This window comes from Cynocephalus volans, chromosome 14 (genome assembly GCF_027409185.1).
Source record: "Cynocephalus volans isolate mCynVol1 chromosome 14, mCynVol1.pri, whole genome shotgun sequence".
Classification (NCBI taxonomy): Eukaryota; Metazoa; Chordata; class Mammalia; order Dermoptera; family Cynocephalidae; genus Cynocephalus; species Cynocephalus volans.
Window position 1 is genome coordinate 70310507 of NC_084473.1, and position 57393 is coordinate 70367899.

General features: G+C 42.2%; 2 protein-coding genes across 2 annotated transcripts; one reads left to right on the forward strand and one right to left on the reverse strand.

Moving 5' to 3' along the window:
- Window positions 1–6720: 6720 nt before the first annotated feature.
- On the reverse strand, window positions 6721–54198 carry LOC134362561 (uncharacterized). Its single transcript, XM_063077788.1, has 5 exons — window positions 53985–54198; window positions 52412–52487; window positions 18367–18442; window positions 15275–15406; window positions 6721–8040 (listed from the first exon to the last, which is right to left on the reverse strand). Exons 1-5 carry the CDS (start codon window positions 54196–54198, stop codon window positions 7930–7932), a joined length of 609 nt encoding a protein of 202 aa, XP_062933858.1. The 3' UTR covers window positions 6721–7929.
- LOC134362680 (uncharacterized protein C2orf78-like) lies at window positions 25922–32233 on the forward strand (the record flags this gene model as incomplete). Its single annotated transcript, XM_063077857.1, has 3 exons — window positions 25922–26018; window positions 28895–29659; window positions 30501–32233. Coding segments are annotated over exons 1-3 (2595 nt in total), but the record flags the coding sequence as incomplete, so codon positions are not given.
- Window positions 54199–57393: the final 3195 nt, after the last annotated feature.

The following is a 57393-nucleotide window of genomic DNA, read 5'->3' on the forward strand; positions in this document are numbered from 1 at the left end:
TCTGGTTTCTTTCACTCAGCATAATGTTTGCAAGGTTCATCCATGTTGTAGACTGTCAGTGTGTCATTCCTTTTCACGACTGCAGAATGTTCTATTGTCTGGACATACCACCTCAGTTCATCTATTCAAGAGCTGCTGGACACTGGGTTGTTTCTTTAGTCATTTACATGTAGAGAGAGTTTATTCTTTGCCAGGCAGCACCTGGCTAAGGTACTCACCGCATGTCACAGATAAAGCGATAGTGTCAAGGATTTGCCCAAAATCATGTGCTAGCAATTGGGGGAGCAACTTTAACCCAGGCATTCAGACTTGGGAGGTAATAGATTGACATGAGAGAACATTAGAAAGATGCACAAGGGTATTCAGTGGAAATTCACCATTTTCCCCATTTCTCAACCACCCAGTTCCCTCCTCCCTGAGAGACATCTACTTTTGCTACTTTTTCGATCCTTCCAGAGAACTTATTTATTTGTACCCCAACATGATGTATGTATCCCAATGTATTGAATAATGTGTCCCACTGATGTGAAGTGTCATTTTTGTGTTATCCTAAATTTCTATGTTTATTTGCACTACCCTTTTCAGAACTGTCCTGGCTTTATTTGCCTTTTATATTTGCCATTTCTCTAGAATCATTTCTATCTTCTTTTCCATTTTCAAATATATATATAAATTTTTATTTACTCTTGTGTTTCTTTTAGTTTGGTCTTTATTTCTAAATTTATTTTTATTTTTAATTCTGTTCTGAGTTCTCTCAGGTCTTTCAATTCTGATTTATGTCATTCCTTCATATTCTTTATTGTGATACAATACACATAATGTAAAATTTACCATTTTAACTATTTTTAAATGTACAATTCAGTGACAAGTCGATTTATAATTTTGTTCCACCATTACCGCTGTCCATCTCCAGAACATTTTCATGATCCGGAAGAGAAACTCTGCACCCACTAAATAATATTTCCCCCTATCCCCTCCATGTTCTTTCATCTTTTGGACGCTTTTCCTAATGTCTCTTACCTAGTTTCAAAGAGCGGGTTACCGTTGTGACCTGTTTTGGGGGCCTGTCTTTTCTGACTTGCATTGTATGAGAGAATGCTATTCTGGCCCTTATTCTCTTTTTTCTTGAATACCTTTGTATGGAACTTGATCTCAATCCTTTTCCGTTATTCATTTTTAGGCGAAGTTAGGTTTTCTGCACTTTGAAAAGGAAGTGTGGTTGTGGATAAGTTTTCTAACTTCCTAACTTCTCTTTCTTACTTAAATAGTACTCTAAAACATGGTGGCTTGCATTCTGAAATGTCTGGACTCTGTCCCCCTCCTCAACATTTATCCTTTGTGTCTGTTGTTCCTCTCAGCAGTTTCTCCTCTGTGTCGGGCCACATCCTGAAAAGGGGCCTGGCTGCAGTAGAAGGGCTAGACTGCATCAGCCCTTCAGATTCTATCAAGGGCCGCTTTACACTTACTCACGTCAGGTCTGGGCAAAAAGCCCTGCACTTTCAGCCTGCTGTGCTCGAATTGGTCCACGTGCTTTCCAGTAACATCTGCTGGCAGTTTGGAGGCCTCCTGTCTGCCACCCCCTCTTTCGCAGATGCTGATAGCAGGTACGTCTGGTGCCTATCGGTGGTGGTTTTTCCCACCCTCTTGTTCTGGGGATCATAGGGAAAACTTTGTCCTCTAGTTTTGTGTGTACATGTTACTCATAGGTTTTTGAGGTTATTTGGTCTATTTCCATGAGAGAATTTGGGGAGACTCAAAAACTACACTGTTGCCTGCATCTTTCTGAAATTCTGCTCAATCTTGTTTTTCATATTTTTTTTCTAAGGGATGACCGGTAAGGGGATCTTAGGCCTTGACCTGGTGTTGTCAGCACCCTGCTCTCTGAAGTGAGCTAACCGGCCATCCCTATGTAGGGATCTGAGACCTTGGCCTTGGTGTTATCAGCACCACACTCTCCCAAGTGAGCCACGGGACGGCCCCCATAATTTCGAAATATTTTGGTACCCGTGATGCAACTTGTGTGCAGTTTGGGATATTTTTGATTGCAAGCAACAGAAATAGGCACTGAATAACTATACTAAAAAGTAAGCTATTAGGAGAATTTGGGGTAACGTATCAGTCAGGGTTCAGTCAGAGACGCAGAACCAGGAGAGAAGCAAAGGACCGGGGATTTGTCACAGGGATTTGATCTTGCCCAGCTGTGGGAGCTGGTGAAGTAGTCTCTGTAAGGCTCTCGTTCTGAGGTCTGAGGCTGGAGCTTGTAGTCAGTGGGGCAGTTGGGGAGGGGCGGTGGGTGTAAAGTGGGGAGAGCAAGAACACGCTGGAACCCACCAGCTGAAGACCAAAAGGACAGACTGAAACTGTGCCTCTGGCCTTGGTGGCTTGCGTGTCCTGCAGAAGTCAGGATCCTTCATCACAGAGCTAAACACGCATACCTGGCTCAGAAGTCAGAGGAGCTGAAGGAGGGGTCTGGGAAAGGTAGAGCAGTGCGGATCTGGTAGTTGTGAACATTTAATGAGCAAATACATGTACGGGGCTTAGAACTGTGTTTGGCACACTCTCTGTGCTCAACACAAATTTAGTGATTATTTCCCCACACTGCTTCAGGATTTGTGGAAATGTGAGACACAGTCTCAGATCTTTAAGTACTTAAAATATAGTGAAAGAGACAAGATCAACATATGAAAACAAGAGCCAACAACATTGGCATTCACTGTTAAATTGTGCGATTCCACCCTGCGTAGGAATCGAGAAGAGGGCAGAGCAGTGCAGGAGGCTGGAACTAAGGAAGGCTTGACACAAGAGCTTGCCATGGTCTTGAGGGATGTGTGGACAGGCAGGGGAGATCGCCTGGAGTGAAGATGGTGGTGATGGGAGAATGTGTAGCATGCCGGGGAGAAAGAAGGCCCAGCAGAACAGAAAGCACACTGAGCACAGAGGCAGAGGCTGTGGCTGTGTTAGTAACGCCTTCCCGGGTTCAAGACACGTGGCCCCGATTCCACTCGGTAATACAAAAACGGGAGGTGTGTGATGAGGCACAGGGATAAATTCGTACTGGCCTGGCTGAGCCAAAGGCACAAAGCTCAAACTATGCCGCCAGGGCAGCGTCTCTCAGAGTCCTGGCCCTCTTTCCTCTGGGTCAACTGCGTTCTCAGGCAGGCTCTCCCACATGGGGACAAAAGGGACCAGGCATATATCATCCCAGCTGAGCAACCCTAATGGCCTGAGAGCACTTTTTCCCCAACAGCTACAGAAAAAGTCTCAGGACAGAGGCCCCTTGGGCTGGCTGGGCCATAGGTCCATCCCTGAGCTGATCGTAAAGGTCAGGGAGAATGAGTGCTCCCATTACTCAGGCCCAATCCTCTGCCTGCAAATTCCAGACAACACGGGAGCAGTGGGGTGGTTCCCACAGCCAACTCTAGCTGAGCAGGCAGCACAGCAGGGGCCTTCAGAGGGCTCCGTCCCAGTCCTGCCCCTCATGAGCTCGAGGGCCTTGGACACGTCGTCAGCCTCTGCAGGCCTGTCCCTGTAACCTGTGAGATGGGCAGTAGAGAATCTGCCAGTCTAATGGGGTATGGTATGCATAAGCCCCTCAAAGGCAGATACAGCCTCCCTCAAATCTAAAGGTCCATGGTTAAGAGGAGACCAGCCTGATAAGAGAGAAGAATTAAAGGAAGTACATGGGAAAGAAAGTTCCCAGCATGAGTGTGAACAGTAACCACAGTCCTTAACGGCAGGGGACTATGCACCCACGAGGTGCTGCGAGGCAATTATTCGATGGTGGATATTAGGGCATACATTGCCAAGAAATAAACAACTTGCAAAAGAGTCAACACGGTAAAAACTGTGGGCCTCAGCCGACAGAGACTCTCATCATTAAACAGCAGGGGAGAACAGGCTCCAGTTGTGGGCCCTGGGGCCTCCCTGTCCTCACGGTTCTGTTATGGGCAACCTGGTAAAGTGAAGAAAAAAATGGGACATGTTAATTAGTCCAACCTGCATTGGGAGAGGCCGGTCTGAACAGGGCTGGTCCCTTAGGCTGGTCTGTAAAGCACAAGCCCTAGTGTGGCCTGAGTCAGGTGACCCTGGTGCTGGTCTCCAGGGAGGGGCGATTTCTGAAGTCAAGGTGGAAGAGAATAGAAGCCCAATGAGTCATACCCCCCCAGCAGTAGCCGTGAGGAGTGCTCAGCACACAGCAGGCAAAGCCTCCAAGAGAAGCCATTCAGATGCATGTTCTGATGGTGACCCTCACCCAGAGTGACTACTTGTCCTGGGGTGATGCTGGTCTTTCAGTGCAAAGACCAGAGAAAAATGCCATTGAAACCAGGATGAGTTGGTTTCACCCAATGCGCTGAGTTGTCCTCCGACCTCTGGGGAGCCTACGAGGGGAGGCCCACAAGTGTGGGGGAGGTGAGGGGGGAGGAAATGGGGCCAATCTGGACCTTGCCTGCCCACGCTTTGGGGGCATTAGATAAGGAGAGAAGCCAAGTTGTCTGCCCTCTAGTGGTTCGTCATGTACTCCAAAGCAGGTGACACTATCTTTGCCATCAAATACGGAAGACTTGCAAGCTAAGAGAGATAAAAGTTCTACAGCACATTAGAGGGGAAGAAAGAATGCTGCCCTCTGATCATGGCCTGAAAAGCAGGGGCTCCCAACGAAGTTAAGGAGGAAAAGCAATAATGAAATGTTGTGATGGAGGGAGAGGTGGAGGCTCTGGCCTCTTCTTTCAGGCACAGAGCTTGTCATACTACTATACTCAATAAATTCAGAGTCAGCTAACTGATAATCTGCTGTGCACCAGAGGAATTACCATACCCTTTTGTATTCATTACAGCTTTGGAAAGCAAAGTTTATTATCCCCATTCTACTGATGGGAAAACCAAGGCTCAGAGCAGGTAAGTGAATTGCCTGAAGGAACGGAGCTAGAATGTAGAAGGTCCAGGATCCCTGCAGTTCCGGTTCCATATCTGGTGTTTCTTCTACAGCAGGCTAAGTGACTCAGGTATTGATGATGCATTCCTCATACAGAGATCCCCTGGGTTTGATTGACTTCGGCAAATTTTGCCAACTTGGTTCCCTTTTGACAAGTTCTACAGGACATTATAGAGATTAAGAAGGAATTTTGTTTGCTGTCTTTATTTACCAGAGAAAAGTAGGATTTGGTTTGGGAATCAGAACTTACCTGTCAGGCACTGTCTGCAACACCTGTCACCAGTAGTGTGGGTGTTCCTGCGTGGAGTAGGAGAGGGCCCTGGGGAAGTAGGTGAGGGGCCATTACAATGGGCTGGCCCGAAGGATCCTGCGAGGGGAACATGAGGAGAATCACTCTTGCCTGGTACCTCACCAGGGACAGGAGCAGACTCAACTGCCAATAATGGCCCTTCATCGTTGGAAGCCTATAGTCATCACATTTATTCAACTGCACATATGGATCGTTAGGCTAAACAAATCATAACTTAGAACAATAACCTCCCAATTATGCTCCTGGTATTCATCCTGTAATCCAATGGTCGAATTGAAAAAGTGTATATAGTCAAACCAATACGAAGTACATTGATTTGATAGGAGTTTTGGATTACTAATTCGATAATTTTTTATTCCATAGAACTGTTATGTTTCTCATCAGATAGGCCTTCTCTTAAAGTGGGCTGAAGGGTTATTCTGGAAAATTCTTGAGACTGATGTAAAAACTGCTTTAAGTACAAGAAGCTATGTGGATGCTGTGAGAAGCCATTTGGCTTTCTGTATGCACTGCACTGTGAGAGTGTGTGTGTGCGTGTGTGTGCACTCCCGTGCATATGTGTATTTGTACAGACTGGTTTCCTTAAGTGATCTGAGCCAAGGGTGAAAGTTTAACATTTGTTCTATTAGTCCTGTGGACTGCGGACACCATTTGGGAAAGAGGGGGTGGGGAGTTAGTGTACAAGGCCACATTCCTCGTTGCACTGACCATCCAAGAAGGACGGCTGACTCGGGAATGGGCAAGGGCACGGTGGTGACAGTCCATAGCACATGATGGGGCTCACAGCAAGCACGCAGCAAGACTGGTTTATTGGTGAAATGGTTTAAAGGAGCACTGTGTCATTGAGGAATTGCATGCAGCTGCATGTGACAGGGATCTAGAAATTAATGGGTTTCTACTCTCATGTTATGAAAGTCAAGAGGTATGTGGTCTAAAGTTGTATAGTGGCTCTCCCTGATTCAGCCTCCTCATTCTTTCTTCTCCACATCACTAGGGCATGGTTTCTGCCCTCAAGATCACTTCATCGTCTAAGGTGGCCGCTGGAACACCAGCCATCAAACCACTATGCAGGTTTGAAGAAGGAATAATGGTAGAAGGGCAGAAAATGGCATATCTCCCAATAAGCAGTACCCCAGGATGCCCCAATAATGCCTGCACTCACACTGCAGTTGCCAGCAGAGAGTCCCGTGGCCACACTTAGCTCAAAGTGAGGCTATGAAATGTTGTCTTTGGCTAGGCATGGGCACCACTCTCAGACAATATAGGGATTATCTTACTAAGGAAAATGGATATTAAGTCAGCATTAGTAGTCTCGATCCCAAATACATTACATTAGCATGGCTTTTGGGGGAGACAAGTTGGCAACATCCATCAAAGTGTTAAATATTCACACCCTTGAAACCAATGAATTTATTTTTAGAGATCCTTTCTATAGATTGACTCACACGTGTACACACATGCACATATGTATGTTTATTACAGCACAGCAGTGTTTATAATATCCAAAAATTGGAAACAACCTAAATGATTAGCATAGCCAAATTGTTCAATAAACTGTGATATATAACCACGGAATACTATTCAGGTATGAATAAAGAATGAGGTGACTATAAGTCCTGAGATGCAGTATGCTACATTATTGAACAAAAAAGGAATTTGCAGAGTGATAAGTATAATATTATACCATTAATACAATTTTATGACACATCCCTGGCAATGCATCAGAATCTTTGGAGAGAGAGAAATGAGCCTGTGTGATCTGAAAGAGCTCCCAGAAACTCTTTAAAAGAGAGCATCATAGTTAATGACCATGACATAAACCCCCGGTACAAATTAATAAATGAAGGCTATGGTCAGAGAAAGTGGTTCCAATCTGGTTTTTAGAAGGGTTCTGCTTTGGGGCCGGCCCATGGCTCACTTGGGACAGTGTGGTGCTGATAACACCAAGGCCATGGGTTCGGATCCCTACATAGGGATGGCTGGTTAGATCAGTTGGGAAAGTGTGGTGCTGACAACACCAAGCCAAGGGTTAAGATCCCCTTACCGGTCATCTCTAAGGAGGGAAAAAAAAAAAAATGGTATCTGGTTGAATGGTGAACAAGATAGTACTCTGAAGTAATACTCCACTACAATGGCATTAAATTCATATTATAACATGTTTTTCAATACATTGCGCCCCACAAGAAACAAAAGGAATTTTAAATGACAATAAAACAACAGCACGCGAACATGCACAGTGAAGTAATGCTAGAATCGAGAGAGGTAAGCAACCACAAAGCTTGAAGAATAAATGCCAATGTCAGCCATAAGTGCAGAAATAGGAACTTAAGCTCTGAGCCTGCCACCAGGGCCTTTGACCTCATTAAGGAACCTAAAGCTATCCTTTGTTGGTAGTACACGTCACTCCAGGAATAAGTCAATGAAAATCCCTTTTGGAGAAAGGTGTCATTAATTCAAAGATTCAGGATTCCCATAGATTATGTAAAACCAAATGAAAGATCACAATAAAAAATCACCAGACACACAAGGAAACATGACAATGATTATATCAGTTAGGTCTGTGTTTACATTCACATGGCAGAAAAAAACAAATAATGGTGGCTTAGATGTACACGGTTTCATTTGTTTTCATGTAAAAGGAGTCAGGAAGTATCCAGGTATCCAGGGCAAGTTCATCACAAAGTTTTCAGGGACTTATTTCCATACAGTTCACAAATCCTCCCAGATCAACGTTAGGACCCTTGTTCTTGTGATCCAACATGGTGGCTAGTTTTCCAGATGTCCATATCCAGATCAGCTGTGGAAGGAAAGGGATGAAGAGCCTATTTTCTGTATAAATATATTCTGGAACTTGCATTCAGTACCTCAATTTACAACTCATTGGCAAAATTTTAATCCCAATGGTCATATGTAGATGTCCAAAAAATGGTAATTTTAACTAGTCAGCAGTAAGTCTGACTAAACATTAGTATTTTCATTCCTAGGAAGAGAAGGGTGGAATGGATACTTGTTGGCAACCAGCAGTCTTTGACACAAGGAGTGTGTGCTGGGCCAAATAATGGACCCCCAAATTAGCCAGGTCCTAATCCCTGGGTCCTGTGAATGTCACCTTATACGACAAGAGCAACTTTGCAGATGTGACTAAGTTAAGGATCTGGAGGTGGGGAGATTATCCAGATGGGTCCTAGATATAGTCACAAATGTCCTTACAAGAGGGAAGAAGAGGAGACATGACTAAATGAGTAGGAGATGTGATGATGAAAACAAGAAGTTGGGGCATGAAGTGATATAAGGAAGGGGCCATGAGCCAAGGATCGAGGGCAGCCTCTAGGAGCTAGAAAGGGCAAGCAAACAGACTGTCCCCTCCAGCCTCCAGAGGGACCAGCCCTTCCAATACCTTGACTTTGACTCAGTGCTTTTGGACTTCTGGCTTCCAGAACTATATGAGGATAAGTTTGTGTTGTCTTCAGTCACCAATTTTGTGGTAATTGGCTATAGCTGTCATAGAAAACTAATACATGTGGAGAGTCAGCAGAAAACAAAAACAGATATAGAATGCTCCCCCCACCCACCGCACCTCCCCGGAGAGACTCAGACGCTGTAATTATCAGACACTAAACATTTTAAAGAAAATATAAAGATAACTCAAAGATAAAAAATATTCACTTAAAAAATATGCATAAAAGAGACTATAAAAAATGACCTGGAAAATCAGAAATAAAGCCTATATTCTGACTTGAAATGAAATGAAAACTTATATTTAGATATTAATAACACAATGGATGGGTTAAACAATAGGTTAGAAACAGCTGAAAAGAGAATTAGTGAACTATGGAAAAGAGCTGGAGAAACTATTCATAGTATTGAATGGAGACATGGGAAAATGGAAAGTATGACAGAGAAGTTGAGCAGTATGGAAGACAGAATGAACTCATGGAGGAAAGACAATATTTGAAGTGATTGTGGATTAGAATTTTCCAAATACGATGAAAGCCATGAATTCACAGCTATAGGGAGACCCACATATACTAAGCAGACCAAAAACTTCCACATCTAGACATGTCTTTACATGATACTACAAAATACCAAAGACCGAGAGAAGTAGTAAGAATAGTCAGAGAGAAAGTATCACCTACGAAAAGACATGTTGGTTGACAATAGACTTCGCAACAACAAGGGAAACCCGGACAACAGAATAATATATTCAGACTGATTAACATATTGTCAAAATAGAGTTTTGTCCCTGGAAAGGTATTTTTTCCAAGAACAAGGGCTAAAGAAAGACATCTTCAGAGAAGCAAACAATGAGAGAATTTACAACCAATGGTATTTAACTAAATGAACTTCTAAAAGATATAATTCAAGAAGAAGAAAAATTATCCCAGTAGAAAGGTCAGAAATATAAGCAGGAATGAAAAATAGAAATAGCTGACAAACATGAAGGTTAAACTGAAGTAAATGTAAACAAACATTGTCTGAATATGATTTATAACAAAAATAATAATAACGTACCAGTACAAATTGAAACCAAATTAGGTACCATTTTACACCCACTAACTTAGCAAGCACTAAGAAGCCTGACAATACCTACTGCTGGGCAAGATGTGGAAAAACAAGGACTGCAACACATGGCTGAAGGGGGTGAACTGGCACCAGCGCTGTGGAAAACAATCTGATACCGTCTCATAGAATCCACTCGCTCTATCGCCCTGCAATACCCTAGAGAAAATCTTGCACTTGTAGGCCTGGTGACAAGTTCAAGAATGTTTATAGCAGCATTGTTTGTAACAGCAAAAACTGGAAACAGCCAAAATGATCCTTAATAGGAGCATATACAAATATATAAATTGTGGCCTATTTATACAGATGGAGCCCAACAGGAGAAATGATGGAAGTACAGCTAACTGATGACAATGTAGATGGATTTCACAAACAGAGCGTTGAATACAAAAAGGGTAAGTCACAGAGATTGCATATAGAAGATTGACCCCATTTCTTAAAAGCCCAAAAGCCAAATTAAAACTATAATTTTAAGGATATTTACCTATATGGTAAAAGCTATTTTATAAAATCAAGTGAATAATAAACACAAACTCCAGGATGATGGTTTCTGCTGGGGGAAGAAAGGAGATGGGATGCATAGAAAGAAGCATGTAGGTCACTTCGAAGATATTGTTAGGGACAGCTGAGTTGCATGTGTCTTCACGGGTGTTCATATTGTTAATATGCTCTGTAACATATATGTTTTACTTACATATACATTGTATATGTCAAGTATTACATAATCACACACAAAAAATAGTGTGGATTGTGAGGCTGGCTTCCACATCAAATTGTCTGGGTTTCAATCCTGGCATTACGCCTTAACTGATGGTGTAACTTTGGGTAAATCACTTACCCCCTTTAAGCCTCAGTATTTTCATCCTTAAAATGGGGGCAATAATAGTTCCTATTTCATAGAGTTGTTATGAGGCTTATAGAAGATAATGCACATAGAGCACACAGTACGTGCTCAGTAAATGTAAGGAGCAATTATTACTATCACTTTTACTTCTGGACTTACTCTCCCACTGGTCACTCCTCAATCAAGGCCATTGATTAGCATCTGTCAGAATGTCAATCCACTCATCTTCATCTCCAGCTCCCCGGTGTACCTCACTTTTTTTTGCCTTCAGCCTTACCTTTTCCCCTCCACTCCCACCCCCCAAATAACCTCACGAGTAGCATGACAAGCACCCAGGGCCTGTCTGACAAAGCACTTAAAAGCACAGATATGGATGCCAAGAAGGGGATCCTCAGCATGAAGCGACAAAATCTTCCTTGCTTTAGGGCCTGGCAGATGTGGCTTTTGCTTCAGACTGTGTCTGGATGGTTTTCTTTGGTCCTCCACGAAACTCTGAGTAAGTGGTGTCTAAGTGATGCTTCCATAGGGCTCCAGCAGGGACATTCAAGCCTGATGAAACTGAACCAAGAGACGTCCCTCTAGGAAGATTTGGATGCTCAAGGGGTCTGAATGGGTTGTGAAAATGCCTCCTCTGGAACTGAGGTTCCCAAGGAACAATGGCTGAACAATTGGTTAAGGCATTCTGGCAAACTCTCCAAGAATCCTGGCAGCAAAATCTTGTGCCCTCGAGAATGGAGAAAAATAAATACAAAGTCGCCTCTCATCCCACTTTTCTTCTTTTTTTTAGAGCCCGTACAGCATAGCCTGATGTCCTCGGGCTCAGGAACTGGGTGTTTTGCAGCATGTTTGAGAGTGCTTCCTTTTGTGTGCTCCAGAATTGCAGTTGCCTTACTTGGCTGGAAACAAAGACATACAGAGAAGCTCATATCTAGCTGCCTTCACTCTCCTCCAAAGCCCTAGCTCCCAGTACGTACAATCCACAGTGTGACGCCTAATGTGGTTCTTCTGTGCATTGCTGCTGGCTCCCATCCTTTCCTCGGGCTTATGTCTTCTCTGCCTGCTGTCATTGGGTCATGTAATGCACAGATCTGTGTCCCCCTGAAAAAGATATGTTGTAGTCCGAACACTCGGTACCTCGGGATGTGACCTATTTGGAAGTAGAGCCATGATGGGGTAATCAAGTTAAAATGAGGTCACTAGGCTGGCCTCTAATCCCATATGACTGGTGTCCCTCTACAAAGGGGAAATGTGTACACAGAAACAGACAAGCACAGAGGGGAGACAATGTGAAGACAGACAGGAGGAAGACTGCCCTGTGATTATGGAGGAAGGGATGAATGCCTAAGGCTCCCAGAAGCTAGGAAAGATGCAGATATGTCCTATCCCCAGCATCTGCACAGTGAGCACAGCACTGCCTACTACCTCTGTTTGGACTTCTGGCCCCCAGAACTGTGAGACAACACATTTCTGTTGTTTGAAGCTATCCAGTTTGTGGCACTTTGTTATAGCAGCCCTAGGAAACTAATACAGAACTCCATTTGCAGGTATTTAGATTCCTGTGCCAGTGCTAGAGATCATAACATGGCAGGGTTAGGAGGTAGGTCAGATCTGAAATTTGATAACTCAGTCACAATGATGCTGGTGACGATGATGATAAAACAACCTCATAACCCTTACTGAGCATTTGCAAATACCGCTGTGCTAAGGGATTTTGCCTGAACTACATGTATTAGGGATCTCTAGAGAAACAGACCAACAGGATGGATGTATATTATATACGTACAATACATATTATGTATATAATATATGATATAAACAAAATATATTATGTGCAAGTGTACTTCAACAAGTTCAGGGAAAGATAGAACTGAAAGATAATACAAATCTTTCCGTGAACTTGTTGACATACCCTTCAATAGTATACGTATTACAGTATATGAATCAGTCAATCCTCACAATCCTATGAGTTAGGTACTATCAACAGCCCTATTTTGTGCATGAGGAAACAAAGGCCAAACGTTTAAGTAGCTTGCCTGAGGCCACCCAGCTCTAAAGCGGTCAAGCCGAGATTCAAACCAGCAAATCTGGCATCAGCGCTCATATTCCTGGCCCAGTACGGTGTGAGCACCATCAAAGGTGTTGGATTGCACTTGGTCTTTTTCTCAAGATCTGGAGTGGGGCCCAGAAGTCTGCATTTTTAACCAAGTGGTTCTATAGGGTGTTTGCAAAGCAGGGAATTAGAGGATAAACTTATTCTTAAGCGGTGTGTTCAAAATGACCTTTTCAAACACTGGGCTAAAAGTGTTTTTAGATGAAATAATCTCTAAATTAAAGCAAAGGATCCAATTGTTAATCTGAAAAACAATCAATTAATACATTTCAGAAAGTCTGAAGGGTATTCAGAAGGTCTGGAAAACGTGGAAAATAGAGTACCTTTCTCAAATTAAAAATAGTCCCATTGCTGTATGTTTAGACATATTTCACCTGAAAACATACTCAGCCTATTCTCTGAAGAACGAACTAACATATTGTTTACAAGCTTACCCTGTTATTCCCAGTTTGCAGACACCTTGTATTTCATGTGCTCTCAGTCCACACCCTTCGAGAAATGTTGCATTGATTTTCATTCCCTCATGGCCCAGTCTACAAGTGGAGCCCCCGGAGTGAGGCTGCCCACTCCTAGGCCTGTTGTTTCAGAGGATGAGGGAGAACCCCAAAGGGGAGACCCTGGAACAAGATAAAACGTGATCGACTGTGCTGCTAAATGGAATCGAGAGTATCTCGATTACTCTTTATGTAGGAGGAGAATTAATTACTACCTGACCCAGATTTCATTTTTCCCTGTCCCCGCACCCAGCTCCACGTTTTCTTATTACCTTCTAAGATACTCTAAATACTATAGCTATATACTTGTTTTTTCGTTCTATTTAGTGAGCTCCACAAAGCAGGGATCTTGGTCTTTTTGGTTTGCTCATGTATCATAAGTGACCAGAACAAGGCTGCCACATAGTAAGCACTCAATAAATAGGTGTTGAATGAATAAACAGACGAGCAGTTTGTGTATTCCAAGGAGCGCAAACCCAGGGAGGAGGCACATTTACTGGGAAGGTAGCAAAGTCCTTCCCTCACTTGCACAGACCCCTTCCAAAGAATCCTACTTTGGATTGTCAATTTTCTATTCATAAAGATGGTCTGCCAATTCTACATGCTTCCAGTTCACAAAACCTGGATAGGTTGGCAGGGTCTCATAAAATCAAACATAGAGCAACCATATGACCTAGCAATTACACTCCTAGCTACGTAGCTAAAAGAATTGGAAGCAAGGATTGAAACAAATATTTGTACACCACTGTTCACAGCAGCGTTATTCACAGTCGCCAAAAGGTGGAAACAAGTCTACTGCCCATCAATAGATGAACGGATAAATAAAATATGTTATACGCACACAATGGAATACTATCCAGCCATGAAAAGGAACATTTCATACATGCTACAACTTGAATAAATCTTAGAAACACACCTACTGAAAGAAGCCAGACACACAAGAGAAAATAGTGTATGATTCCACTTCCATGAGGTACCTAGAACAGGCAAATTCATAGAGAGCAAAAGTAGACTAGAGGATACCAGGGCCTAGGGAGAAGGGAGAATGACTGTTTGATGGTTACAGAGCTTTTGTCAGGGATGGTGAAAAAGTACTGAGTATAGACAGTAGTGATGGTTACACAACATTGTGAATGGTTTTAATGCCAATGAATGGTACCCTTATGAACGTCTAAAATGATAAATATCATTATGGATACTTTACCACAATAAAAAAGGACAAGAGAGACAATGAACTCAAGTTTTAATTCTTCCTTTTTTGAGTTTCGGTTTTATCAAAAACAGCAAAAACTGTTAATTGTAATCATCTATCTTCTGTCTTTAGTGCAGGATAAGTACCCAACAGGAGACATTAATACTGCTGCTATTTCATCAGCATAGGATTATTGTGAAGATTACCTAAATTAATACTTGTGAAAGTACTTTTTAAATGGCAAACTGCTATACAAATACAAGTGCTAAGAAACATTAGGTGTTACTGTTCCAAAGGCCATGAAACTGGTCAGGAGGATAATTCTTTCCCACTGATACGCCACATGGGGCCAGCAGAATACATAGGTTTCCTTATTATATGAAAAGATATTAGGAAATGAAAGCATAAAACTTAGAGGACAAGTGTCTTTTATTTACCATGATGCTTACACATGCTCAGGCAACTGCTTGAAATAAGTGCTAAAGACATACAACGTATTCTTTTCTTTCCTTTCAGGCCACTACTAGTCTTACTAAATCTACTGCATTTTCAAAATAATGAATGTGGACGCTAATATAATTTCTTAACCACACCCACAGCCTACTGACAAATATTATAGCTCAATTCACGTCTCCATTCTCATTTAAGTCAGCAATTAAAAATATTTAATTAAGGAAACCATCTGGTTCCCTTATTAAAATTATTACCCAGGAAAGAAGGCCGGCCTTAACATTAGCACAAGATGACAACTTCTGAATTATTGCTGAATTACCATGAACTTTTTTAGTATTAGAATGAAGAAAGTTCTTTTCAATGAAGGGTTCTGTTTACCTCTGGCTTGTAATACCGTTGAGTATACGTTAAATCAATTATCAGTCCTAGTTCTTCATTTGATTCTCGGGTTTTGTTAAAACGATTCAAAGGGGAAAAGTGTTCTTCTGGAGCAAGTTTCTCTTCAAAACTCTGTCAAAGAGAACGAAATAAGAAAGAGCAAATGTGTGCTTAAAATCCTGTGTTATATTATACATGTATTCAAGCCCTGTGATGCTAACTTACAATGGGTTTTGAAGGAAAGTTTCTACTCTTCTGGAATGAAGAAGCTACATAACAATCCTTTCATCCAGTAAGACCAGAAGGAAGAAAATAAGCTCAATTCTACGCAGTTATTTCTATGCTTATTTATTTCCTGTTGGTCTCCTAACCAGACTGTAAATTCCCAGAAGGCAAGAATCACACTGACTTTGTTCACCACTGTATGTCCAGCTAACAACTGGACTGCCCATCATATCGAGTGCTTCTAAATATTTCTTAAATGTCTACATGTATGAAGGATGGCTTTTATTGCGAAATATTCTTTTGTATATGTGGCTTATTTTTGGACTTTGTACTCTGTTCTATGGATCTGTCTGGCTATTCAAGGGCCAGCAACATCACTTTTTTTTTTTTAATTAATAGACTTTAGTGTTTAGAGCAGTTTTAGGTTCACAGCAAAACTCAGCCAAAGGACAGACTGTACTTTCCCTCCGGGACCATCAACATTTCACCCAGGGTGGTCCGTTTGTTACAATCGATGAACCAACTCTGACACATCACTATCAACCAAAGCGCATAGTTTATATTACCTAAGGTTCACTCCGTGTTATATATTCTATGGGTTTTGACCAATACAGGTGGTCTTCAAAAAATTCATGGAAGGATTCACATTACCTTTTAATTCAACTTTTTCACCATCTTATCCAAGTATCCTCTTCTACAATGACACGTATCCACCCTTCCTTTTTGTATCACACACAGTAGTTTCACTGCCCTGAAAATCCCCTGTGCTTCAACAACACACTTTTAATATGATTTAATATCTGGTAGGGCTAGAGGACTCCCCACTCCACCTCCATTATTCTTTTTCAGACTTTTCCTGGCTATTGATGTTTATTTTTCTATGAGTTTAAGAACCTGCCTAACTCAGAACATTCCTATTGACATGATGTTATACTTATAAATTAACTTGGGAAGACTTCTCAGATTTGACGGTGAGTCTTCCACATCATATTGTAAAAGTTCTGAAGAGTAAATTGCTTAAAAGGCCATCTCTTCAGCCTGTTTCTTGCATAGACGTGGAGCTGATGGATCAATTATCATCTCCATCTATTTGAATAATAACTAACATCAGATAGCTAATTTAAGTCATAAACTCTTTAGTAAGACTTCCTTCATTAACTCTATGTGGAGTCACTTCTCCCTCCTTTGAATTCTTAAGTATTTTTTGCCATAGCATTTATTTGACACTTACATCCTATTTCATACTCTAGTGTGCTTGGGAAGTGACTGTCAAGTATTGAGCCTGTTTTTCCTTGGGTGTCTTCTCTAAGAAACACAAGAAACCAATGCCACATTTCACTGCCACACACGGATAGTTCATCTCCCTAACTCTACTACATGTACAGGAACTACACTGAGAGCAGTTTTACTTCTTCACAATCCCCTCTATGGTACTTTCAACAACCCCAACACTGAAGAAAACAAGTATACAGAACTAGAAGAAGCCTTTAATTAAGACATTGGGCAGCAATGATGTGTGGCTGTGGGGAGAAAAAGAAGTGAAGAGTCCTCCGCTTTTCTCTCCTCTTGCCGATGGACTTTCAGGCAAGGGGCTGAGCAGTGACACTTCTGAAAGCACAGGAGTCAATTTTAAGAGGCCATGGAGTAGGAACTTCAAGAGTTAGGACAATAGCATAGACGAGGAGATGTATAGGAAAATATTCACAGTAACTGCAAACGTGGGTAAAGAATCCATTCATTCAACAAAGATTTGTTAAGTTTATCTTACATGTCAAACATTATGCTTGGTGTTGTTGGATGTAGATGTAAATAAGAACCACGTGTTTATCTCTCAAAAACAACTAATTTTGAAGTCTACAGATGCAGAAAAGTTGACAGAGCAGGTGAAAAGGAAGCCTGACCTATGGGTCACAAATTAAATAAATTCCCAAAACATTCAACATGGGCTTTTCCTGATACTAATCCCTGCTATATTGGGCAATTTTAACAAGATATGGAATCTAGATGACAATAATTGTCTTCACCTTCTCTACTCACTTTTTTTATGCATGTGTCAAATGCTTTCCCAACCTATTCCTTTCCTAGTTCAAACAAAAACACAACCTTCGGAGTTTCCATGTTCAAATTGATCTTGCTGATGCAGAGCATTTGTGGTTGTGACAATAGGAGGGAAGGGGTCCTACTGGCATCTAGTAGGTGAGGGTCTTAGACGCTAGACAGCTTGCCAAATTCAGAACAGTCCCACAAATGTGTCCCGCATACAGAATGACTTTTTCGACTGTCCTACTCAACATTAATATGAGTTAAAAGAACTTCATATTTATGTCATCCTTGAACCCAACTCCATTTCACAAATAAACTGAAAGGAGTTTTTGCACATTTTTAACGTGCATAGAATTTCACAGGATAGTAATAACCTTGTCAACCAAGTGAAGACGTACTTTGTTTTGTTTGCAAGTCTACTAAAAGCTGTTCATTGCTATGAAAACCCCTACGCCTAAGTCAATATAACCCACCTAGAGCAGTCTGCATTTGTAGTTCTTGCACTCACGGTGCAAGCAACTATTTCTTCATGTCTTCTAGCATAGTTGTGTCCAAACATTTACATAGTGAAATACTATTACTTTATTACAAATTAGTTTCCCCAAATTTATTCTATATCTTATAGTGGGGGTGTTACACTGACTTTTTTCTTTCAATCTATGTGTGGAAGTAGATTATATTTTATCTATGAATTTCATTTCAGGAATGGGCATTACAAAGTATCTGCTATAAAAAGGGAAAATGGAGGGTGAGAGGGTTGAGAACCAGTGTTCCACATGGTTAATTCAGATTTCTGAAAGAATACTGAATCAACTTTTGCTTACCTTTTGCAAAGGAACTTGGAAAGCAATGAACCGAGTCCCAGGCATCCGCTGTCCAACTGGGAGATAGTCTTTCCACCTATTAGATATATTTTTTATTAGCCAAATTGTATGATAGCCTTGTCTCCCTGCAGAGAATGAAGAATTCTTGAAAATGGAAATCACAGCCCACACAGCATGTCCCCGCTTTTCTCTGTTTTGCATTTTGCTATTCCACTTATTCAATCCCACCTAGTAACAACCCAGACTTTCCTTCTTCCTGTTTCTCCATCTTGAAAACAGATACAAGGCAACAAAACAGTGCGAGATTCCCCCAAATAAAGCATAGTTAAAACCAAAGATGACCAGAACTTCTGTACCCCTGACAAAACTTGGCCCAGTACCAAATGCTAAGAAAGCATTAATTATACATTGACTGAAAGAGTTTAAATTCAGTTCTTTGACTTCACAGTTTATTTTTGGTCTTCACACAACTGATGCCATTAAATTCAACCAGTAGGGAAGTCTGAGTTCCTATTTTAAGAGAAAACTTGATAGAAAGGGCCTGTGAACTCCAGGTGTCACAGTGAAAAATAATATTTGAGTTGACTACTGTGGGATGAGTTTTAATTAACTAGTGTTAATACAGTATATCTGCAGCACAGAAAGTGAGGAGAAGAGTGGAAAGAGATGGGGATGGAAAAGCAGACAGGATCCCAGACCATGCAGAACCTTATATTACAGATATCGAAAAGGAGTTTCTTTCTATTCTTAAAACAATGTTTTTGACGAACGTTTATGAGCAATATTCCGATTACAATTCAATTTCAGTTTTTAACAATTACCTATTAAAAGAAATTTCCTGTGTGAAGAATGTATTGAAAGGAAACAAGTAGATGAATGGACACTAATTAGGACCCAACTGCAATAGGTCAGGCAAAACGTGTGTTGAGGAGCTGATAGAGAGAAGTTGAGAGATTCAAAAGATACTCTGGAAATAGAAGGAGGCATGAGATGAGGGAGAGGAAGGTCTCACGGAGTAAACACAGTTCACTTCACAAAGTCCCCAAATGAACCGTTTGCACGTACAGAGGAAGGTATCTCTGCTGACACCTGCTTGGAAGCAACAGTATGCACTTTGTGTTTCTGGAAACAGTACAAACCTACCTTCCATGTAAGGTCTCAGGGCGGTACTGCTGGGTTCCTTTTCTCAAACTTCTATCTTATTACTCTCTTTCTCTGTGCCAATATAACACAGCTTGGGGAATTGAGGGAGGTTCCATTTTGGTAATTAAGGAGTGTTCCCAACACTAACAGTTCCGCCTTAAAGCAGTCCTTCCGTACTCTCACTGACCAGCAATGGCCGGAGCCTCGCTTTTAAAAGAATGGGGGGTAGGGGGAAATCACAGACACTGTCCCTTTCAGCGACTGCGGGTGGCGCAGCGAGAGGGTCACTGCCTCTAAGGGACAAGGGTCGGAAGGGGCGGATGGGCCGAGCGCGCGGCAGTGACAGTGAGAGGCGGCGACTACAAGACCTGAAGCCCAGGCCGGAAGCTACCGGCCGGAAGGGCCATGCCCAAGCCCCAGCGCGTATTACCTTTCAGGGATGTGGTTTCCAACCGCGCCCTTCTTCTTAGCCGAGGAGCGTCCAGAAAAGTGGCGTCCCAGACCCCAGCCACCCAAGATGCCGCCCACCCGATACCAAGAGGGTCAAAGAGGCCAGCCGGGCGCACTCGGTGACAGAACAAGTTCCCAGAGCGAAGGCGCCTCCGCAGCAAACACGGAGCGCCCAGGCGCCCGCTGCTGCGCATGCGCCACCGCCCGTCTCGCCGGCTTCACCAGGCCGCTTACCGAGGCGCTTGGTTTGTAAACAGGGCTTTGCTGGCTACAGCGCCCTCCTTAGCCGACAGCCGGTACTACAGGTCGATGAGTTCGTGTCTGCGCCCTTCAGAGTTCAAAACAGGACATGGGATGGAAAGTCAAGTCCTCCTGCTACCAATCCCTCGTGTGTTCCCCCAGATGTTTCCAAGTGCTTCCATTCACATTTTGAATATTGTGTCTCTTTACTTTCACACATATGTATATCCCCTATTTTTATACAAAAGCAGCATGCTATGCATATTCAATACATCTTGAACACGGATGTTCACGGTCAATTTGTATGCACCCCATTCAATTTTTTAATGGCCGTACAGCGTTTGATTGATTATAAGTAACATGATTAAAAGTATCATAATTTACTTAACCAGTCTAATATTGGTGGACCTTTAGTTGTTTTGCGGTTGTTACTGTTTTGTCTTCTGTTACAGACGATGCTGCAACGTGAACATCCTTGTACATATATACACCTATCTCTAAATTCCTAGAATTAGAATTGCTGCAATGGAACATATACAAACTTGAAATTTTGAACGATTCTGCCTAATTACCCTTTACAAATACTGTAGCAATGTACACTGCCTTTCACAGCCTAACTGTTACTGGGTTCCTATCACATGCCAGGTATCATGGTAGAGGTGACAGCATGTATTTACATTTTAGGAATACCAAAACATAACAGAGAGAGATAAGAGTGGAGCTCAAGTCCAAGATTTCCACCCAGTATCAAGCATAGGAATCTGTACCTGTTAGAAAAACTCTGACACTGCTACAAGTGGAACAGCAAAGGACAGCACGTCCTACAGTAGTTCTGAAGACAGAATAGACTACTAAATTCCAGATTAAACTGTAGCTAATTATAATAACAATTTTTAGTTTCCAATTTCTGAAAGTACTTTACATGCATTGTTAGTAATCTTCACAACCATTTTAGGGCTGGGTAAACTAAGGGTCAGAGAAGTCAATGTTATTGAATAAATGAATGAACGAATGACTGAAGGAAAGGGACAAAAGACCACTAGCTTTAACATTTTTGGATACTCGTATCTCAACAAATTTTAAATCTACAAACACTGAAAATTTCCACATAATTAAAAATGGGTCATTATTGCTGGATTGCTAATTAGGAAAAAAAAAGACAGAAGTTGGCATCACACAGATTGCAAACTTACAAATATGCACATTCATATTTGGTATTAAATTATAAAATACTCCTTTGGAATTTATAGAAAAAATATCCAGAAGGTGTATGGTTACCATAATGTACAAATGGTACAAATATCTATAAACATGACACCATACAAAATGTGACATAAGTCTGTCAGAAACTAGAAATGCTGTATTAGTCAGGGTTCTCCACAGAGACAGAATCAATAGGATATGCTTTAATTCCATGAGAGGGATTTATTAGGGGAATTAGCTCACGTGGCTATGAAGAAAAGTCCCACGATAGGCCGTCTATAAACCGGAGCCGGTAGCGTGGCTCAGTCCAAGTTCAAAGGCCTCAGATCCAGAGAAGCTGATGGTGTTCTTGGTATAAGTTCTGGAATCCAAAATTTGAAGAGTCTCAAGCCCTGATGTCCATGGACAGGAGAGAAGAGTGTAACTCAGCTCCGGTGGATCGAGAGAGAGCTTCACCTCTTTCCTCTGTCTTTTGTTCCCTCCGGACCCCAGTGGATTGCATGGTTCCCACCCACGCTGAGCGTGGGTCTTTCACACTCAGGCCACTCAGACTCTCATACTAATCTCTGCTGGAAACACCTTCATGGATGCACCTGAAAAGATTGCTTTACCAGGTTTCTCAGCGTTCCTTCATCTAACCAAGCTGACAACTAGAATTAACCTTCAAAAATACTATATTGATGTTGTACATCCAGTTTGCTAAAAGGCACAAACTTTGGGTGAGAACAAACTCAGTTATAGTTGTTGACACACACAAAAACCCAGATCTGGGCAGAATAGGGTTTCCAGAAGGTATGGGAACTGGCAAAGAGCAGGCTTTTTTGAAAGGGAGTTTGTCCAACATGAGGTAAAAGTATGTCTTCACCTGTATGAATACAACCCCAAAAGCACAGGCAACCAAAGGAAAAATGAACAAATGTGATTATGTCAAATTACAGGGCTTCTGCACTGCAAAAGAAACAATTAACAGAGCAAAAAGACAACCAAGAGAGTGGGAGAAAATATTTGCGAACTATACGTCGGACAAAGGATTGATATCCAGAAGATACAAGGAACTCAAACAACTTAACAGCAAAAAACCAAGGAACCCAATTAAAAAATGGGTAAAGGAGCTGAACAGGCATTTCTTGAAGATACACGAATGGGCAACAGACACATGAAAAAATGCTCAACATCACTTAGCATTTGAGAAAGGCAAATCAAATCCACTTTTAGATACCATCTCACTCCACTTAGGACGGCTAATAGCCAAAAGGCAGAATGATAAATGCTGGCGAGGATGTGGAGAAAAAGGAACCCTCCTACACTGTTGGTGGGACTGCAAAATGGTACAGCTTCTATGGAAAATGGTATGGAGGCTCCTCAAACAACTACAGATCGATCTACCATGTGACCCAGCTATCCCACGACTGGGAATATACCCGGAGGAATGGAAATCATCATGTCGAAGGGTTACCTGTACTCCCATTTAGTGCAGCACTATTTACAATAGCCATCATTGGATGAGCAGATCAGGAAAATGTGATATATCTACACAATGCAATACTGCTGTGATATAAAAAATAGTGAAATACAACCATTTTCAGCAACATAGATGGACTTAGAAAAAAGTATATTAAGTGAAATAAGCCAGGCACAGAAAGAGAAATACCGCATGTTCTCACTTATTCGTGGGAGCTAATAAAAATAAATAAATAAACATACAAACAAATAAATGGGGCAGGGGGAAGAAGACACAACAATCACGATTCCTTGACTTTGTTAACTGAACGGATATGATGTTGATGTAGGGGACTGGGGAGAGGGAGGAGGCAGGGGAAGAATTGGTGAAGGGACATGAAGTCAACGACACTGTTTACTGATAAATAAAATGCTTTTGAAAACTAACAAAGTGTGCCTTCACAAGCACGTCGTACAGCGGATTGAAAAGTATAGGACTAAGGGACATTCGGAGCACCAAACAGCTAAGGTGACACTAACCATATCTACCAGGATCTGGCAGGGCCCAGGCACAATGTAGGCGTTTGAGGGATTCCAGACTTTAAGATAAGCAAAAAGAGAGAATGGATAGAATAAAGAAGGGCCTCAGGGGTGGATGGCCTGGGTATTTACACTGAGAGAAGTTCAGTTATCCTGATGGGTACGAAATGCAGGGAATGGGTCTCTGGAGCAAGACAACACCCTGACTATAAAAACTGAGGCTTTAGTCAGGGTAGGACTTGACCAAGTTCCACAGTGCTAGACTGAAGCTCTTTAGGTTCTTCCTCCTACATTTCAGATTTATTTTAGAGGTTAATATGATCCTGAGACTGGGAGCTAGAGTTAAGTGTCTAGAAACTGCGGGGGAAAATAGTTACAGAGGCTGGGGACCAGGAGAGACCAAACTATGAGAAGCATTTGCCTAAATAGAATTGAATGTTGCAACTGAATATTTTAATATGTAAACATGTTCTTGTTCTAACCACGCTCCTCCCTATCCATGTCACCCACCCAAACCTGTGCTAGCTATGGATTCCCTTGATTTCTATGGGACCATAGAGGAAATAGAGACTGGTTGGCTTGCAGACACTTAGCATACGTTGTTAGCCTCACATTACATGTCAGTATTGCGGAAGTAAGCTATGTGACAGGGGAAGCTAAGCTCAAAGGGAAAAGCACTTGGAAACTTAAACCATATGTCTACCCTGCCACACCTTTCACAATTTCTTCTCAGATAAGCATCACCCCCACAGACACACACATACAATCACTGAAAATATTCAGATTGAATATTAAGCAGTAGAAGCATTATTGGAACAGATGGGAAATATAAGTATAAAAGCAATAATGAACCTTTTTCAGGGACCCCTCTTTAATTTTCTCCACAAAAATCCATCAGGTCAAGTTAGTTTGTGATGTTTCAAAATAAAAAATCAAGAGAAAAGAACGTGCAATATGTCTTACACTGCTGGGTTCTTGAAAAATAGGACTACGGGTGAAAAAAACATGAAGAAAAACCAAAGCATTTAAAAGCAATCTATATTCTACAAACATAATAATGCATGGCATAAATAAGGTAAGATGACATTAAAAAAAAAGCAAAGACATTTATGACTATTCTCTTCAGTATACAAATTCATGACAGCTTCTGGACTCTCGCTACATAAAAAGACATACACGTTGAAAAAATATATCTACACACACACAGACTGAATTGTCTGTTCTACTAGTAGAAAATGAGGCCAAAGAACGTCCACTTGTTTCTTACAGAAACCAAAAAATACACCAGTCTCTTTTTTCCTGTGCCCTTGCCTTACATGTTCCCTATTTTCCAGTGATGTCTTCTTTCTCTAACTATTCTTCTCTTCATTTTGCCTGGCATTGCACCCAAGCATGGCATACAAGGAATCCTAGATGCCCAAGATTCTATGGTGGCTGTTTACAAGGGAGAGAAGGCTACAGTAACTGCCACACTGGATTCTCTCGTGTGAGACGAGAGAAAATATCCCAAATGCTTCCCACGTATAAAAGAGCAGGATGGCAGAATGTCTTCATGGTGCAAGGAGCCAGAGGGAGCAAATTATGGGCAAAGGAATTGTGACCACAGACCAGATGAGGGAACGTCTGCAATTACCTGTATCTTCAACCACTCTGGTGTTGGCTTTGAATAGGAAGAGTCCATTTTTCAAAACATCAGGGCACTGAAGAGAAGACCGCTGCTTCTTGAAGTTTACAGGAAGTAACATCCACGAGTATAAGAATGCAACATCAAGGCTCATCTCAGAAACAATGCCTAAAATGAAGGGGAAGGAAGGAGAGCAGAAGAGAGATGCAAGTTCTGGCACCACCTGGCCCGGCCCAGCCCAGCCCAGCCCAAGGAAGGTAGGATTCAAGGAGAAGAAACTAAGAGCAGAGCCTTGGATTACATCATTCCCTACAAGGCACACTCAACCAACTTCACCCTAGTCTTCAACCAAAGCACAAAAAGAGCCCTCTAATCCCTTCCTTTGCTCCCTGAAAGTTGCAGTAATTTCACTAAGCAAAATAACTGAAATAGTTTCAGAACAACTACTATTGCTCACCCTATGTGTCCCTTTCCTTCCTCCCCAAGGATATTAATTAACTGTATATATAATATATACTTATAAATGTATAATATTGTATATTACATTAAAAATAATATACAAAATATAAATGACTATTAGTTTATTGTATTAATGAACATCTATAAGAAGCACTGAGATGATCTAGGGGAACGTGGAACTATCATGTCTGCCTTGCAGTATTTAACCTCCCCAGAGTTCAGACATTTCGATGCTGCTCCTGCCACTCTCTCCGTCCAATCTCACCTTCCTGTTGGAAATTTGACCTCCCTATTGGCTATTGCATACCTTTAAACTGACTGTCTCGTGACAACATTCGCCCACCAACCTACCGCCACCTGGTAGAATCTTGGGGTTTCCATGGAATTGTGTGTAAATAAACTCGAATCATCACCAGTGGCCAGTGTCCAGTGATCAGTAACCTCTGTACTGGACACATGCGCCCTTTGGCTTCTGCCACCCAGACATCCTCCAGTATCGTCTCCTCATCCTGGGTATCCTCAGCTGACGTTTCCTCTTCTCTCACCATGTCAGGTAAGGACAGAAACTTTCTAGTGTTTCATTAGATTTTTCCCGCCTAAATTTAGTAGTACAGTCAAGACGGTTTAGAATAATGGAGGAAAGTATTGAACCAGAAATCTGGAAACCTCATTTCAGTTTTGGCTCTGACATTTACTAGCTGTGTAACTTTGGACAAATCATTTACTCTCTCACAAAATCTGTTTCCTCATATGTTATATTAGGATAATAGATTGGTTATTCTTTCTGGTCCCTTTCTTTTCTAATGTTAAATCTTAAAGGGCTTGTGTACAGAAAATGAAATTAGAGACTTCTTGAGACTGTTTCAACAGAAACAGAGAAAAAACCTCGGTGGTGTAGAAAACTAGCAACATATGCCAAGATGTTTCATCTGTAATTGTCTCCCTCTCCGAATATTTTCAGTTTAGTATTTCAAATTCAGTGCTGTTCAAAAAGTAACATTCACATGTTGTGACATTTTCTTTGTAACCTAGGTGAAAAAAAAAGAGGGAGAGGGGATGGATAGTAGTGGGCCAGAAGGACCCACATATTCTTCGGGCAAGGAAGTTTGGCAGTGATTTCATCAAGCACAGGCCAACAGGAACTGAGAGGGACAAGAAAATATAAAAATGAGGAAGGACAAAATAGATGAAAGAGGTGGAGCACATGGGGGAATTCTCAAGAAAAAAAGAAGGCAGTTTGTGATGGAATGTTGAAGGAGACTCAAGATTCTAAATTAAAGCGGCACGAGCATAGAGGGAAATCTCCTCAGAGCAGGGCAAAATGAAGTCAGCAAGTGCTTAGATGACCGGACTGAGAAGGAAACTAAGGCTACAATAGGGTGTCACTAGGAAAAGCAGCTTGTCAGAAAAGTCATATCTGGTTACCTGGCTTTTTTCTGTTGCTTCTTTGAACTCAGATGACACTTGACAGTTTTAAAAATGAACAGTGAAGAAATGTTTTAGAAATGATGCTTCCCATAAACAAGAAATTAATAAAAGTGGTTATCTAGGGGTCTGGATGAAACAGATTTTTAAGTGGGTTTTTTTTTCTGATTTTTAAACTATATGAATTTTTCTCCTATTAAAAATAAAATTGTGTTTTCAAAAAATGATGTATCCTACCTTGCATCGGAAGGACAAATTCCTTTGCGTGATAAGTAGCTTTCAAGTCAAAGCTGCTTTTCATTTTTACAATTATTTTCTTCCTAAATCACAGTGTGTGCTGATTAACAGTCATTAACCGTTTTTAGACCTAAGAATGAAAAGAAAGACCTACGTAAGAATAAAAAGAAAAAGTCAAGCACCACATCTCTAATTCCACGTTTATCAAAACAACTTCGTGGAGTCCTTTGGGTTGTTCCTGAATTCTGATTCTAGAGGTGATTCTCTTAGGCTTTGGGGATCACATTTTCTTAGATGTTGAAGATCATTATAATCTATGTTTTCAGGATAAATATAAAAACCTTCATGATACTTTATTTTCTGCTTGTTATGTGACTATATTAATTGAAATATCTATTTGAACTAGGATTAATACCTGTCACTTGCTGGGTAATATTCAGAGAAATAGGAATGAGCACAATAATGGAATTCCTTTATGGTTATTGTTTTGCTCTCCGCTTTTACCAGTTTTTATTAAAATGTTTGCTGGCATATATTATGGGTACCTATACATTCACATTTACTGCATTTTTCTTTTTATTACACATTTTTTGTTAATACGGTTTCTCGGTCTATGTGTATTAGTTCATTGAAAATCACCTTCTATCGTGGTCTGTTTTTGGTTAATAGTATTCACTCAGAGTAGATAATATTCGCTTTCATAATATTACATCTATGATAACAGAACTTCATTTATGAGTAAACTTACTAAGCTTTGACTCTTGCTATATTCGTTATACCTCAATTTTCATTAGTACCTATGTATTCCATTTAGTACTGTGATGTTACGTGTTTTTCATGACTTTTGTCTTATTGTCTTTCCAGAACTTAATGATCTTCCTTCATACAAGTCATATGTATTACTTCCATTCATGTATTAATTATAATTGTTATTATTATTCTAATCACTATTTAGAGGAGTAAACCAAAGCTCAGAGGGTTTAAATAACTTTTCTTTCCCCAAAGGCATGTCTTGAGAAACAGGCAGGTAGTCATTTTGACTTTGGATCAGAAGCTAGGCTTGAAGAGGGTAAAGAATGGTCCTTTACATTTACCCACTGGACTGGCTTACATGTGAACTCTAGGGAATGGCATGTGAACTACCCAAGCAAAACGAGACCAAAGATTGCAATAGTAGTAGCTGTACAGTTTACTGATGCACACACACAAAACATTGCCTGCATTTAAAGTTTTATTTCTCCCAGTTTCTGGCCTTTGCTCAGAGCAAGACTACTAGCAATGGAGTCAGGGTCTGTAACCTGGTAATGATACGAACATAATGAGAGAACTTGAATAAGACAATCTGACCTCTCTGAGCCTCAGTTTCCTCACCTGTAAAATGAGAATGTTAAAACAGAAGTTTGCTAAGGGCCTACTACTTCTACAATGCTTCAATTCTAGGAAAAAGTTAGGAGACAATGCTAGTACAGGCTCAAGGGAAAGACAGGGTAGGGAGAAGTTTGCTTCTAACCTCGGGAATAACACATGAACCAGACGACTTGGGTCTTCTGCACATTTGTGCCCAAGTTGGAGAAGAGGCAGTTCCTCAGAAGAGTATCAAAGTGCTCCAGCACTTACAGACATCATAAACTTTGACTTTTGGTATCTCAGTGAGTATTGGTATTAGAGACTTCCTGATTGCAACAACCTTAAGATAATGCTGTTCCTTAAACCTAGTGCAAGTTTATCAGTCTCACCATTTTTTCATCATCCTTTTGTTTCCTGCAGAAAATTTCCAAAATTCATCTATACTTGGAACTGCAAAATCTCTTCAGCTCTCTCTTCCTGTGGTGAGCCATGCAGCTTCTATAACAGCTGGAAGTGTCTGCAACTTTGCCAGCACCCCTGCTCCAGCTGCCAATTCGGCATGGCTACTGCCATCAGCCTCTGGCACTTCTTTCCAGCCACTCATAGGTAGTGCCTACCCTTACCAACATTCTAACACAGCTATGTTGTCTGGAGTTACTGGCCAGAGCCAGCTCTCCAGTTCAACTGACTCCTATCCAGGTAGTCTGAAGTGGGATATCACAGGAAGCACTGAAACAAAGTCATCTTCACTTGAAGACTACACTGTCACGGTCATTGACCAAGACACAGCTGTTTCTTCTACGTCTATGGCAGCCCAGTATGATAAAACTTCAGTTGCCCATACTGTGGTCCCTCTGTATCCATCACTGTCTGCCAGCCTTGTTCAGGGGACACCATCACAGATTCCAAATCAGGGACATAGTCTGTCACTTCCCTACCAGGAGAGAAGCCAGATGTATTACTATAATCAAGGCACATTGGGGCATATACTGTGTGGAGAGCTTGGCCCCTGCCTGCAGTCCTATGGCTCTGTGTTGTACATGGGAAGTAGGGCCTCTGCCCCTCAACCAGATATAGTGATGGTGCTGGAGGAGGTTCAGTCTACAAGTGTCCTCACACCAGTCTCCACGCCTGGAACCTACTGCTCTATGTCCGCTCGAACCAACACCGAAACAGGTTTTCAAGGTGAGTACAAACAGCAAGAAGGGAGAGGAATGCAGTCAGCATTCCAAAGGAGGGTCAAATCTGCAGCTCAGAAGTGGTGAATCCACAGATAGGTAGAGTTTAAGTCCTGAGAGTTTAACCACCACCATTGCTCAGTGCTCTCCATTTTCAGACTCCATATAGGTGGGAAGGTGGGATACTACAATGCCATCTATGCTACATACAAGAGAACCTCAAGGACACACCAAGAGATGCCTCACTTTTTGCTGTCCTGCTCCTCAGTCTCCCTACACTACCACACTGTAATTAACTACCTTCCCTGATCTACTACTTTAGTCTCTTTGGAAGGCACTTCAGAATTCTTACGTGGTAGTGAGAGTTTAATTTTCCTTAATTTACAGCAGGATTTCAGACCTTGTGTTCAGAGATCCTGCCCAAAGCAAGCCGGCTCAGAATGCGTCCTTGCTTGTGTATTTCATGAGGAAGAGCTCCAATCTCTCTCCTCGTCCATGACATGAAGTGTTCTTATTCTCTCAGAAGACTGGAGAGAATTGAAAGGACCCTATATGAGAATGCTAGGCTGTATAAAACATTTCATAGTTCAAAAATCACGTTCACTTTTTTGTAACTTACAAGAACCCTATGAAATACAAAGAAAACCAAGAAACAATGACATCAAATGATCACCAGTAAAGTATTCCAGTCACTGCCTATCTTTTAACACACGGTCCTGTCCATGGTCCTTAAGAAGAGCTTGTGGAAATGCCTTGCCCACTGCTGGAAGGTGCCTGATTGCTGTATTTGTACATAGGGGGAGTATCTCACTTACCCAGGACTGACTTTTTCCTTGATTCCTTTGTAGTGATGGAAACTTCCCTGGGGATGGAGACTTCCCTGGGGTTGCAACCTTCAAGCCAGGAACAAGCAGAGAATAAGAATTCGGAAGAGATGAAAACCAAGCTTTCGAAGCCTCTGGATGACGACCAGATCCCAATAGAAAACCAAGATCTTCCACTACTCCCTTTAGCAATCCCTGATATTCGCCAGATTCTGGCGTGCATTGATCCTCCTGGTCAAACGGAGCACCCTGGTCCTGAAAATGCCAATCTGGGAAAGAACAGCCTGAGTCTTGAGGACCAAGGGACACTTGAAAATGGGATTGAGTCCAGTAGTGGTTTTACAGACACCACTAAACTGGTGGAAGATACCCACCTTCCCCAGCTCTTGAATTCCTCGAAATATCTTGACCAATCCAAAGATCTCACAGCCATCAAAGCCAAAGAAACCGGGGACATCAAGATGAATCAGGTGCAGGAAAAGCCGAGTGTCATAAAGGGTCCCTCCAATCAGGTCAGGAAGAATAGGCGTAAAGCCTCTGAGCCTGTCAGTGGTGCTCCCAGAGCCAAAAGCCAGCCAAAGAACCCAGAGTGCCTGTTAGGGGGAGAAGTGGTTGTTTGCAGTGCTGCAGCCAGTGACGGGGCTCCTGTGAATGGGGCCAAGCATCCTGACAGCAAACCTCAGAAAGCTGCATCCAGCAGGATGAGCAAAACTGAGAGCCACGGGCAGGAAAAAAAGAGAAGAACCAGAGAAAATCACACCAAGAAAGCTGGTGAGAGTAAGCAGCCAGGGAACAAAGTCCAGGCAGAGGAGAAGCCAACCATTCCCAGGAACAAGAGGAAGAAAAATCAACCTGACCTTAGCCAAGAGGTCTTTAAAAAGCCTCGAAGCAGACTAGGCATGCACATGCTGGAGTCTGTGCAGGTTTTTCATGCACTGGGGAGGAAGAATGACAAGAAAGCTGGGCTCTCTTCCTCTCGGGCCCTAGGAAACTCTAGCAACACCAGAGAACCCCAGCCAGCCCGAGCTATCAAACGACAGCTGGATACCCCATGGAAGGGTAAAAGTCCTGAGAAAACTCAAGTCAAAGCCCAGAAACGAGATGGCAGTGCTGAAGAGGAGTCTCCATCTCCATCCCAGTATGAGCTGCCACCTCCTGGGAAGGTCAGGTTGATACCTTTGCCTTTTCCGACCCTGGACAGGCCTCGACCTCGACCTGCTCCTCGGAGGCCACAGTCTCTGGCTTCACATAGGCCTGCTATGGCTTGCTCTGCCCAGCCTGCTGCTGCTAACTCAGTCAATCCATCCCAACCAGCTCCTGCCAATGCAGCCTTGACAGGTCCTGCCAGGCCAGCTCAGCCAATTCCAATCAACACAACCCAACCAGGTTTGACCAACCCTAGGTTGCCCAGTGTCCCTCAGACGGCTGCTCCTGGGCCCGCACCCGACAAAACATCATCCTGCACTTCTCTCCAGCAGGGGCCCATTTCCACTGCTGTGACCAAGCTCCAGTCTCCACCCAAGCCTCAAACCCAATATCCACTCCAAGACTTGCGCTACCAACGAATTCCATGGAGGAATCCAAATGTTCCTGAGCCGGTAATGTCAACGCCCATTACAAAAGAGCAGAGGCCAGAGCGTGAGGCCATGAAGAAGCAGGCTCAGCAAGAGCGTGAGAATGCTGCCAAATATACATCTTTGGGGAAAGTGCAGTATTTCATCGAGAGGGAAAAAGAGATGGAAATTGCTAGATACTATGGCTATGCAAAATAAGAGCTTCTAAGATTGTTGGTGCCACTTTGGGTACCAGCTGGTTTTCCACATATATATAGATAGACACAACATAGATGTAGATAGATAGATAGGATATAGATAGATACGAATATGGACAGATAGGAATATAGATAGATACAATATGCATATAGATAGATAGATACAAATTTCTCTATTCTGATATATTTTAAAACTGAATTCAACTGAATAAAGACATGTAATACAATTAATAGATGAATAATAAAAAAGCCTCTTGAGTTTTCCAATGCTCTTAACTGGTTTTTCTTTGGTGGTGGTGGTGGGGATCAAAGGCTGCATTAGAGAGAAGGAAATGAAACTTGGGTGGAAGAACAGGGAATAAAGGGATAAGAACTGAGGAAAGAGGAAGCAGCCCGGTTCAGGACTAGGAAGGCCATAAGGGGGGAGGTTTTATGGCTCATAAAAGGAATCAGAATTAGGGGAAATGGCAAAAGTAAGACGCAGAGTCTGAGCTTAGGTTAAAAGAATAAAATTTGGATAAAGTTGAAGATGGCTGGAGATCAGTCTGGGCTGACCCGAAGAAATGTAAAAAATCTCTGACACAGGATGGCTTTATGTCTCATGACCTACCAGATAGCGTTTTAGAAAACACGGGCAGGACATATCTCCAACAGGTTTGGGTTACCTTCTGCATGTGTGAGTAGAGCTGGGAAAGGTGAATACTAAACATAGGGGAATCTACCAGGGGAGTGGCAAGAGCTCAAAGTTATCCTGGGGCAGGGGATAACCCGGGGCCTAGCAACGTGACCCGCAGCAGCATGAGGCTCACCCAAAACAGGGCCTGGAATATAAATCTCTACGCACTCAAGGCCTATGAACCGGGCTGGCAAGATGCATTACTTCAGTTAACCTTTGCAACGTGCAAGGCCAGTATCATTTATCACCGTGCCACTTTGGTAGTAGGTTCAGCTGGGGCTGGGGTCGCATCGCACGCAAAGGAGCCAGGCCTCCATTGGAAGCCTACGAGCCCCCCAAGTCCTCAGTGTTTGCAAGCGCCCACAGGCGGTCAACCTGGCTTTCAGAGCACAGCATCTGGAGGTTTCGGGGGGACGAGATCAGCTTCTAGAGGGGCCTGAATATTAAGGTGAAAAGCCCACCAAGTTCTCCAAAGACCCGAGCGCGTGCTGCGTTCCCGGACCTTCACCATCAACCGAAGCGCTCGAGAAAACTCGTCCCCGAGCGTCCATTTCTAGGTGAGAGCGGGGGTGCGCGTGCGCACTTGGCGGCCGTCCGAGAGCCGGGACGCGGGCGCCCAACGGTCCAGAGCGCTCGTCGGGCGTCCTGGTGGCGCGCGCGGGAGGGAGACCGGGTGGGAGACGGCGGGGGGAGCGCAGGAAAGGCAGGGAGGGGGGCAAGGGAGAAATGCGGCAGCCGATCGTCACCACGGGAGAGTTAGTACTTTACAGCTGTAAAACTGGTCTTTGAGGTACAATTCGCGCAACGCAAAATCGACCTTTTAAAAGCGCACAGTTCGGGCGACACCACGCCAAGGGTTGCGATCCCCTTACCGGTCACAAAAAGACAAAAAAAAAAAAAAGAAAAAAAAAGCGCACAGTTCGGTGGCACTTAGTACGTTCACAAGGGTGTGCACCCATCACCACTGTCTAAGCCATACCATTTTCATCATCCGAAAAGGAGACCTCTCCACCCCCTCCCTCCTTCCCCTGCTCCAGGCAAGCAGTGATTTCTACCGATTTGCCTTTTGGGGACATTTCATATACATGCTGTAAATGGAATCACACAGTGTGACCTTTGGTATCTGGTTTCTTTCACTCAGCATAATGTTTGCAAGGTTCATCCATGTTGTAGACTGTCAGTGTGTCATTCCTTTTCACGACTGCAGAATGTTCTATTGTCTGGACATACCACCTCAGTTCATCTATTCAAGAGCTGCTGGACACTGGGTTGTTTCTTTAGTCATTTACATGTAGAGAGAGTTTATTCTTTGCCAGGCAGCACCTGGCTAAGGTACTCACCGCATGTCACAGATAAAGCGATAGTGTCAAGGATTTGCCCAAAATCATGTGCTAGCAATTGGGGGAGCAACTTTAACCCAGGCATTCAGACTTGGGAGGTAATAGATTGACATGAGAGAACATTAGAAAGATGCACAAGGGTATTCAGTGGAAATTCACCATTTTCCCCATTTCTCAACCACCCAGTTCCCTCCTCCCTGAGAGACATCTACTTTTGCTACTTTTTCGATCCTTCCAGAGAACTTATTTATTTGTACCCCAACATGATGTATGTATCCCAATGTATTGAATAATGTGTCCCACTGATGTGAAGTGTCATTTTTGTGTTATCCTAAATTTCTATGTTTATTTGCACTACCCTTTTCAGAACTGTCCTGGCTTTATTTGCCTTTTATATTTGCCATTTCTCTAGAATCATTTCTATCTTCTTTTCCATTTTCAAATATATATATAAATTTTTATTTACTCTTGTGTTTCTTTTAGTTTGGTCTTTATTTCTAAATTTATTTTTATTTTTAATTCTGTTCTGAGTTCTCTCAGGTCTTTCAATTCTGATTTATGTCATTCCTTCATATTCTTTATTGTGATACAATACACATAATGTAAAATTTACCATTTTAACTATTTTTAAATGTACAATTCAGTGACAAGTCGATTTATAATTTTGTTCCACCATTACCGCTGTCCATCTCCAGAACATTTTCATGATCCGGAAGAGAAACTCTGCACCCACTAAATAATATTTCCCCCTATCCCCTCCATGTTCTTTCATCTTTTGGACGCTTTTCCTAATGTCTCTTACCTAGTTTCAAAGAGCGGGTTACCGTTGTGACCTGTTTTGGGGGCCTGTCTTTTCTGACTTGCATTGTATGAGAGAATGCTATTCTGGCCCTTATTCTCTTTTTTCTTGAATACCTTTGTATGGAACTTGATCTCAATCCTTTTCCGTTATTCATTTTTAGGCGAAGTTAGGTTTTCTGCACTTTGAAAAGGAAGTGTGGTTGTGGATAAGTTTTCTAACTTCCTAACTTCTCTTTCTTACTTAAATAGTACTCTAAAACATGGTGGCTTGCATTCTGAAATGTCTGGACTCTGTCCCCCTCCTCAACATTTATCCTTTGTGTCTGTTGTTCCTCTCAGCAGTTTCTCCTCTGTGTCGGGCCACATCCTGAAAAGGGGCCTGGCTGCAGTAGAAGGGCTAGACTGCATCAGCCCTTCAGATTCTATCAAGGGCCGCTTTACACTTACTCACGTCAGGTCTGGGCAAAAAGCCCTGCACTTTCAGCCTGCTGTGCTCGAATTGGTCCACGTGCTTTCCAGTAACATCTGCTGGCAGTTTGGAGGCCTCCTGTCTGCCACCCCCTCTTTCGCAGATGCTGATAGCAGGTACGTCTGGTGCCTATCGGTGGTGGTTTTTCCCACCCTCTTGTTCTGGGGATCATAGGGAAAACTTTGTCCTCTAGTTTTGTGTGTACATGTTACTCATAGGTTTTTGAGGTTATTTGGTCTATTTCCATGAGAGAATTTGGGGAGACTCAAAAACTACACTGTTGCCTGCATCTTTCTGAAATTCTGCTCAATCTTGTTTTTCATATTTTTTTTCTAAGGGATGACCGGTAAGGGGATCTTAGGCCTTGACCTGGTGTTGTCAGCACCCTGCTCTCTGAAGTGAGCTAACCGGCCATCCCTATGTAGGGATCTGAGACCTTGGCCTTGGTGTTATCAGCACCACACTCTCCCAAGTGAGCCACGGGACGGCCCCCATAATTTCGAAATATTTTGGTACCCGTGATGCAACTTGTGTGCAGTTTGGGATATTTTTGATTGCAAGCAACAGAAATAGGCACTGAATAACTATACTAAAAAGTAAGCTATTAGGAGAATTTGGGGTAACGTATCAGTCAGGGTTCAGTCAGAGACGCAGAACCAGGAGAGAAGCAAAGGACCGGGGATTTGTCACAGGGATTTGATCTTGCCCAGCTGTGGGAGCTGGTGAAGTAGTCTCTGTAAGGCTCTCGTTCTGAGGTCTGAGGCTGGAGCTTGTAGTCAGTGGGGCAGTTGGGGAGGGGCGGTGGGTGTAAAGTGGGGAGAGCAAGAACACGCTGGAACCCACCAGCTGAAGACCAAAAGGACAGACTGAAACTGTGCCTCTGGCCTTGGTGGCTTGCGTGTCCTGCAGAAGTCAGGATCCTTCATCACAGAGCTAAACACGCATACCTGGCTCAGAAGTCAGAGGAGCTGAAGGAGGGGTCTGGGAAAGGTAGAGCAGTGCGGATCTGGCAGTTGTGAACATTTAATGAGCAAATACATGTACGGGGCTTAGAACTGTGTTTGGCACACTCTCTGTGCTCAACACAAATTTAGTGATTATTTCCCCACACTGCTTCAGGATTTGTGGAAATGTGAGACACAGTCTCAGATCTTTAAGTACTTAAAATATAGTGAAAGAGACAAGATCAACATATGAAAACAAGAGCCAACAACATTGGCATTCACTGTTAAATTGTGCGATTCCACCCTGCGTAGGAATCGAGAAGAGGGCAGAGCAGTGCAGGAGGCTGGAACTAAGGAAGGCTTGACACAAGAGCTTGCCATGGTCTTGAGGGATGTGTGGACAGGCAGGGGAGATCGCCTGGAGTGAAGATGGTGGTGATGGGAGAATGTGTAGCATGCCGGGGAGAAAGAAGGCCCAGCAGAACAGAAAGCACACTGAGCACAGAGGCAGAGGCTGTGGCTGTGTTAGTAACGCCTTCCCGGGTTCAAGACACGTGGCCCCGATTCCACTCGGTAATACAAAAACGGGAGGTGTGTGATGAGGCACAGGGATAAATTCGTACTGGCCTGGCTGAGCCAAAGGCACAAAGCTCAAACTATGCCGCCAGGGCAGCGTCTCTCAGAGTCCTGGCCCTCTTTCCTCTGGGTCAACTGCGTTCTCAGGCAGGCTCTCCCACATGGGGACAAAAGGGACCAGGCATATATCATCCCAGCTGAGCAACCCTAATGGCCTGAGAGCACTTTTTCCCCAACAGCTACAGAAAAAGTCTCAGGACAGAGGCCCCTTGGGCTGGCTGGGCCATAGGTCCATCCCTGAGCTGATCGTAAAGGTCAGGGAGAATGAGTGCTCCCATTACTCAGGCCCAATCCTCTGCCTGCAAATTCCAGACAACACGGGAGCAGTGGGGTGGTTCCCACAGCCAACTCTAGCTGAGCAGGCAGCACAGCAGGGGCCTTCAGAGGGCTCCGTCCCAGTCCTGCCCCTCATGAGCTCGAGGGCCTTGGACACGTCGTCAGCCTCTGCAGGCCTGTCCCTGTAACCTGTGAGATGGGCAGTAGAGAATCTGCCAGTCTAATGGGGTATGGTATGCATAAGCCCCTCAAAGGCAGATACAGCCTCCCTCAAATCTAAAGGTCCATGGTTAAGAGGAGACCAGCCTGATAAGAGAGAAGAATTAAAGGAAGTACATGGGAAAGAAAGTTCCCAGCATGAGTGTGAACAGTAACCACAGTCCTTAACGGCAGGGGACTATGCACCCACGAGGTGCTGCGAGGCAATTATTCGATGGTGGATATTAGGGCATACATTGCCAAGAAATAAACAACTTGCAAAAGAGTCAACACGGTAAAAACTGTGGGCCTCAGCCGACAGAGACTCTCATCATTAAACAGCAGGGGAGAACAGGCTCCAGTTGTGGGCCCTGGGGCCTCCCTGTCCTCACGGTTCTGTTATGGGCAACCTGGTAAAGTGAAGAAAAAAATGGGACATGTTAATTAGTCCAACCTGCATTGGGAGAGGCCGGTCTGAACAGGGCTGGTCCCTTAGGCTGGTCTGTAAAGCACAAGCCCTAGTGTGGCCTGAGTCAGGTGACCCTGGTGCTGGTCTCCAGGGAGGGGCGATTTCTGAAGTCAAGGTGGAAGAGAATAGAAGCCCAATGAGTCATACCCCCCCAGCAGTAGCCGTGAGGAGTGCTCAGCACACAGCAGGCAAAGCCTCCAAGAGAAGCCATTCAGATGCATGTTCTGATGGTGACCCTCACCCAGAGTGACTACTTGTCCTGGGGTGATGCTGGTCTTTCAGTGCAAAGACCAGAGAAAAATGCCATTGAAACCAGGATGAGTTGGTTTCACCCAATGCGCTGAGTTGTCCTCCGACCTCTGGGGAGCCTACGAGGGGAGGCCCACAAGTGTGGGGGAGGTGAGGGGGGAGGAAATGGGGCCAATCTGGACCTTGCCTGCCCACGCTTTGGGGGCATTAGATAAGGAGAGAAGCCAAGTTGTCTGCCCTCTAGTGGTTCGTCATGTACTCCAAAGCAGGTGACACTATCTTTGCCATCAAATACGGAAGACTTGCAAGCTAAGAGAGATAAAAGTTCTACAGCACATTAGAGGGGAAGAAAGAATGCTGCCCTCTGATCATGGCCTGAAAAGCAGGGGCTCCCAACGAAGTTAAGGAGGAAAAGCAATAATGAAATGTTGTGATGGAGGGAGAGGTGGAGGCTCTGGCCTCTTCTTTCAGGCACAGAGCTTGTCATACTACTATACTCAATAAATTCAGAGTCAGCTAACTGATAATCTGCTGTGCACCAGAGGAATTACCATACCCTTTTGTATTCATTACAGCTTTGGAAAGCAAAGTTTATTATCCCCATTCTACTGATGGGAAAACCAAGGCTCAGAGCAGGTAAGTGAATTGCCTGAAGGAACGGAGCTAGAATGTAGAAGGTCCAGGATCCCTGCAGTTCCGGTTCCATATCTGGTGTTTCTTCTACAGCAGGCTAAGTGACTCAGGTATTGATGATGCATTCCTCATACAGAGATCCCCTGGGTTTGATTGACTTCGGCAAATTTTGCCAACTTGGTTCCCTTTTGACAAGTTCTACAGGACATTATAGAGATTAAGAAGGAATTTTGTTTGCTGTCTTTATTTACCAGAGAAAAGTAGGATTTGGTTTGGGAATCAGAACTTACCTGTCAGGCACTGTCTGCAACACCTGTCACCAGTAGTGTGGGTGTTCCTGCGTGGAGTAGGAGAGGGCCCTGGGGAAGTAGGTGAGGGGCCATTACAATGGGCTGGCCCGAAGGATCCTGCGAGGGGAACATGAGGAGAATCACTCTTGCCTGGTACCTCACCAGGGACAGGAGCAGACTCAACTGCCAATAATGGCCCTTCATCGTTGGAAGCCTATAGTCATCACATTTATTCAACTGCACATATGGATCGTTAGGCTAAACAAATCATAACTTAGAACAATAACCTCCCAATTATGCTCCTGGTATTCATCCTGTAATCCAATGGTCGAATTGAAAAAGTGTATATAGTCAAACCAATACGAAGTACATTGATTTGATAGGAGTTTTGGATTACTAATTCGATAATTTTTTATTCCATAGAACTGTTATGTTTCTCATCAGATAGGCCTTCTCTTAAAGTGGGCTGAAGGGTTATTCTGGAAAATTCTTGAGACTGATGTAAAAACTGCTTTAAGTACAAGAAGCTATGTGGATGCTGTGAGAAGCCATTTGGCTTTCTGTATGCACTGCACTGTGAGAGTGTGTGTGTGCGTGTGTGTGCACTCCCGTGCATATGTGTATTTGTACAGACTGGTTTCCTTAAGTGATCTGAGCCAAGGGTGAAAGTTTAACATTTGTTCTATTAGTCCTGTGGACTGCGGACACCATTTGGGAAAGAGGGGGTGGGGAGTTAGTGTACAAGGCCACATTCCTCGTTGCACTGACCATCCAAGAAGGACGGCTGACTCGGGAATGGGCAAGGGCACGGTGGTGACAGTCCATAGCACATGATGGGGCTCACAGCAAGCACGCAGCAAGACTGGTTTATTGGTGAAATGGTTTAAAGGAGCACTGTGTCATTGAGGAATTGCATGCAGCTGCATGTGACAGGGATCTAGAAATTAATGGGTTTCTACTCTCATGTTATGAAAGTCAAGAGGTATGTGGTCTAAAGTTGTATAGTGGCTCTCCCTGATTCAGCCTCCTCATTCTTTCTTCTCCACATCACTAGGGCATGGTTTCTGCCCTCAAGATCACTTCATCGTCTAAGGTGGCCGCTGGAACACCAGCCATCAAACCACTATGCAGGTTTGAAGAAGGAATAATGGTAGAAGGGCAGAAAATGGCATATCTCCCAATAAGCAGTACCCCAGGATGCCCCAATAATGCCTGCACTCACACTGCAGTTGCCAGCAGAGAGTCCCGTGGCCACACTTAGCTCAAAGTGAGGCTATGAAATGTTGTCTTTGGCTAGGCATGGGCACCACTCTCAGACAATATAGGGATTATCTTACTAAGGAAAATGGATATTAAGTCAGCATTAGTAGTCTCGATCCCAAATACATTACATTAGCATGGCTTTTGGGGGAGACAAGTTGGCAACATCCATCAAAGTGTTAAATATTCACACCCTTGAAACCAATGAATTTATTTTTAGAGATCCTTTCTATAGATTGACTCACACGTGTACACACATGCACATATGTATGTTTATTACAGCACAGCAGTGTTTATAATATCCAAAAATTGGAAACAACCTAAATGATTAGCATAGCCAAATTGTTCAATAAACTGTGATATATAACCACGGAATACTATTCAGGTATGAATAAAGAATGAGGTGACTATAAGTCCTGAGATGCAGTATGCTACATTATTGAACAAAAAAGGAATTTGCAGAGTGATAAGTATAATATTATACCATTAATACAATTTTATGACACATCCCTGGCAATGCATCAGAATCTTTGGAGAGAGAGAAATGAGCCTGTGTGATCTGAAAGAGCTCCCAGAAACTCTTTAAAAGAGAGCATCATAGTTAATGACCATGACATAAACCCCCGGTACAAATTAATAAATGAAGGCTATGGTCAGAGAAAGTGGTTCCAATCTGGTTTTTAGAAGGGTTCTGCTTTGGGGCCGGCCCATGGCTCACTTGGGACAGTGTGGTGCTGATAACACCAAGGCCATGGGTTCGGATCCCTACATAGGGATGGCTGGTTAGATCAGTTGGGAAAGTGTGGTGCTGACAACACCAAGCCAAGGGTTAAGATCCCCTTACCGGTCATCTCTAAGGAGGGAAAAAAAAAAAAATGGTATCTGGTTGAATGGTGAACAAGATAGTACTCTGAAGTAATACTCCACTACAATGGCATTAAATTCATATTATAACATGTTTTTCAATACATTGCGCCCCACAAGAAACAAAAGGAATTTTAAATGACAATAAAACAACAGCACGCGAACATGCACAGTGAAGTAATGCTAGAATCGAGAGAGGTAAGCAACCACAAAGCTTGAAGAATAAATGCCAATGTCAGCCATAAGTGCAGAAATAGGAACTTAAGCTCTGAGCCTGCCACCAGGGCCTTTGACCTCATTAAGGAACCTAAAGCTATCCTTTGTTGGTAGTACACGTCACTCCAGGAATAAGTCAATGAAAATCCCTTTTGGAGAAAGGTGTCATTAATTCAAAGATTCAGGATTCCCATAGATTATGTAAAACCAAATGAAAGATCACAATAAAAAATCACCAGACACACAAGGAAACATGACAATGATTATATCAGTTAGGTCTGTGTTTACATTCACATGGCAGAAAAAAACAAATAATGGTGGCTTAGATGTACACGGTTTCATTTGTTTTCATGTAAAAGGAGTCAGGAAGTATCCAGGTATCCAGGGCAAGTTCATCACAAAGTTTTCAGGGACTTATTTCCATACAGTTCACAAATCCTCCCAGATCAACGTTAGGACCCTTGTTCTTGTGATCCAACATGGTGGCTAGTTTTCCAGATGTCCATATCCAGATCAGCTGTGGAAGGAAAGGGATGAAGAGCCTATTTTCTGTATAAATATATTCTGGAACTTGCATTCAGTACCTCAATTTACAACTCATTGGCAAAATTTTAATCCCAATGGTCATATGTAGATGTCCAAAAAATGGTAATTTTAACTAGTCAGCAGTAAGTCTGACTAAACATTAGTATTTTCATTCCTAGGAAGAGAAGGGTGGAATGGATACTTGTTGGCAACCAGCAGTCTTTGACACAAGGAGTGTGTGCTGGGCCAAATAATGGACCCCCAAATTAGCCAGGTCCTAATCCCTGGGTCCTGTGAATGTCACCTTATACGACAAGAGCAACTTTGCAGATGTGACTAAGTTAAGGATCTGGAGGTGGGGAGATTATCCAGATGGGTCCTAGATATAGTCACAAATGTCCTTACAAGAGGGAAGAAGAGGAGACATGACTAAATGAGTAGGAGATGTGATGATGAAAACAAGAAGTTGGGGCATGAAGTGATATAAGGAAGGGGCCATGAGCCAAGGATCGAGGGCAGCCTCTAGGAGCTAGAAAGGGCAAGCAAACAGACTGTCCCCTCCAGCCTCCAGAGGGACCAGCCCTTCCAATACCTTGACTTTGACTCAGTGCTTTTGGACTTCTGGCTTCCAGAACTATATGAGGATAAGTTTGTGTTGTCTTCAGTCACCAATTTTGTGGTAATTGGCTATAGCTGTCATAGAAAACTAATACATGTGGAGAGTCAGCAGAAAACAAAAACAGATATAGAATGCTCCCCCCACCCACCGCACCTCCCCGGAGAGACTCAGACGCTGTAATTATCAGACACTAAACATTTTAAAGAAAATATAAAGATAACTCAAAGATAAAAAATATTCACTTAAAAAATATGCATAAAAGAGACTATAAAAAATGACCTGGAAAATCAGAAATAAAGCCTATATTCTGACTTGAAATGAAATGAAAACTTATATTTAGATATTAATAACACAATGGATGGGTTAAACAATAGGTTAGAAACAGCTGAAAAGAGAATTAGTGAACTATGGAAAAGAGCTGGAGAAACTATTCATAGTATTGAATGGAGACATGGGAAAATGGAAAGTATGACAGAGAAGTTGAGCAGTATGGAAGACAGAATGAACTCATGGAGGAAAGACAATATTTGAAGTGATTGTGGATTATAATTTTCCAAATACGATGAAAGCCATGAATTCACAGCTATAGGGAGACCCACATATACTAAGCAGACCAAAAACTTCCACATCTAGACATGTCTTTACATGATACTACAAAATACCAAAGACCGAGAGAAGTAGTAAGAATAGTCAGAGAGAAAGTATCACCTACGAAAAGACATGTTGGTTGACAATAGACTTCGCAACAACAAGGGAAACCCGGACAACAGAATAATATATTCAGACTGATTAACATATTGTCAAAATAGAGTTTTGTCCCTGGAAAGGTATTTTTTCCAAGAACAAGGGCTAAAGAAAGACATCTTCAGAGAAGCAAACAATGAGAGAATTTACAACCAATGGTATTTAACTAAATGAACTTCTAAAAGATATAATTCAAGAAGAAGAAAAATTATCCCAGTAGAAAGGTCAGAAATATAAGCAGGAATGAAAAATAGAAATAGCTGACAAACATGAAGGTTAAACTGAAGTAAATGTAAACAAACATTGTCTGAATATGATTTATAACAAAAATAATAATAACGTACCAGTACAAATTGAAACCAAATTAGGTACCATTTTACACCCACTAACTTAGCAAGCACTAAGAAGCCTGACAATACCTACTGCTGGGCAAGATGTGGAAAAACAAGGACTGCAACACATGGCTGAAGGGGGTGAACTGGCACAAGTGCTGTGGAAAACAATCTGATACCGTCTCATAGAATCCACTCGCTCTATCGCCCTGCAATACCCTAGAGAAAATCTTGCACTTGTAGGCCTGGTGACAAGTTCAAGAATGTTTATAGCAGCATTGTTTGTAACAGCAAAAACTGGAAACAGCCAAAATGATCCTTAATAGGAGCATATACAAATATATAAATTGTGGCCTATTTATACAGATGGAGCCCAACAGGAGAAATGATGGAAGTACAGCTAACTGATGACAATGTAGATGGATTTCACAAACAGAGCGTTGAATACAAAAAGGGTAAGTCACAGAGATTGCATATAGAAGATTGACCCCATTTCTTAAAAGCCCAAAAGCCAAATTAAAACTATAATTTTAAGGATATTTACCTATATGGTAAAAGCTATTTTATAAAATCAAGTGAATAAGAAACACAAACTCCAGGATGATGGTTTCTGCTGGGGGAAGAAAGGAGATGGGATGCATAGAAAGAAGCATGTAGGTCACTTCGAAGATATTGTTAGGGACAGCTGAGTTGCATGTGTCTTCACGGGTGTTCATATTGTTAATATGCTCTGTAACATATATGTTTTACTTACATATACATTGTATATGTCAAGTATTACATAATCACACACAAAAAATAGTGTGGATTGTGAGGCTGGCTTCCACATCAAATTGTCTGGGTTTCAATCCTGGCATTACGCCTTAACTGATGGTGTAACTTTGGGTAAATCACTTACCCCCTTTAAGCCTCAGTATTTTCATCCTTAAAATGGGGGCAATAATAGTTCCTATTTCATAGAGTTGTTATGAGGCTTATAGAAGATAATGCACATAGAGCACACAGTACGTGCTCAGTAAATGTAAGGAGCAATTATTACTATCACTTTTACTTCTGGACTTACTCTCCCACTGGTCACTCCTCAATCAAGGCCATTGATTAGCATCTGTCAGAATGTCAATCCACTCATCTTCATCTCCAGCTCCCCGGTGTACCTCACTTTTTTTTGCCTTCAGCCTTACCTTTTCCCCTCCACTCCCACCCCCCAAATAACCTCACGAGTAGCATGACAAGCACCCAGGGCCTGTCTGACAAAGCACTTAAAAGCACAGATATGGATGCCAAGAAGGGGATCCTCAGCATGAAGCGACAAAATCTTCCTTGCTTTAGGGCCTGGCAGATGTGGCTTTTGCTTCAGACTGTGTCTGGATGGTTTTCTTTGGTCCTCCACGAAACTCTGAGTAAGTGGTGTCTAAGTGATGCTTCCATAGGGCTCCAGCAGGGACATTCAAGCCTGATGAAACTGAACCAAGAGACGTCCCTCTAGGAAGATTTGGATGCTCAAGGGGTCTGAATGGGTTGTGAAAATGCCTCCTCTGGAACTGAGGTTCCCAAGGAACAATGGCTGAACAATTGGTTAAGGCATTCTGGCAAACTCTCCAAGAATCCTGGCAGCAAAATCTTGTGCCCTCGAGAATGGAGAAAAATAAATACAAAGTCGCCTCTCATCCCACTTTTCTTCTTTTTTTTAGAGCCCGTACAGCATAGCCTGATGTCCTCGGGCTCAGGAACTGGGTGTTTTGCAGCATGTTTGAGAGTGCTTCCTTTTGTGTGCTCCAGAATTGCAGTTGCCTTACTTGGCTGGAAACAAAGACATACAGAGAAGCTCATATCTAGCTGCCTTCACTCTCCTCCAAAGCCCTAGCTCCCAGTACGTACAATCCACAGTGTGACGCCTAATGTGGTTCTTCTGTGCATTGCTGCTGGCTCCCATCCTTTCCTCGGGCTTATGTCTTCTCTGCCTGCTGTCATTGGGTCATGTAATGCACAGATCTGTGTCCCCCTGAAAAAGATATGTTGTAGTCCGAACACTCGGTACCTCGGGATGTGACCTATTTGGAAGTAGAGCCATGATGGGGTAATCAAGTTAAAATGAGGTCACTAGGCTGGCCTCTAATCCCATATGACTGGTGTCCCTCTACAAAGGGGAAATGTGTACACAGAAACAGACAAGCACAGAGGGGAGACAATGTGAAGACAGACAGGAGGAAGACTGCCCTGTGATTATGGAGGAAGGGATGAATGCCTAAGGCTCCCAGAAGCTAGGAAAGATGCAGATATGTCCTATCCCCAGCATCTGCACAGTGAGCACAGCACTGCCTACTACCTCTGTTTGGACTTCTGGCCCCCAGAACTGTGAGACAACACATTTCTGTTGTTTGAAGCTATCCAGTTTGTGGCACTTTGTTATAGCAGCCCTAGGAAACTAATACAGAACTCCATTTGCAGGTATTTAGATTCCTGTGCCAGTGCTAGAGATCATAACATGGCAGGGTTAGGAGGTAGGTCAGATCTGAAATTTGATAACTCAGTCACAATGATGCTGGTGACGATGATGATAAAACAACCTCATAACCCTTACTGAGCATTTGCAAATACCGCTGTGCTAAGGGATTTTGCCTGAACTACATGTATTAGGGATCTCTAGAGAAACAGACCAACAGGATGGATGTATATTATATACGTACAATACATATTATGTATATAATATATGATATAAACAAAATATATTATGTGCAAGTGTACTTCAACAAGTTCAGGGAAAGATAGAACTGAAAGATAATACAAATCTTTCCGTGAACTTGTTGACATACCCTTCAATAGTATACGTATTACAGTATATGAATCAGTCAATCCTCACAATCCTATGAGTTAGGTACTATCAACAGCCCTATTTTGTGCATGAGGAAACAAAGGCCAAACGTTTAAGTAGCTTGCCTGAGGCCACCCAGCTCTAAAGCGGTCAAGCCGAGATTCAAACCAGCAAATCTGGCATCAGCGCTCATATTCCTGGCCCAGTACGGTGTGAGCACCATCAAAGGTGTTGGATTGCACTTGGTCTTTTTCTCAAGATCTGGAGTGGGGCCCAGAAGTCTGCATTTTTAACCAAGTGGTTCTATAGGGTGTTTGCAAAGCAGGGAATTAGAGGATAAACTTATTCTTAAGCGGTGTGTTAAAAATGACCTTTTCAAACACTGGGCTAAAAGTGTTTTTAGATGAAATAATCTCTAAATTAAAGCAAAGGATCCAATTGTTAATCTGAAAAACAATCAATTAATACATTTCAGAAAGTCTGAAGGGTATTCAGAAGGTCTGGAAAACGTGGAAAATAGAGTACCTTTCTCAAATTAAAAATAGTCCCATTGCTGTATGTTTAGACATATTTCACCTGAAAACATACTCAGCCTATTCTCTGAAGAACGAACTAACATATTGTTTACAAGCTTACCCTGTTATTCCCAGTTTGCAGACACCTTGTATTTCATGTGCTCTCAGTCCACACCCTTCGAGAAATGTTGCATTGATTTTCATTCCCTCATGGCCCAGTCTACAAGTGGAGCCCCCGGAGTGAGGCTGCCCACTCCTAGGCCTGTTGTTTCAGAGGATGAGGGAGAACCCCAAAGGGGAGACCCTGGAACAAGATAAAACGTGATCGACTGTGCTGCTAAATGGAATCGAGAGTATCTCGATTACTCTTTATGTAGGAGGAGAATTAATTACTACCTGACCCAGATTTCATTTTTCCCTGTCCCCGCACCCAGCTCCACGTTTTCTTATTACCTTCTAAGATACTCTAAATACTATAGCTATATACTTGTTTTTTCGTTCTATTTAGTGAGCTCCACAAAGCAGGGATCTTGGTCTTTTTGGTTTGCTCATGTATCATAAGTGACCAGAACAAGGCTGCCACATAGTAAGCACTCAATAAATAGGTGTTGAATGAATAAACAGACGAGCAGTTTGTGTATTCCAAGGAGCGCAAACCCAGGGAGGAGGCACATTTACTGGGAAGGTAGCAAAGTCCTTCCCTCACTTGCACAGACCCCTTCCAAAGAATCCTACTTTGGATTGTCAATTTTCTATTCATAAAGATGGTCTGCCAATTCTACATGCTTCCAGTTCACAAAACCTGGATAGGTTGGCAGGGTCTCATAAAATCAAACATAGAGCAACCATATGACCTAGCAATTACACTCCTAGCTACGTAGCTAAAAGAATTGGAAGCAAGGATTGAAACAAATATTTGTACACCACTGTTCACAGCAGCGTTATTCACAGTCGCCAAAAGGTGGAAACAAGTCTACTGCCCATCAATAGATGAACGGATAAATAAAATATGTTATACGCACACAATGGAATACTATCCAGCCATGAAAAGGAACATTTCATACATGCTACAACTTGAATAAATCTTAGAAACACACCTACTGAAAGAAGCCAGACACACAAGAGAAAATAGTGTATGATTCCACTTCCATGAGGTACCTAGAACAGGCAAATTCATAGAGAGCAAAAGTAGACTAGAGGATACCAGGGCCTAGGGAGAAGGGAGAATGACTGTTTGATGGTTACAGAGCTTTTGTCAGGGATGGTGAAAAAGTACTGAGTATAGACAGTAGTGATGGTTACACAACATTGTGAATGGTTTTAATGCCAATGAATGGTACCCTTATGAACGTCTAAAATGATAAATATCATTATGGATACTTTACCACAATAAAAAAGGACAAGAGAGACAATGAACTCAAGTTTTAATTCTTCCTTTTTTGAGTTTCGGTTTTATCAAAAACAGCAAAAACTGTTAATTGTAATCATCTATCTTCTGTCTTTAGTGCAGGATAAGTACCCAACAGGAGACATTAATACTGCTGCTATTTCATCAGCATAGGATTATTGTGAAGATTACCTAAATTAATACTTGTGAAAGTACTTTTTAAATGGCAAACTGCTATACAAATACAAGTGCTAAGAAACATTAGGTGTTACTGTTCCAAAGGCCATGAAACTGGTCAGGAGGATAATTCTTTCCCACTGATACGCCACATGGGGCCAGCAGAATACATAGGTTTCCTTATTATATGAAAAGATATTAGGAAATGAAAGCATAAAACTTAGAGGACAAGTGTCTTTTATTTACCATGATGCTTACACATGCTCAGGCAACTGCTTGAAATAAGTGCTAAAGACATACAACGTATTCTTTTCTTTCCTTTCAGGCCACTACTAGTCTTACTAAATCTACTGCATTTTCAAAATAATGAATGTGGACGCTAATATAATTTCTTAACCACACCCACAGCCTACTGACAAATATTATAGCTCAATTCACGTCTCCATTCTCATTTAAGTCAGCAATTAAAAATATTTAATTAAGGAAACCATCTGGTTCCCTTATTAAAATTATTACCCAGGAAAGAAGGCCGGCCTTAACATTAGCACAAGATGACAACTTCTGAATTATTGCTGAATTACCATGAACTTTTTTAGTATTAGAATGAAGAAAGTTCTTTTCAATGAAGGGTTCTGTTTACCTCTGGCTTGTAATACCGTTGAGTATACGTTAAATCAATTATCAGTCCTAGTTCTTCATTTGATTCTCGGGTTTTGTTAAAACGATTCAAAGGGGAAAAGTGTTCTTCTGGAGCAAGTTTCTCTTCAAAACTCTGTCAAAGAGAACGAAATAAGAAAGAGCAAATGTGTGCTTAAAATCCTGTGTTATATTATACATGTATTCAAGCCCTGTGATGCTAACTTACAATGGGTTTTGAAGGAAAGTTTCTACTCTTCTGGAATGAAGAAGCTACATAACAATCCTTTCATCCAGTAAGACCAGAAGGAAGAAAATAAGCTCAATTCTACGCAGTTATTTCTATGCTTATTTATTTCCTGTTGGTCTCCTAACCAGACTGTAAATTCCCAGAAGGCAAGAATCACACTGACTTTGTTCACCACTGTATGTCCAGCTAACAACTGGACTGCCCATCATATCGAGTGCTTCTAAATATTTCTTAAATGTCTACATGTATGAAGGATGGCTTTTATTGCGAAATATTCTTTTGTATATGTGGCTTATTTTTGGACTTTGTACTCTGTTCTATGGATCTGTCTGGCTATTCAAGGGCCAGCAACATCACTTTTTTTTTTTTAATTAATAGACTTTAGTGTTTAGAGCAGTTTTAGGTTCACAGCAAAACTCAGCCAAAGGACAGACTGTACTTTCCCTCCGGGACCATCAACATTTCACCCAGGGTGGTCCGTTTGTTACAATCGATGAACCAACTCTGACACATCACTATCAACCAAAGCGCATAGTTTATATTACCTAAGGTTCACTCCGTGTTATATATTCTATGGGTTTTGACCAATACAGGTGGTCTTCAAAAAATTCATGGAAGGATTCACATTACCTTTTAATTCAACTTTTTCACCATCTTATCCAAGTATCCTCTTCTACAATGACACGTATCCACCCTTCCTTTTTGTATCACACACAGTAGTTTCACTGCCCTGAAAATCCCCTGTGCTTCAACAACACACTTTTAATATGATTTAATATCTGGTAGGGCTAGAGGACTCCCCACTCCACCTCCATTATTCTTTTTCAGACTTTTCCTGGCTATTGATGTTTATTCTTCTATGAGTTTAAGAACCTGCCTAACTCAGAACATTCCTATTGACATGATGTTATACTTATAAATTAACTTGGGAAGACTTCTCAGATTTGACGGTGAGTCTTCCACATCATATTGTAAAAGTTCTGAAGAGTAAATTGCTTAAAAGGCCATCTCTTCAGCCTGTTTCTTGCATAGACGTGGAGCTGATGGATCAATTATCATCTCCATCTATTTGAATAATAACTAACATCAGATAGCTAATTTAAGTCATAAACTCTTTAGTAAGACTTCCTTCATTAACTCTATGTGGAGTCACTTCTCCCTCCTTTGAATTCTTAAGTATTTTTTGCCATAGCATTTATTTGACACTTACATCCTATTTCATACTCTAGTGTGCTTGGGAAGTGACTGTCAAGTATTGAGCCTGTTTTTCCTTGGGTGTCTTCTCTAAGAAACACAAGAAACCAATGCCACATTTCACTGCCGCACACGGATAGTTCATCTCCCTAACTCTACTACATGTACAGGAACTACACTGAGAGCAGTTTTACTTCTTCACAATCCCCTCTATGGTACTTTCAACAACCCCAACACTGAAGAAAACAAGTATACACAACTAGAAGAAGCCTTTAATTAAGACATTGGGCAGCAATGATGTGTGGCTGTGGGGAGAAAAAGAAGTGAAGAGTCCTCCGCTTTTCTCTCCTCTTGCCGATGGACTTTCAGGCAAGGGGCTGAGCAGTGACACTTCTGAAAGCACAGGAGTCAATTTTAAGAGGCCATGGAGTAGGAACTTCAAGAGTTAGGACAATAGCATAGACGAGGAGATGTATAGGAAAATATTCACAGTAACTGCAAACGTGGGTAAAGAATCCATTCATTCAACAAAGATTTGTTAAGTTTATCTTACATGTCAAACATTATGCTTGGTGTTGTTGGATGTAGATGTAAATAAGAACCACGTGTTTATCTCTCAAAAACAACTAATTTTGAAGTCTACAGATGCAGAAAAGTTGACAGAGCAGGTGAAAAGGAAGCCTGACCTATGGGTCACAAATTAAATAAATTCCCAAAACATTCAACATGGGCTTTTCCTGATACTAATCCCTGCTATATTGGGCAATTTTAACAAGATATGGAATCTAGATGACAATAATTGTCTTCACCTTCTCTACTCACTTTTTTTATGCATGTGTCAAATGCTTTCCCAACCTATTCCTTTCCTAGTTCAAACAAAAACACAACCTTCGGAGTTTCCATGTTCAAATTGATCTTGCTGATGCAGAGCATTTGTGGTTGTGACAATAGGAGGGAAGGGGTCCTACTGGCATCTAGTAGGTGAGGGTCTTAGACGCTAGACAGCTTGCCAAATTCAGAACAGTCCCACAAATGTGTCCCGCATACAGAATGACTTTTTCGACTGTCCTACTCAACATTAATATGAGTTAAAAGAACTTCATATTTATGTCATCCTTGAACCCAACTCCATTTCACAAATAAACTGAAAGGAGTTTTTGCACATTTTTAACGTGCATAGAATTTCACAGGATAGTAATAACCTTGTCAACCAAGTGAAGACGTACTTTGTTTTGTTTGCAAGTCTACTAAAAGCTGTTCATTGCTATGAAAACCCCTACGCCTAAGTCAATATAACCCACCTAGAGCAGTCTGCATTTGTAGTTCTTGCACTCACGGTGCAAGCAACTATTTCTTCATGTCTTCTAGCATAGTTGTGTCCAAACATTTACATAGTGAAATACTATTACTTTATTACAAATTAGTTTCCCCAAATTTATTCTATATCTTATAGTGGGGGTGTTACACTGACTTTTTTCTTTCAATCTATGTGTGGAAGTAGATTATATTTTATCTATGAATTTCATTTCAGGAATGGGCATTACAAAGTATCTGCTATAAAAAGGGAAAATGGAGGGTGAGAGGGTTGAGAACCAGTGTTCCACATGGTTAATTCAGATTTCTGAAAGAATACTGAATCAACTTTTGCTTACCTTTTGCAAAGGAACTTGGAAAGCAATGAACCGAGTCCCAGGCATCCGCTGTCCAACTGGGAGATAGTCTTTCCACCTATTAGATATATTTTTTATTAGCCAAATTGTATGATAGCCTTGTCTCCCTGCAGAGAATGAAGAATTCTTGAAAATGGAAATCACAGCCCACACAGCATGTCCCCGCTTTTCTCTGTTTTGCATTTTGCTATTCCACTTATTCAATCCCACCTAGTAACAACCCAGACTTTCCTTCTTCCTGTTTCTCCATCTTGAAAACAGATACAAGGCAACAAAACAGTGCGAGATTCCCCCAAATAAAGCATAGTTAAAACCAAAGATGACCAGAACTTCTGTACCCCTGACAAAACTTGGCCCAGTACCAAATGCTAAGAAAGCATTAATTATACATTGACTGAAAGAGTTTAAATTCAGTTCTTTGACTTCACAGTTTATTTTTGGTCTTCACACAACTGATGCCATTAAATTCAACCAGTAGGGAAGTCTGAGTTCCTATTTTAAGAGAAAACTTGATAGAAAGGGCCTGTGAACTCCAGGTGTCACAGTGAAAAATAATATTTGAGTTGACTACTGTGGGATGAGTTTTAATTAACTAGTGTTAATACAGTATATCTGCAGCACAGAAAGTGAGGAGAAGAGTGGAAAGAGATGGGGATGGAAAAGCAGACAGGATCCCAGACCATGCAGAACCTTATATTACAGATATCGAAAAGGAGTTTCTTTCTATTCTTAAAACAATGTTTTTGACGAACGTTTATGAGCAATATTCCGATTACAATTCAATTTCAGTTTTTAACAATTACCTATTAAAAGAAATTTCCTGTGTGAAGAATGTATTGAAAGGAAACAAGTAGATGAATGGACACTAATTAGGACCCAACTGCAATAGGTCAGGCAAAACGTGTGTTGAGGAGCTGATAGAGAGAAGTTGAGAGATTCAAAAGATACTCTGGAAATAGAAGGAGGCATGAGATGAGGGAGAGGAAGGTCTCACGGAGTAAACACAGTTCACTTCACAAAGTCCCCAAATGAACCGTTTGCACGTACAGAGGAAGGTATCTCTGCTGACACCTGCTTGGAAGCAACAGTATGCACTTTGTGTTTCTGGAAACAGTACAAACCTACCTTCCATGTAAGGTCTCAGGGCGGTACTGCTGGGTTCCTTTTCTCAAACTTCTATCTTATTACTCTCTTTCTCTGTGCCAATATAACACAGCTTGGGGAATTGAGGGAGGTTCCATTTTGGTAATTAAGGAGTGTTCCCAACACTAACAGTTCCGCCTTAAAGCAGTCCTTCCGTACTCTCACTGACCAGCAATGGCCGGAGCCTCGCTTTTAAAAGAATGGGGGGTAGGGGGAAATCACAGACACTGTCCCTTTCAGCGACTGCGGGTGGCGCAGCGAGAGGGTCACTGCCTCTAAGGGACAAGGGTCGGAAGGGGCGGATGGGCCGAGCGCGCGGCAGTGACAGTGAGAGGCGGCGACTACAAGACCTGAAGCCCAGGCCGGAAGCTACCGGCTGGAAGGGCCATGCCCAAGCCCCAGCGCGTATTACCTTTCAGGGATGTGGTTTCCAACCGCGCCCTTCTTCTTAGCCGAGGAGCGTCCAGAAAAGTGGCGTCCCAGACCCCAGCCACCCAAGATGCCGCCCACCCGATACCAAGAGGGTCAAAGAGGCCAGCCGGGCGCACTCGGTGACAGAACAAGTTCCCAGAGCGAAGGCGCCTCCGCAGCAAACACGGAGCGCCCAGGCGCCCGCTGCTGCGCATGCGCCACCGCCCGTCTCGCCGGCTTCACCAGGCCGCTTACCGAGGCGCTTGGTTTGTAAACAGGGCTTTGCTGGCTACAGCGCCCTCCTTAGCCGACAGCCGGTACTACAGGTCGATGAGTTCGTGTCTGCGCCCTTCAGAGTTCAAAACAGGACATGGGATGGAAAGTCAAGTCCTCCTGCTACCAATCCCTCGTGTGTTCCCCCAGATGTTTCCAAGTGCTTCCATTCACATTTTGAATATTGTGTCTCTTTACTTTCACACATATGTATATCCCCTATTTTTATACAAAAGCAGCATGCTATGCATATTCAATACATCTTGAACACGGATGTTCACGGTCAATTTGTATGCACCCCATTCAATTTTTTAATGGCCGTACAGCGTTTGATTGATTATAAGTAACATGATTAAAAGTATCATAATTTACTTAACCAGTCTAATATTGGTGGACCTTTAGTTGTTTTGCGGTTGTTACTGTTTTGTCTTCTGTTACAGACGATGCTGCAACGTGAACATCCTTGTACATATATACACCTATCTCTAAATTCCTAGAATTAGAATTGCTGCAATGGAACATATACAAACTTGAAATTTTGAACGATTCTGCCTAATTACCCTTTACAAATACTGTAGCAATGTACACTGCCTTTCACAGCCTAACTGTTACTGGGTTCCTATCACATGCCAGGTATCATGGTAGAGGTGACAGCATGTATTTACATTTTAGGAATACCAAAACATAACAGAGAGAGATAAGAGTGGAGCTCAAGTCCAAGATTTCCACCCAGTATCAAGCATAGGAATCTGTACCTGTTAGAAAAACTCTGACACTGCTACAAGTGGAACAGCAAAGGACAGCACGTCCTACAGTAGTTCTGAAGACAGAATAGACTACTAAATTCCAGATTAAACTGTAGCTAATTATAATAACAATTTTTAGTTTCCAATTTCTGAAAGTACTTTACATGCATTGTTAGTAATCTTCACAACCATTTTAGGGCTGGGTAAACTAAGGGTCAGAGAAGTCAATGTTATTGAATAAATGAATGAACGAATGACTGAAGGAAAGGGACAAAAGACCACTAGCTTTAACATTTTTGGATACTCGTATCTCAACAAATTTTAAATCTACAAACACTGAAAATTTCCACATAATTAAAAATGGGTCATTATTGCTGGATTGCTAATTAGGAAAAAAAAAGACAGAAGTTGGCATCACACAGATTGCAAACTTACAAATATGCACATTCATATTTGGTATTAAATTATAAAATACTCCTTTGGAATTTATAGAAAAAATATCCAGAAGGTGTATGGTTACCATAATGTACAAATGGTACAAATATCTATAAACATGACACCATACAAAATGTGACATAAGTCTGTCAGAAACTAGAAATGCTGTATTAGTCAGGGTTCTCCACAGAGACAGAATCAATAGGATATGCTTTAATTCCATGAGAGGGATTTATTAGGGGAATTAGCTCACGTGGCTATGAAGAAAAGTCCCACGATAGGCCGTCTATAAACCGGAGCCGGTAGCGTGGCTCAGTCCAAGTTCAAAGGCCTCAGATCCAGAGAAGCTGATGGTGTTCTTGGTATAAGTTCTGGAATCCAAAATTTGAAGAGTCTCAAGCCCTGATGTCCATGGACAGGAGAGAAGAGTGTAACTCAGCTCCGGTGGATCGAGAGAGAGCTTCACCTCTTTCCTCTGTCTTTTGTTCCCTCCGGACCCCAGTGGATTGCATGGTTCCCACCCACGCTGAGCGTGGGTCTTTCACACTCAGGCCACTCAGACTCTCATACTAATCTCTGCTGGAAACACCTTCATGGATGCACCTGAAAAGATTGCTTTACCAGGTTTCTCAGCGTTCCTTCATCTAACCAAGCTGACAACTAGAATTAACCTTCAAAAATACTATATTGATGTTGTACATCCAGTTTGCTAAAAGGCACAAACTTTGGGTGAGAACAAACTCAGTTATAGTTGTTGACACACACAAAAACCCAGATCTGGGCAGAATAGGGTTTCCAGAAGGTATGGGAACTGGCAAAGAGCAGGCTTTTTTGAAAGGGAGTTTGTCCAACATGAGGTAAAAGTATGTCTTCACCTGTATGAATACAACCCCAAAAGCACAGGCAACCAAAGGAAAAATGAACAAATGTGATTATGTCAAATTACAGGGCTTCTGCACTGCAAAAGAAACAATTAACAGAGCAAAAAGACAACCAAGAGAGTGGGAGAAAATATTTGCGAACTATACGTCGGACAAAGGATTGATATCCAGAAGATACAAGGAACTCAAACAACTTAACAGCAAAAAACCAAGGAACCCAATTAAAAAATGGGTAAAGGAGCTGAACAGGCATTTCTTGAAGATACACGAATGGGCAACAGACACATGAAAAAATGCTCAACATCACTTAGCATTTGAGAAAGGCAAATCAAATCCACTTTTAGATACCATCTCACTCCACTTAGGACGGCTAATAGCCAAAAGGCAGAATGATAAATGCTGGCGAGGATGTGGAGAAAAAGGAACCCTCCTACACTGTTGGTGGGACTGCAAAATGGTACAGCTTCTATGGAAAATGGTATGGAGGCTCCTCAAACAACTACAGATCGATCTACCATGTGACCCAGCTATCCCACGACTGGGAATATACCCGGAGGAATGGAAATCATCATGTCGAAGGGTTACCTGTACTCCCATTTAGTGCAGCACTATTTACAATAGCCATCATTGGATGAGCAGATCAGGAAAATGTGATATATCTACACAATGCAATACTGCTGTGATATAAAAAATAGTGAAATACAACCATTTTCAGCAACATAGATGGACTTAGAAAAAAGTATATTAAGTGAAATAAGCCAGGCACAGAAAGAGAAATACCGCATGTTCTCACTTATTCGTGGGAGCTAATAAAAATAAATAAATAAACATACAAACAAATAAATGGGGCAGGGGGAAGAAGACACAACAATCACGATTCCTTGACTTTGTTAACTGAACGGATATGATGTTGATGTAGGGGACTGGGGAGAGGGAGGAGGCAGGGGAAGAATTGGTGAAGGGACATGAAGTCAACGACACTGTTTACTGATAAATAAAATGCTTTTGAAAACTAACAAAGTGTGCCTTCACAAGCACGTCGTACAGCGGATTGAAAAGTATAGGACTAAGGGAC

What these genes read in the sequence shown, in the direction of transcription:
- LOC134362561 (XM_063077788.1), bottom strand. Translation starts at nt 54,198, where the DNA reads ATGCGCAGCAGCGGGCGCCTGGGCGCTCCGTGTTTGCTGCGGAGGCGC. An exon ending in GGAAACCACATCCCTGAAAG is followed by an intron (nt 52,488 to 53,984) that starts GTAATACGCGCT and finishes TATATCTAATAG; the next exon opens with GTGGAAAGACTATCTCCCAG. An exon ending in TCCAAGTTCCTTTGCAAAAG is followed by an intron (nt 15,407 to 18,366) that starts GTAAGCAAAAGT and finishes TCTCTTTGACAG; the next exon opens with AGTTTTGAAGAGAAACTTGC.